Source organism: Pelodiscus sinensis, chromosome 2 (assembly GCF_049634645.1).
Source record: "Pelodiscus sinensis isolate JC-2024 chromosome 2, ASM4963464v1, whole genome shotgun sequence".
Lineage (NCBI taxonomy): Eukaryota > Metazoa > Chordata > Testudines > Trionychidae > Pelodiscus > Pelodiscus sinensis.
The window spans coordinates 175,741,612-175,793,319 of record NC_134712.1 but is presented as its reverse complement, the minus strand read 5'-3'; the positions used below and the strand labels follow the sequence as shown (position 1 = coordinate 175,793,319).

The 51,708-nt window shown below is 45.0% G+C and overlaps 1 protein-coding gene across 8 annotated transcripts; it reads left to right on the top strand.

Annotated features, from left to right (window-relative positions):
• The first annotated feature begins 11,192 nt into the window (after window positions 1-11,192).
• Window positions 11,193-44,081, top strand: CX3CR1 (C-X3-C motif chemokine receptor 1). 8 transcript variants are annotated; one of them, XR_012901893.1, is made up of 4 exons: window positions 11,193-11,345; window positions 31,936-35,098; window positions 38,095-38,251; window positions 38,384-44,081. XR_012901893.1 is itself a non-coding variant. In XM_006121756.4 (2 exons), the coding sequence occupies exons 1-2, from the start codon at window positions 11,320-11,322 to the stop codon at window positions 33,005-33,007; spliced, it is 1,098 nt and encodes a 365-aa protein (XP_006121818.1). In that variant the 5' UTR covers window positions 11,193-11,319; the 3' UTR covers window positions 33,008-35,170. The 8 variants fall into 8 exon arrangements, 1 of the variants encoding a protein (XP_006121818.1); XR_012901892.1 differs by having other exon boundaries at window positions 38,095-38,269; XR_012901895.1 differs by adding an exon at window positions 12,581-12,695 and having other exon boundaries at window positions 11,200-11,345; window positions 38,095-44,080.
• Window positions 44,082-51,708: the final 7,627 nt, after the last annotated feature.

The window sequence follows — 51,708 nt, the reverse complement described above, 5'->3', positions numbered from 1 at the left end:
ATGCAGGGGCTTGTCTGGTACTATTCAACATTTCCATTAGTACCTTAGACAATGGAATGAAGAGAATGCTTATAAAATGCCCATGACATTACCTGGGTGGAGTTGCTAGCACTTTGGAGGACAGGATTAGAATTCAAAATAGCTTTAATAAGTTGGAGAATTGATCTGAAATCACCAAGATGAAATACAATAAAGACAAGTGCAAAATACTATACTTGGGAAGAAAAATCAACTGTCCAGCTACAATAAAGGAAGTAACTAGCTAAGTGGTAGCCCTGCTGAAAAGGATCTATCTGGAGCTTATAGTGGATCACAACTTGAATATGAATGAATCAACAAAGTGATATGGTGGCAAAACAGGCTAATATCATTCAGGAGTGTTTTTGAGAGAGTGGAATGTAAAGCAGCAAGGAGGCATTGAAAGAGGTGAAGATAAGAATAAATAAGGAGTGCTGGAAAAGAAGAGTGTGACAAAGGCTACGTCTATACTAAGCGTTTTCTCAGCAAAAAATATGCTGAGGGACTCATTTGCATGAGTCATGATCTCATTTGCATATTTTCTGCCAATCCGTTTTTGCACAAAAACAAGCAGTGTGGATGTTTTCTTTTTGCCCAAAAAAACCCTTTTTCTGCAAGATCCTGAAGCCTCCCAAAAAAGGGAGGTTTACCAATCTTGCAGGAAAAGGGGGTTTTGTGCCCAAAATAAAAAAATGTCCACACTGCTTGTTTTTGTGCAAAAACAGATCGGCAGAAAATATGCAAATGAGATTGCGACTCATACAAATGAGTCCCTCATTAGCATATTTTTTGCCGAGAAAACTCATAGTGTAGACGTAGCCAGAATGTATATGTGCTTACACTCTATCCTGTTTTGTAACCGTCTCTGTACAACATATGCCATGTAAGGTATCATTTGAAAATTCATCATTTGCCATTCATTATTACCATGATAAAATGTTTGTGACAATATTGCATGTCATAGTTTGTTATAAGATTCTACTGTGTGGTGTTTAAAAATACATGCATCCCAACCTCAGTTTGGAACATGTCTATCCCAAACAAAGGAATGTATGCTCTGTTTAATTTGTGTTTAGCAGTAATCACTCTCGGAGCACTGCCAGTCTGCTACTCAACACAGGGTCTGCGCTCCTTGGGCTGTGTGTGCCTGGCTCTGTTGCTGCAGGACTGCTTCTCCACACAGCTTGCTCCTCTTAGCTGTCTCTCAGCTCTCTCCTTGCTCAGAGGGACCCAGAAAAATCCCAGCTCACAGGGAGGACAGGGCCTGGCCTCTCACTTTCCTCACTGGCCTGTCCAACCTGTCAATCAGGCCAAACTGGAGTGTTGGCTGCTTTCCATTGTCTCTGGGGTCTGTCAGTCTCAGGGCCCTGATTTCTCATGGACCCTTCCCCTTTTGACACTGGGAGCTGGTGAACCAAAAACTCTCACGGAGTTCTAGTTAAGGGGCTAACAGTCCCCTTACACATGCCTATTGGAAAAGTAGTCTGACAGATTAAAAGTAGTGACATATGATGGCCAGGGAATGAGGAACATGCTCGCTAAGAATTGCAGAGCTATAGTTGTTCAGTGACAAACAGCTACTGTTGTTTGATGCCAAACGGTAGCTGATCTGTCAGCTTAAGGAAGTGAAACCACAGATCACAACTAATACACAGTAAGATTTTTTTAAAACCAACCTTCCCAGACACATTGATGCATTTCAAGATTTTGGTTACAACTTAATAAACAGTAACCAACTTGGCAACAAGCTAAATAAAAGAGGGGGGAAAGGTTTATGAAGCTTTTAAAATAACTCTAAAATATCTTTGTTAAGAAAACTTTTAGTGTCCTGGATTGCTCATCTATAATTTTTCAGCATTCCCCGTGCATGCAAAATACTCAGTGCATTTTAGGTTTAATCATCTAGTAATGTAATGTTACTCATTTAACATTTTATCAATTAATCCCTTTAGTTAAATATACATTTCTTTGTTTTAAAGTTTAGTAAGTAAAGATACAGGGTTTTGGTATTGTGCTTATGTTAATGAGATTAGAAATATTGAAGGCCCTGGGCCTTCATTGTGAATTGTTTTGATTAAGGTTTAAATTACAATGCCTTTTGCTTTTTATAAACACTGCTATTTGTATACCTTTGAAGGTCTCTGTCAGAAAGACTTTTTGTGTGAATGAGAAATGTATCATCATAAAGATAAGGTGTGAAGGTCAGTGTCAGAGCCAGATGGCCAGAAAAGGAGGGGGTGACTGAAGACAGACTCATCCGTGTCTTCGTCTTTGTTTCCTGATGAGACAGTAGTGGGCACATCCACCAAACTGCTAGAGACCGATAACAGAGCCCAAAAGGGGCTACTTAGAAGGCGCATTATTCAACTCCCTGTATTCTAACTAACCCATTTGGTTTGACCTTCTGAGTCTGAAATCGGTATTCAAATCAAGGTTCTCTCACTTCTGTTTTAACTGCAAATACAATGGAAACCGGGTTGACACGCTGGCACTACCTGGCTCCTATGGTGACGCATCATAACAGGCCAAACTCTGCACTAAGTTCAACTCTGCAGTGCAACTCTGATGAAGGTTCAACACTGAATTTGCTACAGAAGGATTAAATCCCAGCATGGATTGCAAATACTCCAAATTTAGGGGGTAATCAGACAGAGGGTTTGTTTCAGCTTATTGGTCTAGTCCAGGGTTGTTGGCTTCAGGCCCATCTCTAGATTATAATAAGCAATTGTTATAATTATCATAGAATTTCTATGCTACTAGGCCAAATTCAGCCCTATGTTAAATTCACTCACTATGCTGGCACTATCCACAGGGCTAAATTCATCCAGATACATCTAAAGATATTGGCATAGAAAGTACGCTTATTAAGTTTGCAGATGATACCAAGCTGGGAGGGGTTGCAACTGCTCTGGAGGATAGAGTCATAATTCAAAATGATCTGGACAAATTGGAGAAATGGTCTGACGTAAACAGGATGAAGTTTAATAAGGACAAATGCAAAGTGCTCCACTTAGGAAGGAACAATCAGTTTCACACATACAGAATGGGAAGCGACTGTCTAGGAAGGAGTACGGCAGAAAGGTATCAAGGGGTTATAGTGGACCACAAACTGAATGTGAGTCAGCAGTGTGATGCCGTTGCAAAAAAAGCAAACATGATTCTGGGATTCATCATCAGGTGTGTTGTGAGCAAGACACGAGAAGTCATTCTTCCGCTCTACTCTGCGCTGGTTAGGCCTCAATTGGAGTAGTGTGTCCAGTTCTGGGCACCGCATTTCAAGAAAGATGTGGAAAAATTGGAGCGGGTCCAGAGAAGAGCAACGAGAATGATTAAAGGTCTAGAGAACATGACCTGTGAAGGAAGGCTGAAAGAATTGAGTTTGTTTAGTTTAGAAAAGAGAAGATTGAGGGGGGACATGATAGCAGTTTTCAGGTATCTAAAAGGGTGTCATGAGGAGTAGGGAGAAAACTTGTTCATCTTGGCCTCTAAGGATAGAACAAGAAGCAATGGGCTTAAACTGCAGCAAGGGAGGTTTAGGTTGGACATTAGAAAAAAGTTCCTAACTGTCAGGATAGTCAAACACTGGAATAAATTGCCCAGGGAGGTTGTGGAATCCCCATCTGTGGAGATATTTAAGGGTAGGTTAGATAAATGTCTATCGGGGATGGTCTAGACAGTATTTGGTCCTGCCATGAGGGCAGGGGACTGGACTTGATGACCTCTCAAGGTCCCTTCCAGTCCTAGTATTCTATGAAAGGAGGTGTCCATGTTACACAACCATCTGTGGCAATCTGCCATTAGTTCTACTCTTGCAGGAAAACGTCCCCATAGATCCAGCTCTTGACACAACAGAAGAATCAGTGGCTACGTCTACACTGGCCCCTTTTCCGGAAGGGGCATGTAAATTTCATGAGTCGTAGTAGGGAAATGCGCGGGGGATTTAAATATCCCCCGCGGCATTTAAATAAAAATGTCCGCCGCTTTTTTCCGGCTTTTAAAAAAGCCGGAAAAGAGCGTCTACACTGGCCCCGATCCTCCGGAAAAAAAGTGCCCTTTTCCGGAGGCTCTTATTCCTACTTCAAAGGAATTCCTTATTCAAAGTAGGAATAAGAGCCTCCGGAAAAGGGCGCTTTTTCCGGAGGATCGGGGCCAGTGTAGACGCTCTTTTCCGGCTTTTTTAAAAGCCGGAAAAAAGCGGCGGACATTTTTATTTAAATGCCGCGGGGGATATTTAAATCCCCCGCGCATTTCCCTACTACGACTCATGAAATTTACATGCTCCTTCCGGAAAAGGGGCCAGTGTAGACGTAGCCAGTGGGTTTGGGGCAAAGGTTATTTCAACTGATACTTTGCCATAATTATCCAAGTCAGAACCAAATACTTAGGGACAGATTCTCCTATGACTTCCACAGATGTATGCCTCTGTAGGACAGTTTGGAGCCTCCACCACAGACCACACATTTTGGGGGCCCACTGCAGCTGCCTAAACAGTCCTATGGATGGATGGTAAAGGGACATGCCCCTAAAGTGTTCAAATAACAGAGAATTTTGTGCAGGTAACAATAGAAGAGAGATTGTGAAACTGCTGGATCTTATGCCGTTTGGGACTTTATAGCAATGTATAACATTCACTGGCACAAGTTTCCTTCAGGGTCCACTTGGATCTCTTTCCTGCAATCAACTCCACTAGAGTCCCCAGACTATGCAGTAAATGGGCAATAAATAATACTTAGCACTTTCCATCTTCACCAGCAATAACATGGGTTCCGTTAGCAAGCCAGAAGTACAGACCAGTCCTTGCCCCAACCTATCACTAACCCAGGATCTCCCAGCACCGAGGCATTGCCAGATTTTGGTTGATTCTTGAGGTGACTCCTGAATTCCTGCATTCATACATTCCCTGACTGCACCTGAGCTCAGCCACTAGTGGCAGGGAAAATCAATGATTAACAGCACTTTCCAAGCCCTGCTGTTGTCCCTCTCCCCCCCAAGATGGTGCTAATACACTGTGCATTGACCCTAATATCAAGCAAAAGGACATTAGACGCAGCATGACTAAGACATACATATGAGCCCTGCCCAAAAAAGGAAGAAGGCGGCATGCTGGGACATGGTGCGCCTGGCCCATGCCGTAGTGTTATACCGCCTTTGGCAGCACCGCTGCCACAAGCATCTTCAGCAGCCACGTCAGTTCCCCATCATAGTAGCTAACCGGGTTTCTGCAGCTGTTAGTGACTGGCAATTGTGGGGAAAAAACATGGATCACCGGCTGAGTAGCAGCTGGCGTGGACTGGGCTTTGGGACCAAGATGGACCTTAAGTTCATCTGGCTCGTCTTTGTCCCCTGTGGGGAGAAGATTTACGTGGTAGCTGAGAGACTCTGTGTTTTGGGGTTCAGAACTGGAATATTCCTTGCATTTGCATTTCTTATTTTACATTTTCAAGGGCATTTCTGACTGATTCTGTGCTCTTGTTTGCTGTCAAGTTTGTTTGTGATTGTGTTGCTCGGTGCCATGCGGTTTTATCTTGGATCTAACCTTCTAATAAAGATGTGAGCAGGGGCTGAACTGCTGCTTGCTATCAGCCAACTAAAAGGAGGGGTGGGTGTGCCCGCTACAATTGTTTAGATCTGCAAGATAATTAACTGTTAACTATTGGTATGTAAATACAGCTCACACCAGGATGGGGAGAGACTATGAGTTGTGGCTATGTAAATCCCATTCAGCCAGGGCTGATGGAGGGTCAGTGTTGGAATGGTATGTGGAGAATTGTAAATAATGTGGGGCTGTTTTGGGGGTCACTAATCATGATACCCCTAAATGTGGGAACTGTAAAACATGCCACCAGTGCTTGCAGGGGAGACACCACCATCATTGTAAGAGGTCTCTGAGGAACAAGCCTCCCCCCTTCCAGAGTTGAGTGAACTGAGCTGGTTAAAGGGCTTGAGTCAGCCTGCTTCACACCTACCAGGTGTGAGCTGTAAGACTGGCCCAACTTGCCCCTTTCCCCCTTTGTTTTCAGGACAGACCTAAAGCAGACTCTCTGAGGAGTCTTTTCTTTTGCTAGTCTGGTAGAAGCTGGATTCCTTTGCCAGTCCAGCTGGTGGCTAAAAAGTTGAAGTCACTGAGAGCTGAAATCACTGGTTTGGCTGAGAGCCAGAATCACTGCAGCCAGCCAAGTGGCAGCGGCCAGCAGAGTGGCTGGTGGGAATCACTGGCCCACGGTGTGGCCAGTAGGAGTGGCAGCAAGTGAGGACCGGCAACCAGCGCGTGGCACAGAGCAGCAGCAGGCGAGGAGCAGCGGCGGGCAACCAGTGGAGTATCCGGTGGCATGGGACGAGACAGCTGATGGAGCATGGAGGAGTGTCATAAGTTGCTCCCTGTCTATCCCCCCATCCCTCATTTCTACCCAGGTTGGGAGGTGAAACCCTGCAGGTGAACTTTGGGACTCTGGGTGGCACAGACCAGGGACAGAGACATTTGGGGTGTCAGACTCTTCAGACTTCAGGCGATTCTTGGCGGGGGGGGGCAGGGCTTAGCTCATGTATGGGTTATGAACTCTGTCTGTGGTGTTTTCCCCAAGTTAATGCCATATGACTTCTCTGTCTCATTAAATGTTTCTTTCCTACACTCAGACTCAGTGCTTGCGAGTGGGGAAGCATTGCCTCTCAGAGGCACCCAGGGGTGCGTGAATTTCCCAGATTACTGGGTGGGGGCTCGAGCCGGTTCTGTGTGAGATGGACCCCAAGATATTGAACCCAGCCCTGGTTACTGCCAGGCCTACGCGGCAGAAGGGTTACCAACACAATCGCCAAACAATACTGTGGTGAAATGAAAAGCCACAAGAGGTTTGCTCACTTGCTTTTCTACAAATATTGCAAAAGCAAAATGAGCACCTTCAAAAGAAACACCTTCCAGCACACAACATCTCATTTCCTGAGCATCCACACATGCATGAGTTCACAGAAGGCAACTGTTGAGCTTATCTGTGACCTTAAATGCCCTTTTTCAATGACTGTCAATGTCTGCTTGTGCTTTGACTTACAGAGAGTTTCACTCACGCAGCAAAACTGCATCAGACTGTTGCTGAGTCGATAGTTTGCATAAGAGAAATAAGGCTCCAGTTCAATCACAGGCCACTGACCTTCGTGCAGGGACTAGTGGAACAAAAATAGTCTCTCTTACACAGGTCAGCTCAGAGGAGCAAAGCCCCTGAACATTAGGGTCACAGAGCATAGGATAGTTTAAGGCTACAGCTGGTAGGAGTCCCTCAGCAAGAGTCAGTTACAAAGGGTAGGGGTAGGCTTAGGGCTTTGTGGCTTAGGGTTGGAGTTAAAGAAGGTGGGATGCTCTAGGGTGGGATCCCAGCCTGCCGTTAGGATCAGGGCTAATCTGGGATAGCGTTAGGTTAGGGACTATAGAGCTCCAGGCTAAGCACCTCTACTCACTTCACCTGTAAAAGGAGAAATCAAATGAGACATGGGAGAAGAAGAAACACATGCAAGAAAAGGAGCCCGAGCTCTCCCGAACAAATTCATTCCTGAGTGATGTGTGCACAGAGATGTCTACACTTTGAACTGGAGGGGTCATTGCTAGTTTGGTAGCATTGGCAGTGCATAGTGGACGCTGGAGGCCAAATCTCAAACCACTGGAGGGGGGAAGTGGCAGTGTTGGGATCCCTGGAAACATCTCCTTCCCCATTATGGCCCTGGGGCTGGAGGAACCCTCGCTACCCATCATGGCCCCAAAACTTCAGCTGGGGCTCAGATCTTTTTCCAGTGCCAGTGCTGCAGCTGGGAGGTGGGGTGTGAGGATATGCAGGAGAAGGGGAGGAACTGGGGAGACTGGCTCAGAATTCTAGCTAGAACTAGTTTGGGGCATTTGAATTTTTTTTTTTTAACATGAACTGAGTGAAATGACAAAATCTCAACACTTTCCATTCCAGTAGAAAGTACAATTCTTTGTATCAGCCTTCACAAATAAAAAACATCTCTCTATTTCACACGCACACAGTCACAAACTTCAGAAGCAAAAGCCCCTTCCTCATGCACATACACAGATATGAAAAACTGCCCATTAAAAGGACAATTGAAGATGGAGCCACATGTCAATGATAGTAGCTTGGCTGTTTGATGCTTTATTGGAAGGACAACACTGAGATATCACAATCAGGGCCACGATATAAAACCGAGTTAGAACAGAAGGCTCTGTGTTAGGCACGAGTCTCTGTAAGGCTGAAAGAGATAACCCAATGTTTGTGTGACCTCTATGACAATTTCCTGCATTATTTTTAGCATCCATTGTTTTAACTGAAACGTTTTCATGATTGTGTCCTGCTCCATGGTGGAGGACTACCCGTCAGCTTTCCAGGAACTAAAAAGAGTGGATGGCAATTAAGGAAAATCAACCAGGTTGTAATTGACTCCCCCTCCAGAGAGAAAGGCTCTAACCTGGGGCAGGATCAGACTTGATTCTCCAGAGACCAATGGACACAGAAAGATATTTTTTCATCCACAGCCTGAATTTAAAATGGCATAGGGTCTTTGGTCTCATACAGCAAACAGAAAGGAACTTCTGCCTAGTGGGGGAGGGAAGCAGTGTTTAGGGAAGCATGGAGAGATTGATATCTACCAGAGCCCTTGAGAAGATGACGGGGGTCAGGAATGATCTGTGGTAAGCTTGTTAGCTTGTGCACAGCAGGCTTTTTATTGTTTTAATAGGTTATGTTTGTGATGCTTTTACCTTAAAAATAAATGTGCTTGCTTAAAAAGAGCTGGGAGGGCACTTACACCATTCACAGCCTTCCAAGAAAAAGCCAAGCAGAGACATTGCCTGTGTAGACTACCTGTCTTGCTGGGGAACTCAGTGTAATCAGGGAACTGTGCAGCCTGGATATACCCTGGTCAGGAGGGAGAAAGATGTGGGTGTTTGTCCAAGAGAGGTGATGACTGGAGACCTGGAAGCTTGAGAGTGGGTGGCTTTGCTGGACCAGGGACAAGGAACACAGGTGCAGTTATGATGTTTTGAAGTTATGATGTTTTGAAGTTTCCTCAGGAAGTCGGTGGTATCGCGGAGGTAAACAAATTAACACTAACACCCGACCAGGAACTTTCTATCTGCTACCCAAAATACACAAACCTGGTAAGCCTGGATGGCCCATCATCATCTCAAGCATTGGCACACTCACCACAGGATTATCTGGCTATATCGACTCCCTCCTCAGACCCTATGCTACCAGCACTCATAGCTACCTCCGTGACACCACTGACTTCCTGAGGAAACTTCAAAGCATCAGTAATCTTCCTGAAAATACCATCCTGGCCACTATGGACATAGAAGCTTTTTACACCAACATTCTACATGAAGACAGATTGCACCTGATTACAGAGCTCTGCGACTTTGTCCTCATCCACAACTACTTCCAATTCGGAAACAATTTCTATCTCCAAGTCAGCGGCACAGCCATGGGCACTCGCATGGCACCACAATGCGCCAACATCTTTATGGCTGACCTTGAACAACGTTTCCTCAGCTCTCACCCCCTAACACCCTTATTTTACTTACGCTACATCAATGACATCTTCATCATATGGACCCATGGAAAAGACATTCTTGAAGAATTCCACAAGGATTTCAACAACTTCCACCCCACCATCAACCTCAGCCTGGACCAGTCCACAGGAGAAATCCACTTCCTGGATACTACAGTACAGTTAAATAATGGACAAATTTCCACCACCCTATATCAGAAACCCACCGACCGCTACACTTACCTTCATGCCTCCAGCTTCCATCCCAGACCCATTTCTCAGTCTATAGAAACTGGCGAATTCATCACTGGAGCCAACAACATAAGCTACCAAATCAAAAGGTCATTTGACTATACATCCAGTAATTTGATCTATGCCAGCAAATGCCAGCAGTGCCCCACTGCTATGTATATTGGACAAACTGGATAGTCTCTGCGGGAAAGAATCAATGGACACAAATCAGATATACATAAAAGAAACATACAGAAACCTATTGGGGAACATTTCAATCTTCCGAATCAATCTTTAAAAGATCTGTAGGTAGCTGTCTTGTTACAAACCAGTTCTACATGCCAGATCCACAGGGAAGCATTGGAATTAGAGTTCATCCACAAATTCAACTCACGTGCTAATGGACTCAGTCGTGATGAAAGTTGTTTGAGACACTATCAACTTAACATCCATTAAAGCTCCTCTTTCTGTGGACTCCCATGTCAGGAAGGACACTATCTATTGACTTTGATTCTTATCTGCTTTGTTTTAACTACCCAATCTTCAGATACTTACTGATTCCCTCTGCTCTCTGTCTCCCACCCCCCTTTCTTTTTCTTCCCTCCCCTTCCCCTCTCCTATTTATTTTGGGTGTTCACATCCTAAACTCATAACTCCGGACATCTGAAGAAGTGGGCTGTGCCCACGAAAGCTCATGATACCATTTACATGTTTTGTTAGTGTATAAAGTGCTACCAGACCATTTGTTGTTGTTGTTTTTTTCAATTGTAGGCAGGAGCCAGTGTGGGCAGGGAGCAAGCTTTTAAGTCAGCTCCCTGCATGCACCAGCTCCCACAGAGCCATCTGTTCCCCCACCCACCATGTAACCACTGAAATTTTCCAGTGGTTACACAATTAAACACCCCTAATTTCCAGTCTTCATCCAGATAAAATTTACTACCTTCCTTTTTCTTCTAGGCCTTTCCTCCCTATCTCCCTGCACCTCTCTGGTGACCAACAGTTTTTCCTTTGCAGCTGAGTTCACAGAGGCCCTAATATTTAAAGTAACACGTAAGTGGGGTAGAAAGAGCCATGTTGGCTCTTTTTAAGACAGATTTTCTCTCTTATTTAAAACTATCTTCAGTCACATTTCTCTTCAGAAGCTTCCCTTCTCCCTGCGAGCATCCAGATAGGGAGCTGGAGCAGCAGAGCATTTTAAGGCATTCAGCATTATAGGACACAAGGTGGCAGAGTCTGAGAGCATCCAGTGTCCAGCATGAACCTACCATGTCAGCATTATTAGCACCATGCTCTAACCAGCTGAGCTAGCCAGCTACCATGGGTTACACCCCACAACACAACATCCTCCATACATCATTATTTCACCCTACAACCAGGGACAGACGTGAGCAGACGTTGCTGACGTTGCTATGTGGGAGTAAATAAATAGCCTAAGAACGGTCTGCATTTCAACCCAGGAAATGTTATTTCCCCTATTGAGTGGCAGCTGGTTGTATTCTATATCCCACACGAGGACAGCAGAAGAAACAGCAATATTTACTCATGGTCTCATTTATCCAAGGAACTCTGTAAGTACCATCCTCCTAGTATCTGAGTGACATTTAAGATGCTTAAAGGTTACAGTTGAATGGGTAACAGCCATAAAGCTAGAAAAAGGAAAGTTTAGATTAGTCATTATGGGAGTGGAGGGAGGAAATCTTGCTGTGCAGAATAATTTGCCATGAGAACTAATCAAGCACCACCACCAGAAATCTTTAAGGATGGATTGAAATATTCATGGATTTAGTGTATATGACCATCAGGCACTACAGCAAAGGGACAGAACCTATCTACCTTATAATATGACAGTCTGCAAGGGTTTTGTTTTTATTTTAATTTATATTCAAGATTTCACAAAGAATAAAGCCCATGGTGACAGGGTAGATTACTGTCCAATAAGATCCAAAACCAAAACCAATGCCTATGCAAGTCCCTTTAATACAGAGAAGATGGCAAAGAGGAGAAAGGAAACAAGTAAACATAGTGCAGAAAGATGATCTTACGGTAAAGACACCGAGCAAAAGATCTGATTCCTGGTGTTGCCACAGACTCTACATAGGACCCATGGCAAATTGCTTCATCTGTCTAGGACTCAGCTCCCCTTCTGTAAAACTGGATTCATTAATACATACAGGCAGGCTGCCCTCACAGGGGGCTGTGGAGATACATGTCTTTATGTTTGTGACATGCTGCTCTAATACAGCGATGTAGTTCAAACAGGTACCTGTAATGAGATAGCTGCATCTCCAGAAAGATGAGCAGGTGCTTCCACATATATTCCAGTGCAACAACCCATCAGTGGGAGTAGCACACCCTGTGGGGAGTGAATTGGTTAAGCTACAACCAAAGAGAAATATAGTCGCTATCTACAAATGGATGAAGAATGTTATTAAATTGTCAAGGAGGAAAAGGTGTTGTTTTAAGAAGAGTTAAGGCTTAATACTGGGTGGGTTGGAATGGCCCTTACTGAAAGTTTGGCTAGACAGTTCTGGAGAAAATAGGCTGCAGTGTACTGCACTAGCAGGCAGATGAGGTAGCTGATTTAACAAGTCTTTCATCTCTAATTTTAAGGATGGTTAAGGACACTGAGGCAAATCTCTGTTGCTATGAAAGGTGCCATGGAATCTTTAATATTCATGCAGAGCAGCCATTACCAGCCTGGCTTTCACAAGTGCTGAGCAGCACGGGTCCTGTTTTATCTGACAAGAACTGAGGATGTTGCTCACCTTTGCCGGTCAGGGTACTAATACCAATACATTTCCAGCCCGTCAGGCCAGTGCAATCTGAACAAACTCTGTCTTCAACAGAACACAGAAAAGAAATCTGAATGATTAGAGAGGAGGGACGGCCCTGTAGAAAGAACTACCGGCAGAGTACAGGTAAGGAAAAACTGGGTGGGGGGAGGAACTGAGTCAGTATCAGTCTATTCATCTTAAAGATAGTCAAGGAATCATCTAGCACAATGGTCACCAATCAGTGGATCGGGATCTACCGGTAGGTCTTGGAGCCTCTGACAGGTGATCCTGACTGGTTTGGCCAAGAGACTATCAAGTGCAGCGCTTCAGCTGCCCCTCCTCACTACTGCTGTGCATCTCCTGCCCTTTGCCTTGGAGCTGCCTCCCCCCACTTCCAGGAGCCTCCTGCTAGTTGTGCAGGGCAGGGGAAAGGAAGGAGCTGATAACAAAGTGCCCCATCTCCCAGCCTGTATCCTATTTTCACAGAGTAAGGCGGGGGGCACTACAGGGCTTGGGATGGAGGGAGTTTTCTGGCTGCCTTTGGGAGTGGTGCCGGGCCAGGGCAGGGGTGAGCCTGCCTTAGCCCCCCCTGCACCACCTCCCAGGAGACACCTGAGGTGAGCAGTGCCCAGGCAGAGCTCACATCCTGAAACCTTACCCCAGTCATGAACCCCCTCCTGCACCCCAAGCCTCTGCCCTACCCCCGAGCACCCTGGACCAAAACTCCCTTACAGAGCCTGCACCTAGAATCCTCTCCAGCACCACAACTGCCTGCCCCAAGCTCAGCTCAGAGCCCCTCTCAAATTCCAAATCCCTTAACCCAAGACCAGAGCCTGGCCCCCAGCCCGCTGCCCCTGCCTGGTGAAAGTGAGGGAGGATGGGGGAGGGAGGAAGAGAGGATGGAGTGAGCAGGGGCAGGGGGTGTTTGAGGTAGATTTTGAATTGTACTTAAATTGTGGAAGTGAGCTCATGCTTAAAAAGGTTGGAGACCACTGGTCTAGCAAACCTCTTTACCACAGAAAATTAATTTCTAAAAAATAGGAACTTCAGGGGGGAACTCAGCAGATGAGAGGAAACAAATGTAGCAGGGGCACAACCAGAAATTTCCTAAAGAAGCAGGCCCAGCATTTTCCCTCTGCTGCTCCCCCACCCTGTCCTGAGCGCTCTCACACTGCCTCTGCACCCAGTCTGCAGTCTCAGTCCGCACCCAGCTCTACACCCTCCCCACCTACTGACCTTGACCCAGCACCACGCTCTTTTCCCCACATTGCTCTGCACCCAGCTCTGAGCTCTCCCTCACCCTGCACCTCACCCCACAGTCTCTCCATCCCACAGCCAGTCCCTAGCTCTGGCCCAGAGAGGCAATCAGACTGAAGAACACCATCGCAACCAGGGACCAAGCAGTTCTGGGAGCCTTCTGTGTCCCTGTTTCCTCAGAAAACGCTAAAAGCCCAGATCCAACCCTTCTACCCATCTGGGGTTTCCCAAGGCCCCTGATCTGCTTCTCCATAAGGACTGGGGTGCCCAGTGGTCCAGAGAAATTAGCAAAGATGTACAGGGGGCAGCATAAGCACAAGCTAACAATGCCCCTCAAATCTAGTCTGGTTACCCCCTGTCATCCCAGGAGTGAAGGGGCTCTGCTGTTACGACTCCCAAGTTTGGTAAGGGGCCAAGGAGACACCTAGGCCCTCAGGACCCCCCCCCCCCCCCCCCCCCACCATCAAACCCTTGGAATGTAGTTCACATTTCCAAAAAAGAACAGAAGCACGAGCCTAGCAATTCTCATCCTGTCAGGCCAACCGCAAAACTCCAGCCACCTTGATGGAATTATCAAGCATTCAATGGAAGCTAGGTGCAGAGGTGCTTGTAAAAACCCCACCAAGGGCCTGTCTGCAGCTTTATGCACCAGTGCAGCATTTGCAGTGTAGCCCTGCCCTAAATTACTTTTGAAAATGGGACTTTGACATCTAACACACTTGAAACACTCATAGGCAATGGGAGAAGGTAGGGCTAGAGGAGGTAAAACCCCAGCCACACACCTCCTCCAGCTCTGCCCCCTAGCACTACAGGAAGGGAGGAGGAGGTATGATGACCCCAGCCTCCCTGGCCCTAGAGCACAGGTAGGGCGGGTGCAGGGAGCAGCAACACTCTCCCTCAGTACGCTTACAGTAGGCATTCTGGGGGTAAAGTATGAGCTGAACATACCCACCGAGCATACCCACCACCCATGGAAGCATTTCTGAAAGTTTTAGCCCACGTCTCTGCCTTTGGACAGTAAAGCGCCTTGTAAAAGAGCAGGATACATTTTAGAAAAAAGAAATTCACCACACATCTAGGGTATGTCTACACTACAAAGTTAGTTCGAACTAACAGATGTTAGTTCGAACTAACTTTCATAGGCGCTACACTAGCGCTCCGTTAGTTCGAACTTAATTCGAACTAACGGAGCGCTTAGTTCGAACTAGGTAATCCTCATTCCACGAGGATTAAGCCTAGTTCGAACTTACTAGTTCGAATTAAGGGCTGTGTAGACCCTTAATTTGAACTAGTGGGAGGCTAGCCCTCCCCAGGTTTCCCTGGTGGCCACTCTGGCCAACACCAGGGAAACTCTATTGCCCCCCTCCCAGCCCCGGACCCCTTAAAGGGGCACGGGCTGGCTACGGTGCCCATGCCAGGTGCAAGCCTGCCAGCACCCAGCCAGCAGACCCTGCACCTGGCACGGCTTGAGCCAGCCATCCGATGCCCCCCAGCCCTCCCCCTTTTCCCGGGACCAGGCTGGCAGCTCCTGGGAGCTTGCCCGGGACCGCAAGAGGCGGGCACCCGCCTGAGCTAGTGCGGACATCGTGGACCTCGTCCCCATCTCCGCACTAGGCACAGGAAAGTGGCCGGCTAGGGCAGGAGAGCTGCCAGCCTGGCCACCCAGGAGCAGGTGTGCATGAAAATCAAGGTGGTCCACTGAGACCCCCGACCCTGAGCCCTGAGCTTACAATGGCCGTCCTGGGTCAGACCAAAGGTCCATCTAGCCCAGTAGCCTGTCTGCCGACAGCAGCCAACCCTAGGGTCCCTGGAGGAGATGGACCAAAGATAGTGACCAAGCCATTTGTCTCGTGCCATCCCTCTCCAGCCTTCCACAAACCTTGGCCAGGGACACCACTCCTACCCCCTGGCTAATAGCACTCCATGGACCCAACCTCCATGACTTGATCTCACTTCCCTTTAAACTCTGTTCTAGTTGTAGCCTTCACAGCCTCCTGCAGCAAGGAGTTCCAAGGTTGACTCTTTGCTTTGTGAAGAAGAACTTTCTGTTACTAGTTTGAAGCCTGCTACCCATTCCTTTCCTTTGGTGTCCTCTAGTCCTTCTTTATGGGAACTAATGACGAACTTTTCTGTATGCACCCTCTCCACCCAACTCCTGCTTTTAGAGACCTCTATCCTGTCCCCCCTCCATCTCCTCTTTTCTAAGCTGAAAAGTCCCAATCTCTTTAGCCTCTCTTCATATGGGACCTGTTCCCAACTCCTGATCATTGTAGTTGCCCTCCCCTCTCCCACCCTCTCTCTTCCCCTCTCCCACCTCCTTTTCCCAGTCTCCCCCAGTTTTTTCAATAAAGACAGATTCCATTTTTGAACACAATTGTCCTTTATTTTGTACATCAAGAAAAGGGGCTAGGGAAGGGTAAGTGGAAGGAGGTGAGGGAGGAATGGGGTACGAGCCCCCGATGGGGAGGACTGGGCTGGCTCTGCGGGCTTCTGGGGGTGGAAGCTCTCCTGCAGCCCCCCAATTGCTCCCTCTTCCCAGATGGCAGCCTGCGGCAAGTGCAGCCGGGCTGATGACCGAGTGGTGTGATGTGCCCAGTGTGGGTACTCCGGGCACTCCAAGCCAGGACTGCTTTGCAAGCGGGGCACCCCTGAGAACTGTCTGTCCGGGGTGGGGGTCGGGACCCTTTAAGTGCAGCCCTCAGCTAGCCTGAGACAGCATCTCCATGCTCTAAGTCCTCCTCTGATGCCCTGCCGGCACTGCTTCCGGCCATCCTTAACCCCGGTTCAGGGTCCACTTAATGTGGACATGCTAGTTCGAATTAGCAAAACGCTAATTCGAACTAGTTTTTAGTTCTAGACGCGTTAGGTCGAATTAGCTTAGTTTGAATTAACTAATTTGAACTAAGTTAGTTCGAATTAGCGCTGTAGTGTAGACGTACCCCTAGAGAGCTAAGACACCACAAAGAGCAGGCAGCAGGGGTTATAAAGAACTAAACTACCTGGGCTTAAAAACGGGCAGATTTTGAAATGACATCAGTTACAGAGTTTCTTATACACACTGCTATCACCTGGCAAAACCCCAGATAACTGTACGTGTGCTGTGCTTAGCATCTTAGACCCTGATCCTATAAGCAGCCGCACCTGCACACTCATCTGACCTATCACAGAGTCCTACTTATTACAATGAGCCTGTCACCAGGCTTCGGAACACAACTTTCATGGAGTTGGAGGTGCCGACAGGCTTGGGACTTTATTCAAGGGTTAGATTTGAACAACTTGGTACAGGGCACAGGGTCTCCCTATGTTTGTACACCGGCAAAATCTGGTCCAGATGCTGTCCACAGGCCTTGGACACTGCTATAATAGAAGTAGTTAAAAGCCTCCTATTTATTTTAAAACTTAACTCTCAAACCAGTAACATGCCATAGAGGAGAGCAAAGGAGGCAACAAAACACAAACCAAAATAAAATCACCCACCCCCAGAAAGATCACTGTCCATCAAAACTCTTGGCTGCCTTTTTGTTAAAATGACAAAACAAATAGCTGAGGCTAAGGCAGTTGCTGCAGTATAGCTGGATTTAATAAAGCCATTTGATGGAGTCCTTTAATGAAATCTTAGCTGTAGAGTTTGTTCAGATTGCACTGGCCTGATGGGCTGGAAATGTATTGGTATTAGTACCCTGACCGGAAAAGGTGAGCAACATCCTCAGTTCTTGTCAGATAAAACAGGAACTGTGCTGCTCAGCACTTGTGAAAGCCAGGCTGGTAATGGCTGCTCTGCATGAATATTAAAGATTCCATGGCACCTTTCATAGCAACAGAGTTTTGCCTCAGTGTCCTTAACCATAATTTCCCTTATCACAGAATCATAGAATTGTAGGACTGCAAGGGACCTCAGGAGGATATATACTCCAGTCCCACGCACTCATGGCAGGATTATTTTTAGCTACATCATCCCTGACAGATGTTTGTCTAACAAACCTGCTCTTAAAAATCTCCCCAGTGATGGAGATTCTATAACTTCTGTAGGCAATTTATTCCAGTGTGTAACCACCCTGACCCTCAGGAAGTTTTTTTCCCCTCTAATGTCCAGCCTAAACCTATCTTGCTTCAATTTAAGCCCATTGCTTCTTGTTCTATTCTTAGAGGTTAAGAAGAAAAATGTTTCTTCCTCCTCCTTGTGACAATCTTTTAGGTACTTAAAAGCTGTTATGTCCCCTCTCAGTTTTCTCTTCTCCAGACTAAGCAAACCCAGCTTCTTGAGTATTCTAGGATGCATTTCATCAGGCCTTGGGGAACTGGCCACATCCGTACCACTCAGAATAGAGTCACCAACCACTACTATCCTACCCAGAAGTAATCAGCAGCCAGTTTTTTCCCTGTGACATTCACATCCTCCTCCTCCCCTGGTGGTGTGGCAGCAGCCCTCTGCACCAGAGTAGCTTCCTCAGCCTTGGATGTCTCCATATTAATTGTCTCAAGGAATTCCTTGTGTGTTTGGATGCTCCTTAGCCTAGTCACCACCTCCTGTTGCTCTCTAACCTGCTTTCTGAGGGATTCCACAAGCAAGCACCTTTCACAATGAATGGCCGTGTCCCCTCCCCGCCAGCCTGGCGTCTGTGAGTGGGAAATGCAGGCCACTGTCTCTGCAAAACCACACCAATATCTGAGTACAGGAATCCATGGCCAAGTTCTCCGTCTGGATACAGGCGCAGATGAAGGAGACGGTAGTAGCATTGGTGATGAGGCCCTTCCTAACCATAGCAATTATATTGTGTCTCACTCCCACAAACTCCCTCTCAAACTTCCTGCTGTCTTCCCATACCTTAGCTCCCCTTGGTTGCTTAGCCTCTGGCTTTTAAGGCCTTCTCTCCTAGGTCAGCCAAGCCCCCTTGTTAATCACACAGTGGGACTGAGGCTGATCCAGGGAACAAAGGTGCAAACAGTCTCCAGACACACAATCCCAACTAGATAACCTGAAAGGGAGAGAAAAAAAACCAAACAGCTAAACAAACTTATTTACCCCAAGATTACTACTCTGTCCTCCCCATGTTGTGCTGTGCTGCAGGTGCTGGCTGGATGTCAGACTTCCCCTCACAAATGTCTGCAGTTCAGTGTTGCTCCATTACTGTTGAAAGGTCCTAACTGGAAGGTGAACTATATTGTAATCAGGACTCGACAAATAATGTAATCTACTCACCCTGATTACAACCTGGAAGTGCCGGCGCAGAGCGATCTGCGCGTGCGCAGAACGCAAAACGGCGCGAAACCGCGTGGCTGGCGAGCGAGGCTTGCTGCTGCTTGCCGAGCCCTGATTGTAATGGTTTTGTGCTGTTATAAGTTACACTTTCCATCCCCTCCACTCAGCCCGCCCCTTTCAATACAACTGTTTCAGAAATACTGGTTTCACACATGAAAGCCTAAACTGTTAAAACTGCCCTACTCTGCTTGTGAAACCACTGAATTGTGGTATTGATGGGTAAATTGTAAAATGTGGGTTCAAATCCTCTGATCTCTTTGGCCTAAGTGCATTGTTAGGGACCCGTAAACTACCTGAAGGTTCATGCTTGGATTTCCAAAAGTGACTAGTCATTTGGGGTGCTTCAGTTTTTTGGATCCCTAACTTGAGGTACTTTCAAGGTGCTTGATTTTACAAAAGTGTTGAACACTCCCCCCTGAAAATCAAGCCCCTTTAAAGAGTCTTGAGATAGAGACTCAAAACTGAAGCACCCAAAATCCACTAGTCACTTTTGAAAAATCTTAGCCTCCAGCTCACGGTGCAGTGCCGATCAAAACGGCTGCCTGCCCCCTATGGCTCTCTGTGCTGCAGGGAGGAGAGAGGGAAGGAGGGAGGAACAGGCTTCAGCACATTGTCCCCATCCCAAGCAAAATCTCTCTGATTTTATTGGCCAGAAACCAGACAATGGGAGATTTTGTTGGGGGCAGAGGTAGCGCAGCACAATTTTTCAGCTCTCATTGGCCAGCTTCAGTGCATGAAGCCTCTCCCTCCCTCCCCACTCCCTGCAACACAGAGAGCCACATGCACAGTCAGCCAGCCAGCCAGCAGTCTAGGGCTGCTGGCAGACAAGGAAGCCTGCCTGAGAGTGCTATCAGCTGGGCAACCCACTCCCAACTCCCTCCCACACTCCCTCCCTCCCTCCCAACTCCCTCTCCTAATCCCCTCTCCTCCCCCTCCCTGCCACTCAGGCCAAAATCCTCTCCTGCACCCATACCCACTCCTGGAACATGAACCCCAATCCTTTGCCCAGGTCACAACCTTCTACTTCACCCAAACTCCCTCTCAGACCCCACACTCTCTCCTGCAGTCCAATCCCTTACCCCAAGCTCCCTTCTGCACCCAACCTCTGTCCCAGACCCTACAGCTCCTGCATAAAAAGTGTAGCCCTTGACCACTTACCAAAATCTTGCCATGGCCCCCCATCACAAATTATTGCCCACCCCGTGTCACTTACATGCACACAAAAAACCAATCACAAAATAGTCTGATTGCTTCTAATTCTAATAGATTAATCACTTACTTCACATCAATCAGTACCCTAGCTCTCACACCAAAAGCACCTTCTGAAGCCAATCCTATAATAAACTAAGGGTTTATTAACTAGGAAAAAAGAAAAAAAATGTGTACAAGTTAAAGCAAGCAAACATGCACACAAACAAGTGCAATCTAACCCCTGATCTAGCAAGTAACAGTGTCTTTCATAGCTAATCGGGGAAAACCCTTGGGGCTCTCTGACTTCAGTTTGGGTTTATTAAAAGATAGGATCCAAGAAAAAACTGGCATGGTGCAGAGAAACACAAAATCAGAAGCTCCACTGAAAATAGGCACATCACAATCAGAAATGCCCCTGGAAATGTAAAACAAGCAAGATATGCAAAGACAGTGCAATGTTCCAGTTCTGAGCACTAAACACAGAGTCCAACATCTCTCAGCTACCTATGTAAATCTCTTCCCCATGGGGGGACAAAGATGAGCTGGATGGACTCAAGATCCATCTTGGTCCCAGAGCCCAGCCCACGCCTGGTGCCACTCAGTTGGTGACCCATTTTTTTCCACCGTGCCAGATATTTAACTGCTGCAGAAATCCAGTTAGCTACCACGATGGGGAACTGGCATCACTGGCCCTGTGAGAGTTTAAATGGCAAAGAAATTGACAATTTTCCTGTGTCTTCATTTTATTACCTTCATTCAATCTCTAAGGGCTTGTCTACATTACACAGCTTTTAGTGACACAGCTGCATCCCTAAGAGTCGCGCATTGTAGCAGCCATTTGTCAGCAAAATTCTTCCACTTCCAATGAGTGGCACTCACATTTTTGACAAGAGAGCGTGCCTGCTAACAGCATGCTGTTGTCAGCATCCGGCCCCTGGTTCTTAGGTTCCCCATCCCTGCTCTGACCGCTACATACATTCTTACAAAACTGCTATCTATTTTGAGCAACTCAAAGCATACACATGAACTGGTCTGGCCTCCATCTCGAAATTTGTCCATTCTTAGCTAGTGGCTGCAGCCGTAGTAGGAGCTGGCACCTGGCCATCTAGCATCACTAGAAGCCAGGGCCTCCATCGAGAAGCAAAAGAGGAACACATGCCAACCTGCAAGTGGATCACAGGCAGGCAAGAGGTAGATGGGCTAGTCATGAGTATGCAGAAACAGGTGCATCTGTGTTTGCAAAGGGTGAGTGGCAGAGAATAACGAGGGTGGGACTGACTAGGCATCCTTACATGATGAAAAGTAACAGAGGTAGCCGTGTTAGTCTGATCTTGGTAAAACAAAAATTGACCCTGACAATAAGCAATTTCCTCCTTCCTTGTCTCTTCTTTGTCCCCTCACCCCTCCTCCCACCTTCTGTTCTAGGTAGCTGATGCATTAGTGTGCAATTTCTTTACTTTTTTCATTGTGTCCCTCTGTTATATAATGGTCATGCCAATTCACTTTCAGAATATGATCTGAAGAAGTGGGTCTGCCCCACAAAATCTCATCACCTAATAAACTTGTTAGTCTTCAAAGTGCTACATGACTGCTTTCTTTGTTTAGGCACCCTTAGGTATTCATATATGTCCCCACTATAAATGAAGGCTGGTCCAGAGCCAGTGCTGGCATAGATTATTCAGTATATAAATATACCTCCCTGCTGGGAAACACAGTCTAAAAGAGAAAACCCACATCTGTGCTGCACTGAAGTCCCACTTTGTTTGGATGAGCAGATCAAACAAGAGTGTGAAGAGTGTGAAGGAGGTGTGAAAATCCTTTAAGGTTAAGCTTCTGAGTGCTACACTGCCTGTCTCAGCAAGGTGTTAGAGTCACACCCATGTGAGAAAATCTAAAATATATCTTTGGCTTTTATAGTTGTTGCACCTAAATTAACATCAGCAAATTACAGAAAGATGAAATTACTTACTAAACGGTCTTGTTTTTGACTTGTCAGCTGTAATACCTGTAACTCAAGAATAGTGATAGAAATGTAGCCATGGAGACAGACCCATAGTCTCCTATAGACAACCACCTAACCTCAAGATGATTCTTACCAACAACCACAGGACATACCACACTAATACCAACCCTGGTACCTTCCCTTGCAACAAACCCTGTTGCCAGCTTTGTCCACATATTCATTCTGCTGATACCATTATTGGATCTAACCAAGTGAGTTATAAGATCAAGAACACATATTCCTGCGCATCCAGAAATATAATCTATGCTATCATGTGCCGAAAGTGTCCGTCTGCTATGTACATTGGACAAACATCTCAGACACTTCGCTAAAGGATTAATGCCCACAAAGCAGATATCAGACAAGATCACAAAGAAAAAACAGTTTCTTGCCATTTTAACCAGAAAGGACACTCTCTCAATGACTTAACCACTTGCATTCTGCTACAAAGACCTTTTACATCTGCACTTGAAAGGGAATCCTCTGAAATGTCATTCATGTTAAAATTCGACACTTTCCAAAAAGGACTCAACAAACACTTGAACTATCTCACCCATTACCAAGATAGTTTCCCCAATTATCACCTCTAATACCATTAACTCACAAACATCCCACTCTCCCTACCTCTAATATCATCAATTCACAGACACTTACCTTCCTTCCTTCCTCCCCCCCCCCCCCCCCCCCGCTGCATCCCCCTCCTGTTCTGCAATGTGATTTGTCCTTTTCATATTTGTTCATTTTTTTAATTGTATCCTTTGGTATATATGGTTGTGACTACTTTCTTCCACTATTTGATCTGAGGAAGTGGGTCTGGCCCACGAAAGCTCATCATCTAATAAACCATCTTGTTAGTCTTTAAAGTGCTACATTGTCCTGCATTTTGCTGTAACTCAAGACACATCTAAATAGAGGAGCAACACTCACAGCATTACATTAAAGCACACTAAGTCATTTTTTGTGCACACCAGCAACGTCTACATGGACCAATTAATGCCTAATGTTTTAGCGATATTTAGAAATCATATCCCGGTATTGCACGTTGCTGTACCAGAGAGATAACCCCACAGGTTCTTCGCAAGATCTAAAAGCAGTTAGCATGGATGTTAGCAACAGCATGTTGAAATGAATATGCAATTTGACTGGAAAGATGAGAAATGCAAACTGGGCTTGCTGTCTTTTCAATAGGGGTGTAGTTGGTGGCCACTAAAGATCGCAAAACAATTTACTTCACACTGTAGTATAGAATGATTGAGAATCATTGGTGTGAGAAAACAAAAGGAAAAACTATGTAGCACTTTAAAGACAAACAAGATGGTTTAATAGGTGATGAGCTTTCGTGGCCCAGACCAACTTCCTCAGATCATATTCTGGAAGAGAATTGGCATGACCATATATACCAAAGGAATACAATGAAAAAAGTGAACACATTATTAAACTGACCAATCAGATTTAATACAGAAGGTGGGGTGAGGGAGAGGGAGGGAGGGAATAGCTATTTATGAGTCAATGAATGGCTAATCAGGGGTGATAAGTGGGGAAAGCTATCTTTGTAATGGTTAATGTAATTAGCATCTTTGTTAAGGCCCATTTAAGTATCAAATTTAAGCATGAAAGAAAGTTCTGAAGTTTCCCTCAGTAATCTGGTATTAAAGTCTCTTTGAAGTAAGATGCATGTAGTAAGGTCATTAAGACTATGTCCAGGTAGGTTGAAATGAAAAGCAACTGGTTTTTCCTTGTAAAGATGTCTGATTTGTGGGCATTAATTCTTTTGCGAAGTGTCTGAGAAGTCAGCCAACCACAGCGTGCTGCTTTGGGCCCCGCAAATGCTTTGGCCAGGCCTGCTGACTGCAAAGGGTAAGGGAGTGCAGGGAAAGAAAGATGCAGACTGCAATAATATTTTCAGCATCCCATGAGCTCCCTGAATGCCTTTCCGAACACAAATTAAAAAAACAACCACCACCCTATTTAACAAAAATGAGCCTTCTTAGTGGGGAGGAAGTGAATCAATTAGACATTAGCCTAATTTGCACGGTGACCAGTTTCAGAGGAGTAGATGTGTTAGTCTGAATCTGCAAAAGTGGCGAGGAGTCCTGTAGCACCTTATAGACTAACATATTTATTGGAGCATAAGCTTTAGTGGGCAAAGAAGTGGGTCTTTGCCCATGAAAGCTTATGCTCCAATAAATCTGTTAGTCTATAAGGTGCCACAGGACTCCTCATCGCATTAGCCTAATTGAATACAATGTTACAGTAAGACTCAATTTTTCAAAAAAGAAACACTTAAGTTATATACACAACATACTTAGCTGTGTGAGGATACAAGGAGGTGATCACATATATGCACATTTCAACTGCGTGCGTAATAAGGGTAAGTGGGTGTACAATCATCAGACTGTGTGCCTTCAATTTCCCCCAAGAATGAGCATGCCCAACATGAAAGCCACTGTCTGGTGCAAACAGCTGTTTGCACAGTATGGTACTAAAATTTTCAAAAGGAACCCACAAACACAGTGGTTAAACTTGTATGATTGAGAGACGGTCAGCACAGCTGGGGGCCTTGAAGCGAGGGAGGAAGAAATAGAAGTCACACAAGTTCCTTGTCTCAAAATAGTGACTGTCAAACCGCACACCTGGAGATCAAATGCAAGTAACCTAGAGATGAGGGGATAAGCCAACAGAGCTGTTAAACCTCAAGATTCAGCGTCAGGAGCTAGCCATATTTACAAGTCCTATTGATCATACCCCATAGATCAGATTAATATGTGAACTACTGCGCAATAGACAGCTGCCCCAGAGGAGTCTCAGTATGACAAGAGAGACAGAGCAGAGAAGACACGCATTTTCCTATGGAGCTTCAGGGGGTAGCCAAGTTAGTCTGTTACAGAAAAAAAAACAGTGAGCAAACGGCCTGGTAGCACTTTATAGACTAACAAAACATGTAGATGGTATCATGAGCTTTCATGGGCACAGCCCACTTCTTCAGATAACCGGAGTTATGATTAGAGGATAAGGAAACTCGAAATAAATAGGAGAAGGGAAGGGCGAGGGGGGAGGGGAGGGGAGAGAAGACAGATGTTCTGTCGCCCACCCCCCTACCTCTATGCATAAAGTATCAGGAGAAAGGGTCCTAAACCTGAGTAGATAAAGATCAAAGTCAGTGGATGGATAAGACAGGAAGAGTTAGCTAACTACTTGCTAACTACTTTCTGAATAGTATCCTTCCTGCCTTATCCATCCACTGACTTTGATCTTTATCTACTCAGGTTTAGCAGCCTTTCTCCTGATACTTTATGCATAGAGGTAGGGGGGTGGGCCACAGAACATCTGTCTTCTCCCCCCGCCCTTCCCTTCTCCTATTTATTTCAAGTTTCTTATCCTCTAATCATAACTCCGGACATCTGAAGAAGTGGGCTGTGCCCACAAAAGCTCATGATACCATCTACATGTTTAGTTAGTCTATAAAGTGCTACCAGACCATTTGCTCACTGTTTTTTTCCTATGGGGTCAGAGAGGATGATTTGAGCATTACAGTCCTCACTCAACCTGTCACACAGGGTGCTGCAGGGTCCATTACAGAGCTGCATCCAAAATCTGAGAGGAACAAAGCGTGGGAAGTGTCAGGGGGTAGCCGTGTAAGGCCAGTCCTCACCCACAGAACCTGCCAACCTGAAGCAAATTTTCTCCAGCAACTATACACCACACCACAGTAACTCTACCTCAGGAACTGATACCTCCAACAAACCTCGGTGCCAACTCTGCCCACATATCTACACCAGCGACACCTCACAGGACCTAACCACATCACGGGTTCATTCACCTGCACTTCTACCAATGTAATATACACCATCGTGTGCCAGCAATGCCCCTCTGCTATACAAGCAGTCCCCGGGTTACGTACAAGATAGGGACTGTAGGTTTGTTCTTAAGTTGAATCTGTATGTAAGTCGGAACTGGCGTCCAGATTCAGCTGCTGCTGAAACTGATCAGTTTCAACAGCGGCTGAATCTGGACGCCAGTTCTGACTTACATACAGATTCAACTTAAGAACCCCAGGCATCCCCAAGTCAGCTGCTGCTGAAACTGATCAGCGGCTGATTCCAGGAAGCCCGGGACAGGGGCTTCCTGTAGTCAGCCACTGGTCAGTTTCAGCAGTAGCTGACTTGGGGACGCCTGGGGCAGCCGCTGCTGAAACTGACCAGCAGTGGCTGAATCAGGACGCCTGGGGCAGAGCAGCTGGGGTGCTGCCGGGTTGGTCCTGTAGCGCCCAGAGCGGCGCTACGGGACCAACCAGCAGCACCCCAGCTGCTGTACCACAGGCATCCGGAGCAAAGCCGTGGAGCACGGGGGCAGCGGGACAGCCCAGACGCGCCGTGGCTGTCCTGCTGCCCTCGGGCTCCGCGGCTTTGCTCTGCTTTGCTCCCCCTCTCCCTGGTCTGCAGACCATGGAGACGGGGAGCAAAGCAGAGCAAAGCCAAGGAGCACGCGGGCAGCGGACAGCCCAGACGCGTCTGGGCTGTCCGCTGCCCGCGTGCTCCGCCGCTTTGCTTCCTCTCCCTGGTCTGCTGGAGACCAGGGAGACGGGCCCCGTTCATAACTCGGGGACTGCCTGTATACATCGGCCAAACTGGACAGTCCCTACGTAAGAGAATAAATGGACACAAATCAGATATCAGGAATGGTAATATACAAAACCTGTAGGAGAATACTTCAATCTCCCTGGACACACAGTAGCATATTTAAAAGTAGCCATCCTGCAACAAAAAAAATCTTTAAAAATGGACTTCAAAGAGAAGCTGCAGAGCTACAATTCATCTGCAAATTTCACACTATCAGTTAGGATTAAACAAAGACTGTGAATGGCTAGCCAGCTACAAAAGCAGTTTTTCCTCTCGTGGTGTTCACACCTCCACATCAGCTGTTAGAAGTGGGCCTCATCCTCCCTGACTGATTGACCTCCTTATCTCTAACCTTACTCTTGATTAGTGATAGAAATGTAGCCGTGTTAGACTGGGGTAGCTGAAGCAAAATGTAGGACAATGTAGCACTTTAAAGACTAACAAGATGGTTTATTAGATGATGAGCTTTCGTGGGCCAGACCCACTTCCTCAGATCAAATAGTGGAAGAAAATAGTCACAACCATATATACCAAAAGGATACAATTAAAAAAATGAACACATATGAAAAGGACAAATCACATTTCAGAACAGGAGGGGAATGCAGGGGGGGGGGGAGGAAGGAAGGTAAGTGTCTGTGAATTGACGATATTAGAGGTGGGGAGAGTGGGATGTTTGTGAGCTAATGGTGTTAAAGGTGATAATTGGGAAAGCTATCTTGATAATGTGTAAGATAGTTCAAGTGTTTGTTCAATCCTCTTTGGAGAGTGTCGAATTTTAACATGAATGACAGTTCAGAGGATTCCCTTTCAAGTGCAGATGTAAAAGGTCTTTGTAGCAGAATGCAGGTGGTTAAGTCATTTAGAGAGTGTCCTTTCTGGTTAAAATGGCAAGAAACTGTTTTTTCTTTGTGATCTTGTCTGATATCTGTTTTGTTGGCATTAATCCTTTGGCGAAGTGTCTGAGATGTTTGTCCAATGTACATAGCAGACGGACACTTTTGGCACATGATAGCATAGATTATATTTCTGGATGCGCAGGAATATGTGTTCTTGATCTTATAACTCACTTGGTTAGGTCCAATAATGGTATCAGCAGAATAAATATGTGGACAAAGCTGGCAACGGGGTTTGTTGCAAGGGAAGGTACCAGGGTTGGTATTAGTGTGGTATGTCCTGTGGTTGTTGGTAAGAATCATCTTGAGGTTAGGTGGTTGTCTATAGGAGACTATGGGTCTGTCTCCCAGAGCCTCTTGGAGTATGGTATCCTGTTCCAGTATAGGCTGTATACATTATCAATAAACTACAGCCTATACTGGAACAGGATACCATACTCCAAGAGGCTCTGGGAGACAGACCCATAGTCTCCTATAGACAACCACCTAACCTCAAGATGATTCTTACCAACAACCACAGGACATACCACACTAATACCAACCCTGGTACCTTCCCTTGCAACAAACCCCGTTGCCAGCTTTGTCCACATATTTATTCTGCTGATACCATTATTGGACCTAACCAAGTGAGTTATAAGATCAAGAACACATATTCCTGCGCATCCAGAAATATAATTTATGCTATCATGTGCCAAAAGTGTCCGTCTGCTATGTACATTGGACAAACCTCTCAGACACTTCGCCAAAGGATTAATGCCCACAAAACAGATATCAGACAAGATCACAAAGAAAAAACAGTTTCTTGCCATTTTAACCAGAAAGGACACTCTCTAAATGACTTAACCACCTGCATTCTGCTACAAAGACCGTTTACATCTGCACTTGAAAGGGAATCCTCTGAACTGTCATTCATGTTAAAATTCGACACTCTCCAAAGAGGATTGAACAAACACTTGAACTATCTTACACATTATCAAGATAGCTTTCCCAATTATCACCTCTAACACCATTAGCTCACAAACATCCCACTCTCCCCACCTCTAATATCGTCAATTCACAGACACTTACCTTCCTTCCTCCCCCCCCCCCCGCATCCCCCTCCTGTTCTGAAATGTGATTTGTCCTTTTCATATGTGTTCATTTTTTTAATTGTATCCTTTGGTATATATGGTTGTGACTACTTTCTTCCACTATTTGATCTGAGGAAGTGGGTCTGGCCCACAAAAGCTCATCATCTAATAAACCATCTTGTTAGTCTTTAAAGTGCTACATTGTCCTACATTTTGCTTCACTCACTCTTGATTGGCATTCTATTCTTATGCCTGTACATTTATATCTGCCTCTGGAATTTCCACTACGTGCATCTGACAAAGTGGGTCTTTGCCCACGAAAGCTAATGCTCCAATAGATCTGTTAGTCTATAAAGTGTGGAAAGTGCTTTTAGAAATCTCAACAGAGCAACTCTATGATATGGAACCTAGAAAACCCAGATCACCAAAATGGAAAATCAGCCTTCTGCTGTGGCATCTGACTCAGGTGATCTCCCTGCCTGCAGTCATCTCCTCCATTCTACCTCCCACAGTTTTCTTCTTCTCAGACTCTTAAATAGCCCTGGGCTAATTGGGCTGGCAGCTGGCTCTCATTCTCCAGTTAGGGCAGCTTCTTTCCAGTCCTCTTTACTCACCTAAATGGGGCTGGCATAGTAGGGGACTGATTCTGAAATCAGTCATTCTGCTTAAGTACCCTGCCCCAAGGAGCCATGGAATGATCGGGCTGTACAAGAATTAGGCTTGTGGGGACTTTCTAAAGTTTTACATTGTTTTATTTTTGAACACAGTTATTTTTTGTAAATTATTCTACATTTGTAGGTTCAAGTTTCATGATAAAGAGATTGCACCATAGTATTCACACTAGATTAACTGAAAAATACTACTTTTGTTTCTTTACAACACAAATATCTTACTATGTATTTTAGAAACGTGTGTCTGAGTCCATTTGTTCAAAACCTCCTCCTACACGGTAAAAGCTAGGACCTCCCCATTTGGTAGGCAGCTTCCTCTTATTGTAACTTCAAGCAAGATCAGGGTTTGGTTGTGCCAAGATAATGGGATGTGAGTGGAGTTCTATTGTGTCTCATAAGTGACAATGGAAGGATCTGATAGGAGGGACAGTTATACTGAAGATTGACCACAGAGAGCAGCAAGGGGATAGAGATGGAGACTGGGACAGTTATAACCCCATTGGCCAGCAGGGAGCAGGGCAAGAGAAAGGGACAACTGCCTACTATATGTTTCAGAGAGTTTTTCTGTTCCCCAGCCGGGAGATGTATACCCCTCCATCAGCTGTGCCCACTGGAGCTGCAGCAGCCATGAAGAGGCACTTCTCACCTGGCCCCAAGCTGCTGCAGTGAGAGAGGGCTGGGGTTGTCCTCTCTCCCCAGGGCAGCCTGCATACTGAACCCCTCCTCCCCAGCCCCACCACAGAACAATGATTTAAATGCAGAAAAATGAAACTTATTTGAAAAACGAGTAGTCCTGTAACACCTCAGAAACTAACAAAGAGTTAGAACCAGAGAGAGATAGTATCATGAACTTTCGTTGGCAAAACCCACTTCCTCAGATGAACAGAGCTAAGGACTTGAGCTGGTTAAATCTTCTATCTTATAATATGAAATGAGCACTGAACACTTTGCATTCTGAAAATCTAGAAAACATCCAAAAATATTGCAATAAATGGCTTTTTATTATTGTTTAACATCGCAATTAATTTTTAGCCACTTGATAACCCTAATCATATCCCTTTAGTAACATGTTCCTATAATTACTCCCACTTTTAAAGATTTACAGCACATTTCCAGCTAGAATGTTTTTAATTTAATTGGATGTCATTTACCTTTGCGAGGATCAGATTTTTTTTTCTTCTCATTTATGTTTTTATGCCATGATCAATGCACAGAGGCAACTGAATTGAAATACAACGATACAGATGGAGCTACTGGATTGACTCTGTAGGTCAGCTCATTGATTTAAATGAGAATGCTGCCAACATTAGCACTGCAAGATCAGGTTGGGGTGATTTCTGCTCATTACAAAGATTGTCTCATCTACTCCCTGGTCTAGCTTTGCAGCCAGCAGCACTCAGATAACCTCATTTTTTAAGGAGTAAGGGTTATTTCAAAAGAAGGGGTTTTTTTCTGAAATAACCCTGTCTAGAGAGAGGAGTATTTTTTCAAAATAGGGTATTTCGAAAAAGAGCCCAGATGCCATTATGTAAATGAAGTGCGAGAAATTAAAATCCATGTCTCATTTGCAGTTTCACTCAGCTGCATTTACATTCCTCTCTCAAAAAAGGAAAGCAATACTGTATAGACATACCCTAAGATACCACAAGACGACTCCTTGTTTTTACAAAATAAGCAATAAACTTCCTGGCATGGCAGAAATCTGTCACGGCAGATTAGTTCCTAATTGCCAATAGTGCATCTTATGCCTTCTACTGAAGTATCTGAAACTTGTGTCTTTTATAATGTTTGTGCACTGCCCAACATAATGGAGCCTAATCTAAACTGCAACCTCTGGGCAACATTACTACACAAACGACAATAATGCAAGCAAGTTTGCAATCTGTCTTTCATTTCTGTTTGTCACAGGAAAGTGGAAGCATGATTCAAGGGCTAGCTCCTCTGAGCTGGAGATTGGTTTGAGCACCTGCAAATCGCCCTTCCATCATGAACTTTCATGGGACATTTTCTGTGCAATTTCTATGTCACCGTCTTGTAATAAAAAATTCCTGTGTGTTTCCTACATAACAAATTGGTTATTTGTAGTCAAACAAAAAATAACACACGCATTATGCAAACAGCATGGGCACCACTGGTTTTTATGATTCCCCACAAATAGAACTGTGGGTAGAGACCCTTAAATACTATGCTTACCAGTGCTCAAGGTATCCTACATTTTATGCTGATGAACAGATCTATTAAAGGCATTATTTGTGTGTGTGTGTGTGTGTGTGCGTGCGTGCGCACGCGCACGGGGTGGGAGGGGACTCTTCATTGACTGTCTCCAGTAAGAGAATTTGACTCTCTTTCTTAACCGTAAGGTGCAGGTTGCAGGATTTACCTATCTGATGACTATTTTCCCCCTTTTTATATCTTTGCAAGGCAATCACTCATCATGGCCAAAGCATTCCTGGAAGTGACGACTGAATTTACCTATGATGAAGAATCTGCCGTTTGTGACAAAGTGAACATCCATGAATTTGGGAAAGCATTTCTGCCAGTGTTCTACGTTCTTGTGTCTGCTCTTGGCCTGTTAGGGAACCTCCTGGTGGTTTTTGCCATCACGAAGGGTGGCCGACAGAAGAGCATCACAGACATTTTTCTTTTGAACTTGGCTATCTCAGACCTTCTTTTTGTGATCTCTCTTCCTTTCTGGGCTTCCTATGTGATTCGTGGATGGACACTTGGGAACATTGCATGCAAAATCATCTCCTCGCTTTATTATGTGGGTTTCTTTGGGGGCATGTTTTTCATCACTGTCATAAGCATTGATAGATATCTGGCTATTGTGCAGGCCGTATTTTCTTTCAAAGCCAGAACAGTCAGCCATGGCTGTGTTACCTCTCTTGGGGTGTGGTCAGTGGCCCTTTTAGTCTCAGTGCCACATTTTGTGTTCAACCAGAAGACAGAGGAACAATGCACCTCTGTGTATCCTGATCACCTTAAGAAAATCTGGCCCATTTTCTGCATGGCGGAAATGAATGTTTTAGGATTCCTTATCCCAGCCTTTGTCATAAGCTATTGCTATTTTGGGATCATCAGGACATTGCTTGCCTGTAAAAACCACAAAAAAACAAAAGCCATAAAACTAATTTTAGTTGTGGTGATTGTGTTTTTCGTCTTTTGGACCCCCTACAATGTATTGATTTTTCTGGACACTTTAAAAAACTATGAATTAGTTGACAAATGCAACACGTCAATGGACCATGCAATGCATGCAACTGAAGCACTAGCATTCAGTCACTGTTGTCTCAATCCATTTATCTATGCTTTTGCTGGTGAAAAATTCAGGAAGTACCTTCATCGTTTGTTTCTGAAGTACTGCTCATGCCTATGCTTCTGTGGTCCCTGCAGCCAATACCAGGCTAGCTCTCTGACTACCACTCCAGAAAGCATGCTGAGCAGCAACCCAACCCAGAACACCAGTGACCAGGAGGCCTCTGCCATTCTGTGAGAGGCTCAGTTAGCATACCTCTAGATCAGCGCTCCCAACCTTTTCCAGATGGAGACCCATTTTGACAATTCAGGAAGATTTTAGTGACTCAAGGCAATTAAAAAACGGGGGAAGGAGGGGAGGCAGAGCCACCTGGGGAGACACTTGGCAACCCTTTTGAAATGTATGGTGACCCATACTTGGGTGCTGACCCATAGGTTGGGAAACCCGGCTTTAGATATACACCTTGTCTGCGGGTCGCCATTCAAATGTTTACATTTACCAAGTATGTGTGCCTGAGTGTGCCTGAATGCCAGGTCTTTCTGGGGGTGGGGGGGGGGGGGAAGAGGGCAGCTGCACTCTGATTCAAAAGGTTGTAGGGCTCTCAGTCACCACCACTGCTATCAAGGCAGAATCCAGATCCTCAGGCCCTTTTAATCACCCCTGGAGAGACAGTCCAAGCAGCACTGAGAACTGGTTGACCATGGCTCCACCCGTTCAAGGAGCACAGAGTTGGTTGCTCCCCACCCCCACCCAGCATTAACTATTTTTTAAAATGACAGCTTTAACCATGACAGCTGAACAACTTGTCAAGACAATATCGCAGCAGAATCAAGAAAAGAAAGAATAAAACAGCAGAAGAAAGAAAAGAAGAATTTAAGGACTGATAACGTGATAGAAATATGGACAATAAAAGTATGTTTGTGAATATTAATCTATCTGCCCACATATGCATACATACTTTTATAGAAAGAGCATTCTCTGTAAAGTCAATGGGTCAGCTGATTGATTGTAATAATGGGGAATGTTTGATAGACTGTATATTGGGTTACTCTTGGAGTGCAGTGTGAGCCAAGGAATAACTTTCTGGTTTTCCATTTTTTTGATAACACAGCATGTTCTGTTATACAAAACAATAGTGATGTATATAAGTAGATGTAAGCAGCATCTGAATCAATGCTTCCATTACAGCCAGCTGGAATGGGAAAGAAATCCTGGCTCCATTTATGGAAATACAGTTTGCCCCAACTTCGCTTAGATGTGTTAGATATTCAGCTGTTACAATGGTGTTTTGCTCATTGTAGTCAACTTGGCTGGTGTGGGTCACAAATTGTGTTAATACTAATTGTAAAGATTGTAATTATTGGGAAAATACAAAAAAAGAAAGTCTGTGCTTAACCTGGCACAAACTCTCAGTTTAAAGAATGAGATTCTGGGCCTGTGCATGTAAATACAGTTCACTTGGCTTGCTTAGGCCTGCTAGATATCCAGTTGTTACAGAGGTGTTTTGCCCATTGTAACCAATTTGGCTGTTGTGGGGTCACAAATTGAGTTAACACTAAACGCAGGAGTTGTGAGGTATGATCACCAATGCTTGCAGTTATAGTGGGAATACAGCTAAGTTAAACTGTGTTTAACTCAGTTCAAAAGGAGAGACCCTATCAGTGTAAATACACTTGGATGGACAATGGCGCGTCTTCCAGAGCCCTATGAGATTAAGCTGTGGACGGAGGACTCTGAGTGAGTCAGCAGGCTGCATGTCCACCAGGGGTAAACTATAAGACTGGTTCAACCTGTTTCCCCTCACATTTTCAATGTAGAGCTAAATAAAGGCTCCATAAGGACTCTCTTTAGTATGTAAATGTACTCCAGTGGATGCTGGCATTTTTTGTGGCTGGACTGTGCTTTGGGCCAAGAACTGAAAGCGCTGAGAGCTGAAATTACTAGGTTTGACCCAGAGTCAAACCCATCATAAGCCAGTGGAAGATGCAACGAGCAGCAGCATGATGAGTAGTCAGCAGAGTGGCAGCAGAGAGGTGTAAGAAGTGGCCAGGAGGACAGTGACAGCAAGGGGCAACGATTGGCCAGCAAAGCGGTGCCAATGAGCAGCAAGCAGGTGAATGGCAAGTGACCAACAGACTGAGTAAGATGCCTTCTACCTCCTCCCCCCTTCCCACCTTCAGGATGGGAGATGAACTCTGCAGATGCACCTCTGAATTCTGGGTCTGCCCTGACCATGGGCAGCGACTATGAGTGAGGTGCAGAGAAGGGGACATGTACATTGCTGGACTTAGATTTGAGAGTGAAAGGACATTGCCCGACCTATTCGGGGTGAGACTGTTACTCATGGTTTATGTTTATTAACTCTGTGGTGTTTTCCCAAATTAATGCATATTACTTCCCTCTTCTTTTACTCCTAAAGTTCCTTTTCCACACACAGACTCTGTGCTTGCAAGCGGGGAAGCATTGCCTCCCAGAGGCACCCAGGGGTGCTGTGTGAATTTTCTAGGTTACTGGGTGGCAGTTTAAACCAGTTGTGTGTTGGATGGATGGAGAGGAACCCTGGCTGCTGTTAGCTCTACCTGGCAGAAGGGTTAAATATGTATTTGGATTGTAAGCATTTTGGTGCAAGAACCTCTTCTTATGCCTTATGGCTGTGATCTCCAACCTTCTCAAGTATGAGAACTCTTTGAATTTAAGTGCAAGCCAGGATCAACCTCAAACCCAAATACCTTTGCCCCGCCTCCTTTGTGCCCCTTCTCCAAAGCCCTGCCCCCACTCGCTCCATACTTCCTCCCTCTACCATCCTTCCTCCCTTTCATCAGACAGGGGCAGAGGGTTGGAGCGCAGGCTTTAGTCTTGGGTTAAGGGGTTTGGAGTCCAAGAGGGGCTCTGAGCTGAGCCCGGAAGAGGGATTGGGGTGGAGGAGGGGGTTCAGGGTAAGAATCTGTAAGGTAGTTTGGGTCTAGGAGTTCTCAGGGCTAGGGTAGGGTTTGGAGTGCAGGAGTGGGTGCATGACTGTGACAGGGATTGAGCATGAAGGCTCCAGCTGGACACTGCTAGCCATAGGTGGCTCCTGGGTGGTGGTGCAGGGGGGCTAAGGCAGGCTCACCGTGCCCTGGCCCTGCACCACTCTCAAAAGCAGCCAGCAAACTCCTTCCCAAATCTTGTTGTGTCCCCTCCCCCTGTTCTGTGGAGATAGAATAGGGAAGTGGTCTCCAACCTTTTTAACCACAAGATCACTTTTTCAATGTAAGTGCAATGTGAGCTCTACCTCAAACTCAAATACCCTTGTCCTGCTTCCTTCCCACCCTTTCTTTGAGGCCCTGCTCTTGCTCCATCCCTTCCCCGAGGCCTCACCCTGCTCATTCCATCCCCCTTCCTTTCACCAGGCTGGGGTAGAGGGCTGGGGTGCAGGCTCTGGTCACGGGCCAAAGAGTTTGGAGTGAAGGAGGGGCTCTGGGCTTAGCCCAAGGCAGGAGATTAGGACCCAGGAGGGGTTTCAGGATGCAAGCTCTGGGAAGGAGTTTGGGTACAGGGGGACTTGCATCTGGGGCAGGAGTTTGGGTGCAGGAGGGGGTTCCGGGCTGGGACAAGGGTTCAGGAAGCAGGCTCTAGCTGAGCACCATTTAACTGAGATGGCTTCTGGGTGGGGGAGCAATGGGGTTAAGGCAGATTTACTCCTGCCCTGGCCCTGCACCACTCCTGAAAGCAACTGGCATGAGGGGCAGCAATGGTTCCATGGCACCATGTGCTGTCCCTCATCTACTGGCCATGGTTCCCCATTATTGATCAATGGGAGCTGCAAAAGTGGTGTCTGCAGGCAAGGACAGCATATAGAGACCCCCCTGCTCTGCCTTTCTCAGGGGCTGCAGGGACATGCCAGCCACTGCCAGGAGCAGCAATTACCACAGGGGTAATGACTCCAACTATGATAGGTTAGACATTTTAGAACTCGCTACTCAAAGAATTAAATTTAAGCAGAAGAGAGAAGTGAAAATTACGAAATGCACAGACCAGTCAAAAACCAAAAATAACCCACTTTGCAAGCAGTAAAAGAAGTTACAACCACCCCCCATGTGTGTGTTGGGTTGGGAGATAAGAGGAAGGACAATGTGTGTTTGTGAGAATGACAGGCACACACAGATTTGCATTGCCAAGCTCCCTCCATCTCCCTCTCTCTGCGTGGAGAGAGGGTGCACATGTGGGGGGGGGGGAATGACACCCTGACATAAGGGCCACCCCTCTTCTGTCTCCCACAAACTGCACAGCAACCAGAAGGTTCCCAGAGGGTCAGGCAAAGGGCAGGAGCAGTATGATAGCGGATGGAGGGGCAACTGAAATGCCAACACTTGAAAGCTTTCTTGCCAGACTAGTCAGGATCACGTCAGAGGCTCCAAGATCTACTGGTAAATCCCGACACTTCCTGCTTCTCTGCCCACACACCATGATTGATCTGGGGGTGGAGGGATGCATGAAGTTTTTGCTCCCGCCCCTCCAAGAGAGAACCACCAGCTGTTCTGAACAGCTGGTGGTTCCCTCTAGGTTCCCTGCCCCTGACAATGGGAGGAGACTTAGCATGCTCCCCTCTTCCCCCGGCCAATCAGAGCTTGGGGTGAGGGAGAGCAAATGAAGTCTCCTCCCACCCTGCCCTCATCCTGCAAGGAGCACGCGGAGCTTTGAAACGCTGCACCTCTTGCAGGGCAGGGCAGGGCAGGGCAGGGCAGGGCAGGGCAGGAGAAGACTTCTCATGCTCCCCCGTCCACAGGCCAATCAGAGCCTGAGGGCGAGGGAAGCACACAAAGTCTCCTTTCGCCCTGCCCCACTCCTGCAAGGAGTACATGGCACTCCCTGATTGGCCTGGGGGAGGGTGAAAGCACAAAATCTCTCGCTCCCTGCCTTCAGGAGCACAGGGCTGAGAGTCAACTGCACGCTTCCTGGCCCCTAGGCCCTGATTGGCCTGCAGGTGGGGGAGCAGCAGAGCCTCTGTGGGCTGGATCAACGCACTTGGTGGGCCAAATCTGGCCCACGGAGGCCCTTTTGCCCACCCCTGCTCTTAACCATGCCCAACTATTCACATGGGACTGTTTTTTAATGGATTAAAGCAACATCAATGTCACAGTTTTCTGGATACTTGTGGACCCTAAAGTATTTACATAGATTTTGACTTTTCTATATAAAGTCTGTGTGTATAAGAAGCAGTTTACATCTATTGAATTTAAGGCATGTACTCCTTGCCCAAGAGTAAGTTTTTTAAATTTAAAAAAGCCTTCATGAGTATTTTATTTTTAAGTTTACACGACTCTTTTATGTATTTTATTATGCAGTCAGCTTCACCGTAAGCTCACAAAAGGAGAAACCCTGAGATCAGAGGGTAAACAAGCGCAAAAGAATAAAGAAGAGAGACATCTGAGAATGAATAAAATGAATCAGCATCAGTGATTGACAGTGGGATGAAGTCCAGGAACTATGCTTTGATTATTGGTTTGGTTGTTTTAAGAGGTTTTGTATTTTAAGTAAATATATAGGTGTTGGTGAGAAAGATGTAAAAGTTTTATAAAATGTTTATTTGACACTAAATTGGACCATCTCTGTTTGTTTGGTTTCCCTACTTAGGCATGTGCTGCTCTCCTGACAATGCTCTGGTCAGAGAGACAGAGACACCTTCACCCAAATCACCAAAGAACCAGGAATCTGCTTCAAGACCTTTAACAGCAGCACTGCCAACGCCCATACAAAACAGCACAATTACACAGATGGAGCATCAGGGCAGTCCAAAGCTCAAGTACATCAAACCCAAGGACAAAACAAGATGGTGGTAAAAAAAGAAACCACACAGGAACAATGTCAGTTCGCACCACAGTGGTCAGCACCACACCAAGCTCTGAGAAAACAATGGGCAAAACTGCACGCATGTACAAAATGTTCACACGCTTTAGGGGTTGTGCATAAAAAACTAAAGACTGGAAATGACATCAAAACTGCCCAAGGTCTTGCGAATGAGTGTGAAAAATATATTTTAGCTTTCCGGGGTGAGTGGTCTCTGAGCAGGCATGACTAGCTATGGAAAAGGGCCTATCAAGGGACACCCTCCATGGTACACATCAGCTAAAGTGTAAACAAAAGGGGCAAGCAGCATTTTGGGGGGAAAGCTGATTGCTGCTAAAAAGTTCCAGACCAGGATCACTGTAAAATGTGTTTAAAAGTCTGACGAAGTGAGGAGGAGAAAGAGAGATGCCCCCTCCTGGAGGCCCTCGAACTGGTTTGTTGAAAATGGGGAGGCAGAATCCATCCTATGGGCTGGTAGTGACTCTCACACACACAGCCGGCCCACACTACGGGCTAACCGGGCTACCCCATTGTAGGGGGCACTACGTGCAGCTGCCGGACCGAGCGGGGACTGGGCCACACATGCGCTGAGCACCCAGGGGCGCCTTGTGCCTGGGGGCAGGGCCGTGCATGCGCCATACTCCCGGGGGCGGCGCCGTGCTCCCGGGGCGCACGAATGGCTCAGGCTGGCCCTGCTCACACAGCATAAGGGCCTAAACCTCACATTTAAACATTTCAAACAATTTTTAAAAAGCATTCTAAAACACATATTCCACAGTAACCACAGTAGTTTTAGACACATCACACCCACAGCTTGCAACAAAATTAAAAAAAAAAATCCTCACACCTATGTCTGGCACATAATTCACAATTTAAATCTTACAACTAAATTTTACATTTAAAAAATGTAAAACACATGCACTCAGACTTTTAAAGAGCCATTTGCAGAAAGTTACCTTCCACCACAGGATAAAGGGGTGCTGGCACATGGCTCTTTTGTTTTCTATCACGTATATTTGAGGCTATGAGTTAGTTAGCATTATTCCTCAGATGCATCAAATCCCTATGCAATCTGTGTAATATCTGGTGCAGATTTTTTTTTTTAAATTAATTTAACAGTGCCAAGCACGACTATGGTTAACAATGGGATTTTATCTTACCATAGTGAAATGCGGCTTGAAGTTGTGGTTTCCATGCTAAACAGATCGCAGTGCAAAAAATCTGGATCCACTTTTTGAGTAAGGACAGCATGGACAAAGAATAACATTATGTAATATACATTTTCAGAGTCAAAAACAAGCCACATACCATGTCATGCAGTCCAGCAGCAATTCAGTTCAAGATATTTTCTGTTGAAAGAGGACAGTCTTCAAAAACCCTGAGGTTTTAAACCATCTTGACTCTGTTTCAAACTTCAAAGGTCTATAGTCAACAGGTTGATTAAACCACCTCAATTCTGAATTAATATGTACTTTCAGGAATGTAGACACCCTTCCCAAATATCTCCCTTTTGTGACCAAGAAAGTGGAGAATTAAGTTGTCTGCACCCTTGAAAAAGTCATAGCTCTGTAGAGTCTTCTTACAGAATTAAACAATAAATCACCATACACAACAATCTTTAATGTAACCTGAGAAGGGGCCCGTTGCAGATACCAAAGAGTGGCTTAGTTGCTATAATTTTTTTAAACACATTTCTTTCATACTTTAAGATTTCTCTTGTTTTGAACTAAAATGGATGGATCACAATCATATAAACACCTTGCAGATACCCAGAGCTATTAAACCAGTGACAGCTATCCTATGGCTCTCATGAGAGAAACCCTGCCGACTTCTGTTTTGTGAAGTGAAACTCTTTTTCTCCAGCCAGGTCTATACTAGATCTGGAAGGTCAGGTTAAGGTATGCTACTCCAGCTATAGAAAATTCACAGTTAGAGTTGGCTTACCTTAACCCGAGCGTAGCACCATGTTCACAGAAGGAGGCCATTGGGAGCAAACGCTCCCATCGGTTTCCCTTACTCCTCGTAACTGCAAGAAGTACAGGTGCTGGCCAAAACTGCCCTCTATATTCAATTTATGGGTCATAACTAGACCTATTAAATTGAACATTGGAAGAGTGATCTCTGGCATGGTACTCACTTTCTCTTTTCTTTTCTTTTTTTTTCTTTTTTTTTCCCCCTCCTTTATCTCTTGGTTCTCAGAGGACAGATCAGAGAGAAGTTTTTAAATTTTGTTTTTGCTTTCTTCTTTTTTTTCTCTCTCTTTCTTCTCACTTATGTGTAGTCCAGACTGTGGGTCTGTGGCTCCAACCCAAAAAAGCTTCTCTGCCCCTGTGAAGATTTGTGAACCCTGGAAACATTTCAGTTTTGGAGTAAGACCCTTGTTTATGTTTTATAAATATATTATTTTAAACCTTCAATTACTGAGTTGATACAACAGTGAGCCCTGGCAATCAACAAACTCCTGAGGTTTTATTTAAACTGCCCAATAGAGTTCTACTGACTCCTCAGGTTTTATTTCATTTCATATTAATCACAGCTTTCCATCCCCAGGCACTCACCTCTCTTCCTGTGAGTGTACACTCATCAAATTTAATTACTTACAACTAAACAATTAGTCCTCATTGGAACAAGGGTGGGTAAGCACATCTAGACCTACAGACTGAAGAGTCACCCTGGCATGCGGCCACCCATGCTCCATTAATTCCAATGGCAAGTTGGAGCCTAGGTCTCTTAGATTACTTTAAAATGTTCAGCCTAAATGTTTAAACAAACCAGATAAAAGACCTCTGCCCTCTTTCCCCAAGCAAATGGTTCCTTTTTAAAACATGATGGACACAGCAAGAAAAAAGAGGAAATACCCAGGAGCAAAATGAGAAGTCGGTCTCAGGCAAAGACAATGGCATAAAAGAAGAGGTTAAAAATAAATGTTAGGAAAGCTCAGTGCACAGACATGAAATGTGGTTGGGCATGAACACAGATGACATGCTTCACGTAATTAACTTCCCCTTTTGCATTTATATCAGCACCCAGGGCCTGATTTAATGCTTGAGTCAATAGGCATCTTTCTATTAAGTGTCAAGGGATATAGGCTCAGGCCCTTCGACTGCGGCAGTACAGACCAAACTGCTGCACTGTAGCTCCCTCACATGGGGGATCCAGGCATGAATGAAAAGATTCATAGTTTGCATTAATATAATCCTCTTCTGAACATAGGGCCGTGATCTAGGAACTTCTCCATCCCACCAGCTGTGTTACATGAATAAGTGATAGTGCAGCATTATGGGGCATGTGATGGGTTCAATCACAGTGGTCCTCTTGGGATTGTCACTCGATGTGCTAATCATGCCACTGCCTGCCCACCTACCTGCTCTCTGGGGTGCCCCACCACCCTGTCCTGCTGGACCAGAAGCTCCTGTCTCCCCCAGCCACAGCACAGAATCGGAGTAACAGCCCCCCAGCAGAGCAACACAGATGCTGAGCCAGTTCTGGGAGGGCTCCGCTGACAGCATCCAGGAACACAACCCTCAAAAGTGACCAAAATCCCCAATAAATTGGTCTTACTCTGTATAAAAGTTTTACATAGTGAAAGCTCATAAGATGTTTAGTCTCTATCAATGAAAGAGAGACAACATGTGCAGTTGCGGATCCCTCCCGCCCCTTCAGGTAACAATAATTTACATTAGGTTTGATAATAAACAGAAATGTTTTTATTAAGCATAAAAAGTAGGATTTAAGTGACTGCAAGTGAAAACAGATCAAAGGAAGTTACTAAACCTAAACAAACAAAACACGCCAGTTAAGCCTAATATACTGTAACCCTTCTGCCAGGTACAGATAACAGCAGCCAGGGTCAGGTCCAATAACTAGGGGTTCCTCTCCATCCAAACATCACAGTACTGGCTCGATCTGACACCCAGTAACCTAGGAAATTCACACAACAGTTGTGGGCACCTCTGGGAGGCAATGTTTTACTACTCACAAGCACAGAGTCTGAGTGTGGAAAAGAAACTTTTAATAAAGGGGAGGGAAGTAACATGGCAGTAATTTGGGAAATCACCTTGAGCCCCACTCCAAGTAGGTTGGGCAATGTCCTTTCACTCTCAGGTTCTTAAGTCCAGCAATGTACATGTCTCCCTCACATGCCCAGCCCTGCTCTGCATCCCATTCACAATTGCTGCCCTTGATCAAAACAGACCCAGAGTTCAGAGGAGCATCCACAGAGTTTATCTCCCATCATGAGTGGGGGAAGGTAAAGAGGCATCTTACTCACTCTGCTGGTCACTCACCGTCCACCTGCTCACTGTTCTCTGCTGCCACTCTTCGGGCTCCTTGTCATGATGATACCCTGCTGGCTGCTCATTACGCCTCTCTGTTGCCACCCTGGTGGATACTCATCATGCTGTCGATGCTCTGCTAGCCACTCATCATGCCACCATCACCCTACTGGCCGCATGTTGCATCTCTCTGCCACCAACCTGTTGGTTCTCTGTCACCATCTAGTCACTGCTTCTGCCAAAATGTTGTGGATTTGGCTCTGGGCCAAACCTAGTGATTTCAGCTCTTGGCCCAAAGCACAGTCCAGCCCCAAGGTAGAGGAGTGAGCAAGCGGCCAGGGAAAGGACCAAGTTAAGATCCCACATAGGGAGAGGTGGCCATGTCTGGGGGTAAATCCTTTCCAATCCTTTGAGGAAGCACACAACCATGGGGTTTACAAATACTGATTGACCACCATCTATAGGGTAGAATGTGGAAATGTCTGCAAGGTAGAGCCTGTAGATCAGGGTTCTCAAACTTTGTGATACTGTATAAAAGCTCTAGAACTAGTGCAGAAAGAACATTCCACACTCAGACACTGTGTAGGGCTACCCTAACTGTCCTCATGCTTGCCCTTCACACATCCTGCCACAAGGCATTTGCTGGAAGCAGGGCTGGGAATAGGAGGGGAGGGGAGTCCCTGTAATATAGACCATTAAGTCAGGGGGAAGAGGACAACTCCTGGTTGCTTTACGGATATTAAGTGGGCTAGTTATTTCATGTTTATCAAAGCCTTCTCTGTATCTGATGGCACAATGATTTTGTACATAAGCGCTATATTATTTTTATTTATTCTTTACACAGTCGGGCAATCAGAGCCCACTGTAAGCTGCAGCCAGGACTGTACATTCCAGAAACCTGTCTTCCAAAATAGAAGATAGCCTTCAGTTTCTGCAGCAGTATCCCTACTATTTAACATAGCAATGGGAACAACGTGCCACATTATTGTTGATCTAGAAACAATAAATACTATTTCTAAGCAGAGTAATGGGGGTGCTTAAAGATTTCTAATGAAACTGTTTGAACATATTGGAAAAAAATTTCAAATAAAGAAAGCCTTGTGTTTTTTGTTGTTGATCTTTCATCAAAAAACTGAATACCTCAAAACCAAAATATTTTCACTTTTCATCCAAAACCATATTACACCCATATTCCAAAATTTTGATACTGAAGTGCTGCCAGAGTGCCTTGTGGGAGTTGTAGTTTAGGTGCCTTGTGTTCCAATTCATCTGTATGTATCAGGCTCCCTAATCTGACTATATCTCTGTGTGGCACTGTATGTGAAAGATAATGTAGAATCAAATGAAATAAAAATATTAAGTGAATCAACATGTTCCATAGAATCGCTATGGATAGTAATTCCATGCTCCAATAATAAGAAATTAGCAGTAGGGATATATTACCGACCACCTGACCAGAACAGCGATACTGACATTGAAATGCTGAGGGAGATTAGAGAGGCTACCAAAATAGAGAACTCTATAATAATGGGGGATTTTAATTACCCCCATATTGACTGGATACATGTCACCTCAGGAAGAGAAGCAGAGATAAAATTTCTCAATGGCTTAAATGACTGCTTCTTGGAGCAGCTGGTGCAGGAACCCACAAGGGGAGAGGCAATTCTTGATTTAGTCCTGAGTGGAGTGCAGGATCAGGTCCAGGAAATAACCGTTACAGGACCGCTTGGGAATAGTGACCATGATATAACAACATTCAACATTCCTGTGGTGGGAAGAACACCTCAGCAGTCCAGCACCCTGGCATTTAATTTCAAAAAGGGGAATTACACAAAAATGAGGAGGTTAGTTAAACAGAAAGTAAAAGGCACAGTGACTAGAGCCAAATCCCTGAAAGCTGCATGGAAACTTTTTAAAGACACCATAATAGAGGCCCAACTTAAATGTATACCCCAAATTAAAAAACATAGCAAGAGACCTAAAAAAGAGTCACCGTAGCTTAACCACCATGTAAAAGAAGCAGTGAGGGACAAAAAGGTATCTTTTAAGAAGTGGAAGTCCAATCCTAGTGAGATAAATAGAAAGGAACATAAACACTGTCAAATCAAGTGTAAAAATGTAATAAGAAGAGCAAAAAAAGATTTTGAGGACCAGCTAGCCAAAAACTCAAAAAAAAAATAACAAAATGTTTTTTAAGTACATTAGAAGCAGGAAGCCTGCTAAAAAACCTGTGGGTCCCCTAGATGATTGAGCTATAAAAGGAGCAATCAAGGACGATAAAGCCATTGCGGAGAAACTAAATGATTTCTTTGCTTCAGTCTTCACGGCTGAGGATGTTGGGGAGATTCCCGAATCTTCACCGTCCTTTGTGGGTAATGAATCTGAGGAACTGTCCCGGATTGAAGTGTCATTAGAGGAGGTTATGGAACAAATAGAAAAACTTAATGTTAACAAATCTCCGGGACCAGATGGCATTCATCCAAGGGTTCTAAAAGAACTCAAATGGGAAATTGCTGAGCTATTATCTGTGGTTTGTAACCTATCCTTTAAATTGGCTTCCATACCTAATGAATGGAAGGTAGCCAACGTGACACCAATATTTAAAAAGGGCTCTAGAGGTGATGCTGGCAATTACAGACTGGTAAGTCTAACTTCAGTACCGGGCAAATTAGTCGAAACAATAGTAAAGAATAAAATTGTGAAGCATGCAGAAGATCATAATTTGTTGGACAAAAGTCAACATGGTTTCTGTAAAGGGAAATCCTGTCTTACTAAACTATTAGAGTTCTTTGAAGGGGTTAACAAACATGCGGACAAGGGGGATCCAGTAGATATAGTATACTTGGATTTTCAGAAAGCCTTTGACAAGGTCCCTCACCAAAGGCTCTTGTGTAAATTACATGGCCATGGGATAAGAGGGAAGGTCCTTTCTTGGATGGAGAACTGGTTAAAAAACAGGAAACAAAGGGTAGGAATAAAAGGTAAATTTTCAGATTGGAGAGGGGTAACTAGTGGTGTCCCCCCCAAGGGTCAGTCCTGGGACCAATCATTTTCAACTTATTCATAAATCACCTGGAGAAAGGGGTAAGCAGTGACGTAGTAAAGTTTGCAGATGATACCAAACTGTTTAGGATAGTCAAGACAGAAGCTTGTGAGGGACTCCAAGAAGATCTCACCAAACTGAGTGATTGGGCAACAAAATGGCAAATGAAATTTAATGTGGATAAGTGTAAAGTAATGCACATCGGGAAAAATAACCCCAACTATACATACAGTATGATGGGGGCTAATTTGGCTATGACAAATCAGGAAAGAGATCTTGGAGTTATCGTGGACAGTTCTCTGAAAACTTCCACGCAGTGTGCAGCGGCGGTTGAAAAGGCAAATAGGACGCTAGAAATTATTAGGAAAGGGATAGAAAATAAGACCCAGAATATCTTACTGCCTCTTTATAAAACTATGGTACGCCCACATCTTGAATACTGTGTACAGATGTGGTCTTCTCACCTCAAAAAAGATATTTTGGCCTTGGAAAGGGTTCAGAAAAGGGCAACTAAAATGATTAGGGGTTTGGAACGGGTCCCATATGAAGAGAGGTTAAAGCGACTGGGACTTTTCAGTTTAGAAAAGAGGAGACCGAGGGGGGATATGATAGAGGTATATAAAATCATGAGTGGTGTGAAGAGGGCCAATAAAGAAAAGTTATTTATTAGTTCCCATAATAGAAGAACTAGAGGACACCAAATGAAATTAATGGGTAGCAGAGTTAAAACTAATAATAGAAAGTTCTTCTTCACACAGCGTGTAGTCAACCTGTGGAACTCCTTGCCAGAGGAGACTGTGAAGGCTAGGACTATAACAGAGTTTAAAGAGAAGCTAGATAACTTCATGGAGGTTAGGTCCATAAAAGGCTATTAGCCCGGGGATAAAATGATGTCCTTGGCCTCTGTTTGTCAGAGGCTGGAGGGGGATGGCAGGAGATAAATCGCTTGATCATTGTCTTCGGTCAACCCTCTCTGGGGCACCTGGCGCTGGCCACTGTCGGTAGACAGGATACTGGGCTAGAAGGACCTTTGGTCTGACCTAATATGGCCGTTCTTATTCTTATGTTCTTACATTATCTCCCAGGATGAATTATGGCCTTACAACTGCCATGATGCATTGACTCCCCTTATCAAGGGGGGAAACTGTGATACATCATGGGATATGTAGTCCAGTCAGGGAGCCTCGCCTACAGATGACTATCAGGGCACAACACACACATACTACAATTCCCTTGCCACACCAGAATTAATCTAGTTTACCAATTTTTCATTGAGAAACTGAAATTTTTCAGGGGAGGAAAAAAACATGTTCCAAACAGCTATAGCAAGTATACTATAAATACACACTCTTAACTGTAACTTCCACAATTTTGATGTATTGTAGCTGTGTATTTCAGGGAAGGAAGTTGAGGAAATGAAGCAATTTTTTTAAAAAAGGGAAATAGAATTGCAACTAGATGGGTTTTCCTCTTTGATCACCCATATTTGTTCCTGTTTCAAATCTTGCCAGACCTGGTTACATAACATTTTCCCAGCTAGGCTGTCTAGAACATTGTGGTAGTAACAGCACTTCCTCATTCTACTTGTAACAGGGGTGAGAAACAACATACTTGAATAATTACAGCCAGGACATGCAGAGAGAAATGCATATTTTCTGTTTTGTCAATCTCAAGCATTTAAAAGTCATGCAGCAGGCCCCAAAACTATGACACTGGCTTTCAAATCATGAGATGTTAAACATAATAAGGGGATATGGGGGTGTCATTTGAGCTCCCCGCCTCGGGTGCCAAAATGTTGTGGGCTGGCCCTGGAGACAGTTGCTGAATCAGGACCTAAGACAACAGAAGAGCCCTGTTAATTGGGAAGTCTCCTATGAACTGGGCTTTACCCCTCAACCACAGATTTTATAGGCCCAAAGAGCCATCTCTGCACCAACCTGCCATGTCATAAACGTGTGCTTATCACAGGTCAACCCAAGCCCTCAGAACAGCATGCAGGAAGACCTGATGAATCTTCATTATTTATGGTCTCTCATTCCTATTTAAATTAAAAAGCAAATGAATAATAAATACATCCAAGACACTATTGAATTAATACTTTTTACCCAGTGTAAACTGCCCTGATAATTAATAGACCCCAGCAGAGTGTATTTAAAGTATTCAGTAAATAGTTAATCAAGACGTTGGTGTAGCTGGCAGGATCCCAACAAGCTCAGTTAGGGCCAAGAGACAGAAAAGGGGCAAATCTGAGGCTGAGAGTAGCTGAGGACTTTGTAGACCAGTGCCAGGTCAGGGTCAATTCCAAGAAAGAGAGTCTAAGTCAGGTATCGGGGTCTGAGACAGGAGATGAAATCCACATCAAGCCAAGGACAAAGCTAGGAATTCAGTAGCAGAAACAGGCATGACAGCTGCATGAAATTCACACCATTGCCTGGACACTTTCCAGAATGTGCCTTGGGTTTATGTAGGGCAAGAAGTGAATCAAGCACTGAGGCTGCTGTCCGTCAAACTCTTGAGATGGAACTTGCCATGGTCTGTGCCCACAGTGGTCAAGGGAAGTGAAGCACAAGCTGGTTACCACCAGTGCTAGGTGTCAGCATGGAGAAGTCACTTGTCCCTTGCTCTTTAAGTCTGCATTCTAGACCTGCCGGGCCTTAGAGCAGCTGAATGTTTGATCATAATGATATTTGCAGTGTGTCCCAGCTGTGGCACTAGCTGCTGCTATATCCCCTCTATTGATATTAAATAGAAATGAACCTGAGTCATGTGATCAGGGATCAATCAGAATCCGAATGTTTACAAGTCTCAGAGGGGTAGCCATGTTAGTTTGTAACTTTAAAAACAATGAGTAAGCCTGTGGCACCTTAGGGCATGTCTACACTGGGGAGTTATTTTGAAATAACAAGGTGAGCATAAGAACATAAGAACGGCCGTACTGGGTCAGACCAAAGGTTCATCGAGCCCAGTATCCTGTCTACCGACAGTGGCCAGCCCCAGGTGCCCCAGAGAGGGTGGACTGAAGACAATGATCAAGCGATTTGTCTCCTGCCATCCCTCTCTAGCCTCTGGCAGACAGAGGCCAAGGACACCATTACCAAGTAGCATCCACCCTACCAAGCCTGATATTTCGAAATAAGGGGGCTGGTTATTCTGAAATAACTCCTGCTCATGAAGAAGAATAAGCTTCAGGGGTTAATATTTCAAAATAACTTATTTAGAAATAACCTGGTAATGTAGACATAGCCTTACATCTACACAGCAGCATTATTTTGGAATAACTGATATTCTACACTACAATCCATTGTTTCAAAATAATGTTGAGCTGGGGGACTTTTTACTCTGACTCATGATAACCCACATTTCACAAGGAGTAATGGAAGTCGAAGGAAGAGTGTTCTTCCTTCAACTTCCTGCTGCGTAGACAGCACCAAAAGCTGAATTAAGCTATTTTGATTTAAACTACGCAATTGACGTAGCTGAAGTTGCATACCTTAATTCAACTTTAGCCCTGCTGTGTGGGCAAACCCTTAGGCTATGTCTAGACTGCAAGCCTCTTTCGAAAGAGAGCGTCTAGACTGCACACGGAACTTTCGAAAGAGCAAGCCACTTTTTCGAAAGAAAGCACCTAATGAGTCTGGATGCTCTCTTTCGAAGAAGCCCTATTTACATTCAAGAACGCCTTCTTTCGAAAGAAGCACTTTCGAAAGAAGGCGTTCTTCCTCGTGAAATGAGGTTTACCGCCGTCGAAAGAAAAGCCGCGTTCTTTCGATTTAATTTCGAAAGAACGCGGCTGCAGTCTAGACGCAGGTGAAGTTTTTTTGGAAAAAGGCTACTTTTCCCGAAAAAACCCCTGAGTCTGGACACAGCCTTAGAGACTAACCAAAATGAAGTATATTAGATATATACTATATATTTAGGAGTGTATCATGAGCTTTCATGGGTAAAACCCACTTCTTCAGATGAGATGATCTTGAGGTGTCACAGGACTACTCATTGTTCAGGATTCAAATGTTCAGAATCCAAGTGAGGATGCAGATGCAATTTAGGGCTTTGATTTGAGTCACACTTAGGCAGCAACCTTAATCCAAACTTCCACAAAGTTCTGGGTGCACTGGGAGTAGATCCAGAGCCTCAATTCAGGCCCATTTCAAATATTAAGATTATTGTGAATTTTGTGAAGAAAAGTTAAATTTTTAAATAAAATTATGTTTTATTATATTCTCGCTTACATTTTTGTTCGTTCACATTGCAATATAAAGTGCTGAAAGGAACAATTCATTCAGTAGGACTCTGTCCTTCAAGGCAGTACAGAAGCAATGCCTCTGTAGGGGCACTTTGCTACTGAAGGTGACATCTTTCAGCTGAGACAAAATCCAAATCTCTGACTAAGGATGTTAAAAACTAGTCGACTATCCTATAAGTGTTTGCTTATCAGATAGTTTTTTGACTAGTCGACTACTCTATAGGCACTTCCTCATTCCTCCTTTGAAATGTACAAGAGCCCTTTGTACATTTCAAAGGAGGAATACAGAACTCCGCATACAGCCTGGGACCAGCGGGAAGTCCCAGACTCTGGGCTGCACATAGTGCCTTCTTTTTGTCAAAATCAGACAGGACTCACAGATTTGTCAGACCGTTCTGTTTATTCAGCAAAGCTCTGCTAAAATGCATCCAGAAAATGTGAGCACCACACAAGGTTCAAACCCCTTGATTTATACAGTCAAAAAAAAGCCAAGTTAACAGGATCAAAAAGAGGGGCAAAACTTCACATTATTAGTGTGGTTAAGTATCTTCATTTCAATATCAAGCACACAGCAATCTCCTGTCCATAACTCCCTGATTATCTTGAACTGCTTTCTGCCTAACACCTAATGTTCCTTTTCCTGTTAACTCAGGCCCATCTGGCTAGCACGTTGATCTGCATACCTACAATCAACATTAACATACTTTTCTTCTTCCTCTTAAAAGACAAACAGAATTCCTTCAACTTATTCAATTATTACAGCACAATTCATCTTTCTCTTACAGTATAATTCCTTCTACTTTCACATTTTAAATGCACAAGAGTCCCCAGAGAGGACTTTTGTGCATTTCAAAGCCATGGAGCCCAGGATCAGCAGGGGACTCAGAGTCCCCCGCTGACCCCAGACTCCTTGCTACGCTCCATTGCCACTAGGAGCCCTGGGTCAGCTGAAGCTTCCCCTGCTGATCCTGGGCTCCCCATGGCATTTCTTGGGGAGCCCGGAGTCATCTGGGGAGTCCCCAGCTGACCCTGGACTCCCTGCAGCTGCCCCTTTGAATTGCAGCTGATCCACGGAGTCCCTCACTGATCCTGGGCTCTATGGCTTTGAAATGCACAAGAGCCCCCTCTGGTGCATTTCAAAGAAGGCACCTGTGTGCAACTCAGAGTCAGTGGGACTTCCTGCTGGCCCCAGGCTGTACTCAGAGTTCTGCATTCCTCCTTGGAAATGTACAAGAGCCCCAATGGAGGGGCTCTTGTACATTTCCAAGGAGGAATGCAGAGGTGCCTATGGACTTGTCAACTAGTCGATGGAAATTCCATTGACTAGTTGACTAGTCAATTATCCGCATTTTAACATCCTTTGACCACTTGAGCTTATTAAAGAATGTAAGGGGCTTTTCATAAGAGTGTGAAAAGGATGTGGTAGGGTCTGGCCTGTGTATGTCAAATGAGCACTAATTTAGTTGTATGTGTAAAAGGAAGGCAGCATTGTCAAAATACAGGAGACGTAAATGAAAAAAAAAATCCAGAATTTGACTTGACCATGTAGTGG

Bases quoted from the DNA above. Each gene is read 5' to 3' on its own strand.
- CX3CR1 (XM_006121756.4), top strand. From the start codon at position 11,320: ATGGTCTCATTTATCCAAGGAACTCT. The intron at 11,346-31,935 runs GTAAGTACCATC...TATCTTTGCAAG, and splicing joins TCATTTATCCAAGGAACTCT to GCAATCACTCATCATGGCCA.